Source organism: Aethalodelphis obliquidens, unplaced genomic scaffold, assembly GCF_003676395.1.
Source record: "Aethalodelphis obliquidens isolate GAN/ISIS:26980383/991018 unplaced genomic scaffold, ASM367639v1 scaffold25, whole genome shotgun sequence".
Classification (NCBI taxonomy): domain Eukaryota; kingdom Metazoa; phylum Chordata; class Mammalia; order Artiodactyla; family Delphinidae; genus Aethalodelphis; species Aethalodelphis obliquidens.
Window position 1 is genome coordinate 21146094 of NW_020837969.1, and position 72089 is coordinate 21218182.

Here is a 72089-nt window from a genome sequence, read left to right on the forward strand (position 1 = left end):
AAATCTCATGATTTTACTACTTTGTTAGCAAAGACAGAAGTAACGCTGGAAGGGAAAGAGAGGAGAGTTTCACCCCATCCTATTCCTCTTGGCCCGGAGGATTTTTTTTTTTTTTTTTTCCCACAGGATTCCCTCTCCTCCATGGCAGCCTGCTGGGTGAGTCAGAGACCAAAGTCCAAATTTTAGAAAATGAATGAAGAAAGATACTAATTTTCTCTCCTCTGAATTTAAAAAGCAGTCGCATCAAAGTACATCTCCTCTTTTGGTGGCATAGCATGACAGACAAGTGACCGGTCTTAGAGTCAGTGATCGTTTTGCCCCAGACTTCCTGATTCAGAGGGAAATTGTGCTGCACACAAAGGCCACAGAGGCAGTACAACCTCTTACATAAATAAGTTACATAAATGAGAACCAGTTACGTAAATGTATAAACGAGCAAACAGGAATTATAACCATTCACAAATGCCAAGGAGAACACGGCAAGATTCCTCCTACAGTCCCATTTTTCCCCCTTCACATTATCATAATTGTACTATTTTATTTCACACCGGAATCAGATATGGCTATTTGTCACGTTTATTGGGGAAAGAAATTCCAAAGGATAAATGATGCTTCATATTATTTTCTGAACCATATATTTTACTTTTGGGGGAAATTCCCTAATAAAACCTGATTTGAACTATACTTGATAAGAAACATAAGCATGTTTATCAACTTATACTTTTTTTGTGTAATCATGAACACATGTATTCATTACTATTGTACATTTTGCAAGCGGCTCTTAGGATAGGAATACATCACAAAAGTAAATGTCCATGGGCATATGGATATTTGTTTTACTACTTATGGTTTCAAGTTTCAGATGAGTATGTGGGCATCTGACTAATGTCATTCTTCTGTTTATGGAGGGAAGGCAGTGATTCAGGGGTCTAGAATTAGATTCAAGGTTGTGCTTGTGAATCAATCCCAATACACCACACTTCAGATGATTAGGAGTTGCTCCTTGGGTCTCAGCTGGCAATCTGTTTCAGGTTCAATGTGGATGTTGTCTTGGGGGCAGTGTATCTACGTCTCTGAAGTCGTGAGATTTGCTAATTATGTAGTAGAAACACATGTAACTCAAAGCAGTTTTGAGCCTAACTGCCTGTTCTCTGTAAAGAGGGATGTTGATTAAACGTTAGCCAGTTTCATACATAGTATGCTCAGGTTGAGTCCCTTTAGCTCCGTTTTGAAAATCTCATGTGAAATATTTTTATCTAAGATCTAATAATAGTGGAATGCGAGTAAAGTGATCTTAAAACGTTTGTATATTATTAGCTGTGTGATTTTGGGCAAATAACTTTCCCTCTCTGGGCCATTGTTTCTAACCATTTGAAAAAGGACAGCATTAACAATCTAGTACCTTATAATCAAATCTATAAATATTTTCAACGGAGAGCTTTAAACCCGCTACCACCAAGTTTAAAGGAAATATAACCCATTATACAAAAACCAGATCATTTTCCTTCTCTTCTGTGGGCAAAACTGCAGACCTTGCTTGGGTTGCAGTGATATGACTTTCCTGTGAAAAAGCATTCACCTGGTGTTTTCTCTTTAAAAATGCCAAATATAGGCCTTAGCCAGCTGTTGGGCAGTAAATGAGATGTGGAGAGGAACCTGTGGGCCTCCTCCCTCGAGATGGTGGGGGGGGGCGGGGTTAAACAAGAAAAGCAGCAGTAATTTGGCACCAGGGAAGACTGTCTTACACTCTGGAGGGAGTCGCGTCAGGTAGGTGAGTAGAGTTATTTTGTTCCTAAAGTTGACCTACTCTAGACTTGGGGAGTCACAAAGTCATCAGACTGACTTTGCGCGTTCCTAAGCCCTCTGCCTCTACGTGTCCATCTGTAACTTGGGCATAAACTAGAGAAAACGCAGATGAGCACCTACACTACACCGGGAGGCTCCCAGGGGCCAGGAAGAGGGGGCGGGTCCCCACTCAGGTGGGCGTTTATGTCCGGGAAGGGTGGGCAGTTTGGGCCTCAGTCCCGCGAAGCCTGCTGCCCGGCAGGAGAGCACCCACGAAGCAGGGATTAGGGGAGAGTTCGCGGCAGGTGCGGGGTCGTCCGACGGAGATACCAGTGGGGCGAGGGAGGTCTGGGCTCCTTCGGGCTTTGTTCGGTTACAAGCCAGGCCCTTCTTCCGGAGAAGCCAATTAGATCCCCGCTGGGAGATCATCTGACCTCGCGTCTCCCGCCAGGAGGGGCTTCGGGAGGGGCTGGACAGGCAGTAGGATCCTCGGGGACCCGGTCGCGGGGCGGGGGTTGGGGGGGGAGAGTGCGGGGGAGTCCCGGGCGCCTCCGCGCAGCCCGGTCCCGCCCCGCCCGCGCCCGCCAGGCCCCGCCCCCGGGGCTTCCCGGGCGCGCGCCGCCCCGCTGTGTCCGCGCGCCACGCCCCCCTGCTCGCGGGCCGCGTGCGGAGCCGCGCGCCCCGGAGGCTCCGGGACCGTGGCGGCGGGCGGCGGCGGCGGCGGCGGCGCAACCCTTTGCGGGCCATGTCTTCTCCGGTCGTAGCGAGGAGCTCCCAGGGAGAGAGCCAGGAGGCGGATCCCCGGCCGCGGAGCCGGGGCCGGTTCTGGGAAGTGGGCGGCGGCGGCGACCGGCTGGAGCGCGCGGCCGCGGAGTCGGAGCGCTGGGAGCTGCTGCTCCGCCGGGGCGAGCTGCTGGCGCTGGGCGGCCACCTGAAGGGAGCGCTGGAGGCGTACGCGGCGGCGCTGCGCCGCGGGGCCCCGGTCAGGCCCGAGTGCCTCGGTACCCTGGTGGACTGCCTGGTGTTCAACTACCGGCTCCGCCACGGGCTGGGCTGGAGCGCGACCCCGGCGGAGGGCGCCCACCCCGGCGCCGGCGGGCTGCTCAGCTGCCTGGGCTGCCGGGGCTTCCTGAGCGAGCCGGTGACCGTGGCCTGTGGCCACAGCTACTGCCGCCGCTGCCTGCGGAGAGAGCTCCGCGCCCGCTGTCGCCTCTGCCGGGACCGGCTGCCGCCCGCCGCGGCCGCTGATGCTGAGGGGACCTCCCCGCGGCCGCCGCCTCTGGCCGCCGCCATCGCTGCCTCGGGCTTCAGGACCAGCGTCGTTCTCAACCACCTGGCCGAAAAGTGGTTCCCGGGCGAGCGGGAGAGAGCCCGGGCGGCCGGGCGTCTCGGGGAGCTGCTGCACCAGGGGCGCTACCGGGAGGCCCTGGCCGCCGCCTGCGAGGAGCTGCGAACAGGTGACCGCGCGGGCCCCGCGACCCCACCCTCCTTTCCCCGACGGGCGGGCGGCCACGAACTCGTCTACGCCCCCGGGAGGCTTCCCGAGGCCGGCTGCCTCTCGTGGGTCGGGTCTCGGGGTCCTGGAGGGTGTGGGAGGGGGCGGCGTCCCAGGGTGCTTCGGTCACAGTGGGGATCGCCCTCGAGCCGACTGTGACGCGGCGCGGGGTTCCCTCCGCTGCGGCCTGGCGCTGTGGCGGGCGCGCCCGGAGTGGAGCGGAGCGGCGCGGCGCGGGTGGCCGGGCGAGGCCGCCCGAGCGCGGGATGGGGAGGGAGTTGGGCGAGCCTGAGCGGCTGTTCTCTTCCTGCCGCGCTCTTTCCGGTAATTGGCCGCTCGGGCCGGGCCGGGTCCGCCACGGGGAGACGCCAGCCGGGGCGGGGAGAGGATCCCCAGACGAGGCTGGGTGTGCAACGTATACCTTGGTCTCCCACAAAAGTCACCGGGGCAATTGGAAACCGCTGGAGGCAGAATTGCATAAGCGGGGGGCGGGGGGCGTTGTGTAACGGGTGACGTCCGGTGGGCGTGGCAGGAGCTCGGCGCCCGCACCCCGCACCCGGAGGCCCCGTGGGCCGCCGGGCTGCGGAGGTGCTCCGGGTTGTTCCAGTCTTAGCTGAAAATGCCTGCCGACCTGGTTCCTCTTGATGATTTCCCCCTGTGTGTGTCAGGGCGTGCTTATTTCAGAAGCACACGTGTGCTTACTTTCGAAAACACCTAGTTCACGGTAAAGATAAAGAGTCAGCCTCTGATCGAGTTCGTTGCCACGCTTGTTTCCCTTTCCACTCTTGATCAAGCTGTGGGGAAAAGGCCTTGAAGATCTTTTGTCTGTTTCTTCGCCTCCAAGAAGCAGTTTCGGCCTCCTAACTTAGGCTAGCACTTTTCTTTTTGGGCTGTGGAAAGGGACGTTGCCGGAGTTAGTTCGCTGTGTAAAATTAAGAGTTGTTCTTTAATTCGGTGGTTTTCTACCAGGCGGATTTTACTGCCCGCCCCCCAGCCCCAGGGGACATTATCTGGGGCAATATCTAGGGAGATTTTTGGTTGCCACCCCATGTGGGAGTGGTGCTGGTATATCTAGTGGGTAGAGGCCGGGGATGCTGCTCAACATCCGGCGATGCACGGGACAATCTCCCACACAAAGATCAGGCCCCAAATGTCAATTTTGTCACTGTTAAGCCTTGTGTTAAGTAAGGATGTTTCAAGACTAAGGTCTGTACAGGCATGGAATAACACTTGGGGAAATAATCCCCAAGAAAACAGACTTCCAGAATATAAACTGATGCTAAGTATGAGGTGCATTTATAAACTGTAACAAAGTATCTTCTTGTAGGTCTTTTACACTAAGTGCCCAGTCACTTTGAGCTAGTTAACTGTGTTGAGCTGTTTAATACCTTTAGAGTTCAAAGCACAAACTTGGCATATTTTCAGTATCTTTATGGGAGTAGCAGTTATAAAATAGAATGATAGATCCAAAACAAAAGAGAACTATTTGGAATGCAAAATTCCAATACAACTCAGCCTCTCTGGGTGAATAGAGTATGAATGGTGAAGTACAGACCATCTAGGACATGGTCCTCCTTTTTTTTTTTTTTTCATTTATTTATTTATTTTTGGCTGTACTGGGTCTTTGTTGCTGCGCGCGGGCTTTCTCTAGTTGCGGCGAGCGGGGGCCACTCCTCGCTGCGGTGCGCGGGCTTCTCACTGCGGTGGCTTCTCTTGTTGCGGAGCATGGGCTCTAGGCATGCAGGCTTCAGTAGCTGTGACACGTGGGCTCAGTAGTTGTGGCTCGCGGGCTCTAGAGCGCAGGCTCAGTAGTTGTGGTACACGGGTTTGGTTGCTCCGCGGCATGTGGGATCTTCCCGGACCAGGGCTCGAACCCGTGTCCCCTGCATTGGCAGGTGGATTCTTAACCACTGCACCACCAAGGAAGCCTGGTCCTCATTTTTTAAATGAAGCAGAAGCTGCAGCAGTGAAATGACTTGTCCACAGTCACACACAGCCAGCTGATTGTGGAGGCAACACCATGTCCTCCATTCCTCCTAAATGTTGAACCAGGGTTCATCCTACCGGTATAACTCATCCAATGAAAATGTTTAACATAAATTTCCAAGGAATTTTTTTGTCACTAGTGTAAAATAAAGGATGAAACTTACTGACAGCCCTGTTCAGTATTAACTCCCACTGATTTAGTGGTTTGACCTCTTAAATTAGGCATTTCGTAAGAATTCAGGTCCTAATCCATGGAAGAACACTGAGTACATTTACTAATTAAGATTTAGCTTAATGTTCTATGACCAATAATCTTTTAATTAAAGAAGATTTGGGGCCTGGAGTTGAGGATATTATTTTTAACAGAAAAAGACTGAAAGATCCATTCTTTCTCCTTTTTTCAGTTTGCATAGCCTGCATGTGGGAATTCTGTCCACTCAGCTGCTTAATTCTACTTTAGCAGGACTAGAACCCAAGTCTCCGGACTTTCACCTCATCAGTCTGTTTTCCCCTCATTTTTAGGTCTTTCAAAAATCATTAATTCCATAATCAAAAATGTGTCTGAATGGTACTAATGAGGATAACTTTTTTCATCCTTTGAATTTTTAGTGCAAAGTAGGAGGGAAAAAATCTTAGAGCTAACAAATTATAGTTGGTAAAGTACAGATATTATGTATTTAACAGTTTATGGGCATAAATAAAAAAGGTTTAGTAGAGTTATAAATGTACTTGTAGAGTTAAGCTTTAAATTTTTGAGAGCCAGGCATTTGAAATGTATTTATATAATTATACAGCTGTAGTTACTTAAGATACTTTCATTATTGTTAACAATGGAAAAAGACCTTCACTATAATTTCTTCGTATAATTCTTACAATGAAACAAATACTATTAACTAGAAAAAATAATCTAGTCTACAGTTAGCCCACACACATCCAAATTTAATCCCTGTCAACAAGAAAGGAAAGTTAGAAAACCTTTGCCAAAATCAGAACGTTCCCATTGAGATTACATAAGTTTCTGTTGAACTGAAATATATTTAGATAACATTTAATCCATTGATCTTTTGGTATTAACTCTCAGATGTTTCATAACTTTGTCTTTTTAGTATTCAAGGATATTATGTAAGTCTTTTCTGCATTGAACCTTTATACTTAAGAGTCTTTTGAAATAATGGAACTTTGCTGTGCTCTCTTTTATTTTTTTTCAATAAAGATTTTTTCCCTTTTTGTTTTTATTATCTTATTTTTGGCTGTGTTGGGTCTTCGTTGCTGCGCGCAGGCTTTCTCTAGTTGCGGCAAACAGAGGCTAACTCTTCACTGTGGTGCGCCGGCTTCTCATTGCAGTGGCTTCTCTTGCGAAGCATTGGCTCTAGGCGTGCGGGCTTCAGTAGTTGTGGGCTTCAGTGGTTGTAGCACATGGGCTTAGTTGCTCCACGGCATGTGGGATCTTCCCGGACCAGGGATCAAACCCGTGTCCCCTGCATTGGCAGGTGGATTCTTAACCACTGTGCCACCAGGGAAGTCCCTCTTCCTTTTATTTTTAATGAATTTTTACCCTGACTTGCCATTCTCCCCCACAAAAGAACACCAACAGAACAGTATAATTTACAGTTTGAACTGGTTAAAAAAAAATAAAAGTCGTAAGGAGGAGAATATTTTATTTGAAATACTTGGAGAAGGAAGGTTTTGTTTTGAATATTAATTATGTAGTCCTTGACTATTACCAAGTATTTTTAAATTCTTTGTCATTTCATTGTCATAAAGAATCCTGTGGAGTACCATTATCCTCAGAGGGAAATTGAGACACATAGGGTTAGAGAATGCAGTACAGCCTAGTAGTTAGAGCTGTGCATGCTGGTGTCTGATGACCTGGGTTTGAATCACAGCGCGGCATCCACCTGCTCTCTGGCCTTGGGCCTGTGTTTGACCTCCCTGTTTTGCTTTCCTTATCTGAAAAGTGAAAATAGTGTCTACCTCATAGAAAGATAGCAACCATAACAACAGCCTAGGGCTGTTGTGAGAATTAAGAGTCAAAACAGGTGAAGTGCTTTGAATGGTGCCTGATGGATAAATACTCAGTAAAAATTAAAATATTTTTAAAATGTAAAATTTGTGCTCCAGCAAGAAGGTGATTTAGCTAAAATTGAAATCTAAATCTTATAATGTCAAGTCCTGCTCTTTTCTCTCTACCACATTAATATTACCAGAGTGAGGGTTAAATCCTGATTCTCGCCTGCATATGTTAATTAGTAGTAACATTTTAGCATACATCAATAAAATATAGACATTGCAAGGCTTTCGTTATAAAAAGGTAAGTCAAATTATAGGTAGATACTGAATACATTTAAAGAAAATGTAAAGGGTTTTTAATATCTTAGTCAACTAGGTTAACATGAAGAGATTTGAATTTAATTCATCAGTAAACTTATATATGCCCTAACTTATTCTGCAAAGTACCTGAAACAGTAAACATTGACATTTATATGGTGCTTTATACTTCACTGAGTATTTTCACTTCCATTATCTTAACTGATTCTTACAAAAGATCATGCGAGATAGGAGAGCATGTATTAGTACCCCTAATTCACAGATTAAAGGGCTCCAAGAATTTTAAGTGACTTTTTTTTAAGGCAAATAAGTAACCAAATTAGAACTGAAGAAAAGAGCTCCAAGAATTTTAAGAGACTTTTTAAAGGCAAGCAAGCAACTGAGTTGCAACTGAAAGCAGAAATTGGGCATGTGAATATTGCTTCTAAGACTGAAGTTGATTTTAAAAATTAGCATATAAAACATAAATCTTAGGTGTTCTTGCTATTAATTTAACAAGTATTTGTTCAGTGCTTACTGCATACTAGGCATTGTTTTAGATGCTGGAAATACAGAGGTGAGCAAAATCAAGTCCCTGTCCTTATAAAGTTTGTATTTCTTGTTTCTTTTAAAATTGCAGCAAATTGGTATTTACAGTATTGAAAATCACCAGAAAAGGGGCTTATTGCTTAACTGATTTCTAACAAACTGAGCCTATATCCAGTATATCTGTGATTCATCTTTCCTTTAATTCAGAAGTCACTTGAAGGATTTTTGCAGTGCCTCAGGGTTACTATAAAGATCAGTTATAACAGCTTATTCTTATTGTTACAGATGAAAAGGGGGGTATATAAATAACCCTTAAGTGCTGTGTTTTAAATAACTTCCATGTTTTTACTTTTTTTAATTCATCAAATGATGAAAGATTTATCAAAACTCAGTTATCATAGATTTCTCATTATTTTTATATTAACCTTTGGTTTATTCGGAATTGTTTTTCTATTTAGTGGAGTATTTCTAAGAGGCTTAGATATATTCAAGTATAATTTTTAACAAATTTGTATAGTATTCTGCCTCTTACATTGTAAAGATACTTTTCAAAATTGTTATGTTTTACTATAGAAGGTGAATGACTTAAGAGAACTATAAAATGCAAGGCAGAAGTTTCTGTTCAGTTTTTTTCTTTGGTAGGATAAGATCATCATTTTCTGTTTTCTTTTTTGCTTCCCCTCCTTTTGTCCAACCTGCGTTACTGATCCCTAAAGATATTTCTCATCCAGCTAAGGTTTATTTGGGTAAAAGAGGTAGAAAATACTTTTCTAATACCTTGTATCAAGAGCTAATCTCATTTATCAATCAGCTTGTTTTGAAATATTTTGTAATATTAACAGTAACTTATTTATTGAACACTCTTGTGCCAGGCACTATGTTAACCGTTAATATGCACTATCTTATTTAGTCCACAAAACAGTCTTAAGATGTAGGTATCGCCAGCATTTTATAGGTGAGGAGACTGAGGTTCAAAGAGTTAGGTAAACTGTCCAAAGTGGATCTGGAGCCAGATCTTCTGAATCCAATGGTTATGATTTTAATTAGTATGCCAGACTACTATTCCTGGACTTTATTAATCAGTCACTAACAACTTGTCAATTGGCAGCTCTTAGTTTAACTGTGATAACCCAGTTCTACCGTACTGAACGTGACAAAGAAATAGAAGCAAAGAAATTTGGTATTTCAGTTAGCCATTGGAATTCCTGAAACAGCTCAACATATAAATATCCAAGAAAAAAGACACTCAAGAGGAATACTTACACATGAACAATCCAAATAGCCAATAAATAGTTTTAAAGGTCAAACTCACTGAAAAAATGCACATTAAAATAATGATGCTGAGTGGCATGGACATATATACACGTAAAATAGATAGCTAGTGGGAAGCAGCCCCATAGCACAGGGAGATCAGCTCGGTGCTTTGTGATCACCTGGAGGGGTGGGATGGGGGGAGGGAGGGAGATGCAAGAGGGAAGAGATATGGAGACATATGTATATGTATAACTGATTCACTTTGTTATAAAGCAGAAACTAACACACCATTGTAAAGCAATTATACTCCAATAAAGATGTTAAAAAAAAATAATGATGCTATTTTCATTTGTGTTTTCCTAGGAAACAAATACACAGCTTCTGGGCGTGTAAAATAAAGTTTTATAAAAGAAGGGTGAGCAGAATGTATTGAGGACTGTATATCTATATGACTTCCTACACAGTCACTCAACTTTATAGAAAATAAGGAAATAAACTCATATGTAAAAGCTTATAGATATATGTTCATTGCAGTATAGCAAAGAACTATATAGTAATGAATTTTTATATTAGCAAAAATTAGAAGTAATAGGGAATTTTTAAATAGATGGTATACATAGTGGAATAGTTTGCAACCATTAAAAATCTTGTGGATATAATTACATTGACAGAAAAAGCAGATTATACACAGTATATATGGTATATTTTATAAAACTGTACATTAAAAATGTAATCTACACAAACATAAAAAGTACAGGTTATATGCCAATACTGGTTATTTCTCAATTCATGAGAGCATGAATTGAGGAACTTTAGGGGACAGATTTTAATGAATTTCTTTGTGGTGGGAAAAGGATTTTTAATTCTTAATTTTCTGTATTTTTCAAAGTTTAAATATTTTATAACTTCTGTTATTCAAAACAAGTTTCTTGAAGATGAAATAAATGATGTGTACACTCCTATTACTACCCATCATGTACTGGAAAACAGATGAGGAGTCAGCACTCTGGAGAACTCTCCCTCCACAGCCCATGTGGGGCCTTGGACAACTTAAAACTAGTTTCCTCATTGTAGCAGAATTTTATTTCAGTCTTTTTATTTGCCTAATGACTCACAATATTACTGGGTTGAAGAGAAGAGAAAATGAGGGCATGAATTGAGGAGCTCAAGGGGACAGATTTTAATGAATTTCCCCTGGTTCAGCAAACATTTATCAAAGCCAGGATTTGAGGATACAGAGACAGTAAATACTGGAGGGAGCTCAAAAACAGATTTTTAAAATTAAGTAAATGCTGCTCACAAACAGTAAAGGAACACAATCATAATAGCAAACACTTAAAATAGTGCTTAAAATATACCAAGCCCTGTTCTAAGTACTTTGCACACATTAACTCTCTCTCTCTCCCCCTCCCCCTCCTCCTCTCCTCCCTCTCTCCCCCTCTCCCTCCATCCCTCCTTCCCTCTCTCTCCCTCCCTCCCTCCCCCCCCCCCCCCCCCCCTCTCCCTCCCTCTCTCCCTCCCCCTCCCTCCCTCCCCCCCTCCCCTCTCTCCCTCTCCCCTGTTATTAGCATAGAGGCGAACAGCAAGAACTCTGGAGCCAGGCAGCTTGGAGGTAGCATCTAGAATCCACCACTTACGGGCTGTTTGATCTTGGGCAAATTACTTAAACTCTCTGTACTCAGTTTCTTTATCTATAAAAATATGGACAGTGTTATACCCACATAGGATTGTTCTGAAGGTTGTAAATTATTTAGAACAGTACATAGTTTGTTGTTGTTATCAAATAACTGTATTAGCTGAAAAAAAATCATCTCACGTAACTTAAATTCTTGCCCTTTGCTGCTTTGTGTATATTTTTGCATTAAAGAAGTGTGCTTAGTGCATCGCACGGGGAGATCAGCTTGGCGCTTTGTGTCCACCTAGAGGGGTGGGATGGGGAGGGTGGGAGGGAGACGCGAGAGGGAGGGGATACGGGGATATACGTATACTATACGTATAGCTGATTCACTTTGTTATACAGCAGAAACTAATACAACATTGTAAAGCAATCATACTCCAATAAAGATGTTTTAAAAAAAAAAAAGTCTGCCTAAAATTAGTTCAGTTCTTCCCTTTGGGGTAGATTATTTTGTGTGTGTGGTACGCGGGCCTCTCACTGTTGTGGCCTCTCCCATTGCGGAGCACAGGCTCCGGACGCGCAGGCTCAGCGGCCATGGCTCACGGGCCTACCTGCTCCGCGGCAGGTGGGATCCTCCCGGACCGGGGCACGAACCCGTGTTCCCTGCATTAGCAGGCGGACTCTCAACCACTGCGCCACCAGGGAAGCCTTAAATTTTTTATTTTATATTGGAGTACAGTTGATTAACAATGTGTTAGTTTCAGGTGTATAGCAAATTGATTCATTTATACATATATCTATGCTTTTTCAAATTCTTTTCCCATTTAGGGTATTATAGAATATTGAGTAGAGTTCCCTGTGCTATATAGTAGGTCCTTGTTGGTAATCTATTTTAAATATAGTAGTGTGTATATGTCAATCCCAAACTCCCAATTTATCCCTCCCCCCACCTTTCCCCTTTGGTAACCATAAGTTTGCTTTCTAAGTCTGATTTCTAAGTTTCTGTTTTGTAAATTAGTTCATTTGTATCATTTTTTTTAGATTCCACATATAAGTGATATCATATGGTATTTGTCTTTCTCTGACTTCTTTCACTTAGTATGATCATCTCTAGGTCAATCCATGTTGCTGCAAATGGCACTATTTCATTCTTTTTTATAGCTGAGTAGTATTCCATTGTATGTATGTACCACATCTTCTTTACTCATTCATCTGTCAGTGGACATTTAGGTTGCTTCCCTGTCCCGGCTGTTGTAAATAGTGCTGCAGTGAACATTGGGGTGTATGTATCGTTTTCTCTGAATATATGCCCAGGAGTGGGATTGCTGGATGGTATGGTAATTCTATTTTTAGTTTTCTGAGGAACGTCCATACTGTTCTCCATAATGGTTGTACCAATTTACATTCCCACCAACAGTGTAGGAGGGTTCCCTTTTCTCCACATCCTCTCCAGCATTTATTGTCTATAGACTTTTTGATGATGGCCATTCTGACTGGTGTGAGGTGATATCTCATTGTAGTTTTCATCTGCATTTCTCTAATAATTAGCCTTTTCATGTGCCTCTGGGCACCTGTATGTCTTCTCTGGAGAACCATCTATTGAGATCTTCTGCCCATTTTTTGATAGGGTTGCTTGTTTTTTTGATATTGAGCTGTATGAGCTGTTCCTAGATTTTGGAGATTAATTCCTTGTCAGTTGTTCATTTGCAAATATTTTCTTCCATTCTGTGGGTTGTCTTTTCATTTTGTTTATGGTTTCCTTTGCTGTGCAAAAGTTTATGAGTTTAATTAGGTCCCATTTGCTTATTTTTGTTTTTATTTCCATTACTCTAGGAGGTGGATCTAAAAAGATACTGCTGCAATTTTCTAAGAGTTTTATAGTATCGGGTCTTACATTTAGGTCTTTCATCCATTTTGAGTTCATTTTTGTGTATGGTGTTAGAGAGTGTTCTAATTTCATTTTTCTACATTTAGCTGTCCAGTTTTCCCAGCACCATTTATTGAAGAGACTGTCTTTTCTCCATTGTATAGTCTTGCCTCCTTTTTCATAGATTAATTGACCATAGGTGGACAAAAACTCAAGTTTATAGCTGAGGAAACTGAGGTACAGAGGGGTTTGCCAATTTGCCCCAGTTCACAGCGAGTGAGTGGAGGAGCCAGAAGTTGAACCCAGGCAGTCTGGCTTCCAGGCTCACGCTCTGAATCCTTATGGGATGCTGAGTGGCAGCAGACGCAAAGGAAAGCGTCTTGGAGAAGAGACTGGTGAGCTGAGTCTTACTGGATTAGAAAAAGTTATCCAGACTGAGGGGAGTTGGTTTGAGGTGGTCTCACAAAGAATGATGAGGAAGCTCTGTGAAGAAAGGAGGAGATGTGAGTAGAAAGGCATGCATGGGGCTGAGTGAGCAGCTAGGTCTTGTTGGAGTCAAGTGGGAGGCTCATAATGATGGGAAATAAGGCTGGAGAGGTGGGCAGGACCCAAGCAGGGAGAAACTGGGATGTTGTGCTAAATGCCTATTCATCTGTGGATGGTGGGGATATAGGTAAAACTGGAGGCAGGGGGTGCAGTGAGCAAGCTGCTACAGTAGTCTTAATGATATTCTGGAAGCCAAAACTAAGGCAATTAGCAGTAGGATCGGAAGAGACCAGGGATGGATTTGGGAAATATTAGAGGAGATAAAATGGACCACGGTTAAGAGTTTGACTTGGGACGTCAGTGTTACAGAATATAGTGACCAGACACCTTGTTTGGGGGGCGGGGTGTGAGAAGTGTACTGAACTTGAGGAAAAACACAGCAGGCTGTTGGAAATTTGATGCACCTGGAGGTAGAATGAGAAAATTAGATGTGGGATTTAAATCATGCTCAGTACACTTAGCCCAGACCCCATCTTTATACTTCTTCATTTTTCCAACAAATTGAGTCTGTAATGTGCCAGGCACTGCATACCTGCAGCTGTGGACTGAAAGGCAGGCCCGCCTGGTGGCCTATGCAGTGAGGTGACTAGTTCATTCCAGTGTCGGCAGGGCCAGGTAGGAGGCAGACAGTAAATGTTTGTCGCCTGTTTCACACCTGAGTTAATCACACACACGCCAGGCTGATGGCGTTCTTTTTCAGTTGCCTTTTTCGCAAAAGTGGATACGGAGGGCAGACATTCTGTATGCTTAGGATATTCGAAGGGCCCCAATTAGTGCATTTGGCTCTATTTTTGAATTAAGAAGGATCTGCAGGAAATAAGTGGGGTAGCCCTAATCTCTTTTAAAACATATTGGAGAGTGTGAACTCAATTGATGAGGTGGGGTTTTTCCCACCCAGAGTCATTCAAATGTAGTCCTTTGGGCTTCCCTGGTGGCGCAGTGGTTGAGTCCACCTGCCGATGCAGGGGACACGGCTTCGTGTCCCGGTCCGGGAAGATCCCACATGCCGCGGAGGTGCTGGGCCCGTGAGCCATGGCTGCTGAGCCTACGCGTCCAGAGCCTTGCTCTGCCAAGGCAGAGGCCACAACAGTGAGAGGCCCGCGTACCGCAAAAAAAAAAAAAAATGTAGTCCATTGACATTTGAAGTTCTCAATAAAAACATGACCTATGAGGATTTGGGGAGCAAGAGTTTTAAAATATGATCCTCTTCTCGTCTCTTCATGGGGTCCACCTCTTTTCTAATCCCAGTAGACACTAGCTTTCCAGGGAGTCTGGATAGCCTGAGTGCTTCTGTGTTGAGATGAGAGGGGCACAGTCCTTTCTTGCTTCCCTCAGAGGGGAGAAGCATTGTAGATTGACTGGGTGCTTTAAAGGCGGAGATCTCCTCCTCCCCTTCCCCAGTGCTGCCCTAGAGAAGCTGCGTAAAGGGCACCACTGAGCAGCGAGGCCTTGATCAGAGGGTGCGTTACTCACGAGGTCCGAATGTGTACTGCGTCAAGTGTCATGCCATGGGGACTTGCTGTAAAAAACAACATGTGAGAAGATAAAAAGCCCAGTGAGGGATCCGTGTGTGGAGTGGGCTGCTTGTTGTGACCGTGAACCCCCTGTCTCTGGAGGTGCTGGAGCACAGGCGGGGTCCCAAGAATGCTGTTGGAAGCACCCAGCTGTGCACGTCCTGGTCGCCGTCCTCTCCAGCTCAAGGGTTTGGATGCTGCTGTAGTGACTGCTTACTCCTTGGACGGGTCTGGCACACATTGCTCTGTTTCCCGAACTCCAGTTGTGCTTGTGAAATCAGGATCACATGGTGCCATTTCACAAGAAAATAGAATTTTCTAATGAGACTGTAAGCTCCTCGAAGACATGGATAAAGTAAAATCTTTCAAAGCCCCTCAGGGTCTCGCTTGGACTCTTCATTCTTGACTGAGTAATCACATGGAGCTTTCAGTTTCTATGCATTTTTGTTCAAAGTTAATGATTTACAATTATATTGCTTTAAGAAACAAAAGATGTAATATGCCACATGTGTCTTTTTCTACTGAGGAAGTAAGAAATATTTTCATGAAATATTAATTTTATTCTTGAAAAATTTTCATTGGTATAAATCTGAGGGAACAATAAAATTTGGGTTCTCAAGTACCAGCAACTGAAAAAGGCCTAATTTAATTGTTTAATCTAGATTTATCTGTAGAAAAGCAATGATTTAAAAACTAGAGTAGGGACTTCCCTAGTGGTGCCGTGGTTAAGAATCTGCCTGCCAGTGCAGGGGACACAGGTTCGAGCCCTGGTCCGGGAAGATCCCACATGCTGCAGAGCAACTAAACCTGTGCGCCACAACTACTGAGCCTGCACTCTAGAGCCCACGATCCACAGCTACTGAAGCCCGTGTGCCTAGAGCCCATGCTCTGCAACAAGAGAAGCCACCACAATGAGACGCCCACACATCGCAAGGAAGAGTAGCCCCCGCTCGCTGCAACTAGAGAAAGCCTGCGTGCAGCAACAAAGACCCAGTGCAGCCAAAAATAAATAATTTAAAAAAAAATCTAGAGTAAATCAGGGAGCTATTAACGAGTTTTCTTTTATTATAGATTTTGTTTTTCAAATGAGGCATTATGGGTCTTTACACCCTTCCCACAATGAATGCTTTGTTTTATAAGCATACATTTTGGAAGCCTCCAAAGATGAATAGCTTTCAAAGAAGACTCAAGTTATGTCATCTGTAGATGTACTGAAAATTAGTTTCTGGCCTAGACCTCAGTTTTACAATCTATGTACCTGTAGTAATTGATTGTAGTATCATAAATGAACCGTCTGAAATTTTGAGTGCAGTTGGATACTAGTTTAGTTTCTCAAGTAGTGATGGAGAACATAGTGAAATTATCAACAAAGTTCTTTTCCCTCAAATATTTGAAATTAAATCTGTCTGGGGACTGTCCAATACTATTTTTGCTAATGGCAGGAATTAAAAATGTTTTTCCTCTTAAAAAAACTGAGTCTTATCAACCCATTTCCTCCAGAAGCAGGATCACTGTGTACTTTCCTAAGACTGTGCCTTGGTCAGTCTTTGTAACTATGGGATCCCATGTGCATTGGTTACACATATGGTCATTTATAAATAGGATTTCAAAACTGGTATAAAAAAGTAAGATTTACCACAAAAAGGCAAATCTTCTAAACATCTAAGACATGAGTCTTTTAAATTTTAATAGAATGACCTATTTTAAGCAAACATTTTCTTAGGGATGATTATTCATATTATAAAAATATTTTCAGTTTTTTTAAAAAGCATAATTTCCTCCACTAAAATAATCTACTCGTAAGGATTTGATATAAATTATAAATCGTAACATACTATTGGGTTGCACCTGTACAGTTCTCGGTTCACTGCCTTTGCTTTGGTGGTTACTGACTAGAATCACTGAGTCAGTTCGTAATCTAGTATGATGTATTTTGTGGGTCATACAATAATCTTTTAAAAATAATCAAACCTTCATAGTATATTTATTTCAGAGCCCAGCGACTTGACTCTGAAAATTTACAGAGCTGAATCATATGCTGGTCTGCGAGAGTTTAAAGCAGCCATAGAAGATTTAAATGCAGTTCTCTTTCAACTGCCAAATTGGCCTGAGGTAAAATTACTGTCTTACATTTGCATACATTTACAAATTTCAACTGCAGGGAATATGCATTCAGTTATGGTTATAAGTTATAATGGAATGGATTGGGTGATTCTTTAAATAAAATATAGAGTTCTAGAAATCTAAGGTCAATATTTTGAGTGGATGAATATCATGACAGTTTTTTAAACTGTAAGAAACCTTTGTCTCCTAACCAAAGAACAACCTGAATTCAAGGCACAGAAAAAAACAGACTTTAATATACAGCATTTCCTCAAAGAGACACAACTGGCCCTATTGCAGAGCTGGATCCAAACTGGTTATCAATGGAGGAGGTTTTATCAACGGAAAGAGAAGGGGTCCTTGTGGCTGAACAGTTGACTGAGGCATTGTGATGGGAACTGGATGATTAGGCTGTGGTTAACTGTGGTAGATGGGGTCAAAGGAGGTTGCCTTGCCCATGCTGTTTTAAAAAAGGACTTGTGGCATGTATATAATATATAATCAGTTTACTAATTCTCCTTTTTATCAAACTGCCAAGGCAGATTAGTCCATCTCCCATATATATTCTTTAAGCTAGAAGTCATTTTTTTATGTGACTTTTTCCTCCATTCAAAGCTGTGCCTTTGAGGACAGTATAGTAAGGATGCTCTAAAAGTTATAAATTAATAAGGAAAATGATTCAAAATTCCATGATGGCATGACTGGTTAGTACAGGTCCAATGAATGTTAAGAGGGAAAATGATTGTACGGACAGCTTTACAACTATTAAAAAGAAAGAACCCTCTGGACTTATCACTGAAGGGATAAAATGAGAAATGTGGTTTTGAAGTCACTTTCTGGGCCGCAGCTCCCCTGTAGGTGCCTCTCCAGGGCAGGGTGTAAATATGCCTTTAGAATGCCTGGGCCTCCTCAGTCAGTCAGAGTTTGAAAATGAGTATTTCCAAGCAGACTTTCTTTTGTTTTCCCCTTGATACTGATTTTTTAAAAAAACAATTCCATCCATAAAAGTCATGTATATGTGCTTTTATTGAAGGTCTACTTCAGGAAAGGAAAAGTCCTCCATGATGCTGGTTTTTTAGGTGATGCCTTACAACTGTTTCTTCAGTGCTTAGCGCTTGATGAAGATTTCGCACCTGCAAAGCTAGAAGTAGAAAAGGTAATCAGTTTACCAACTATAATACTTCAAGGTAGGGCTACGACACAGGTCTTTTTACAAATGCCAGTTAGAATCTTGGGTAAGAACATAAGGAGTGTCCATAAGTCAAATTCAGTAGCAATTTGACAAGTAGTTTTCAGGCTTATATACTTATTAGCATACTGAATTCTTACCGAAATCAAAACATTTCATTCAGAGATAGTTAAATGCATTATTTTTGCCTAGTTAAATTTAGATGTTCTCTAATAGTTTGTTCCATGGGAGCCAGACTAATCATCCTTAATTAAACATTGTTGTCGTGATGTTCCTGCTCAGGAATTTTTATTGGCTTCCTTTGCCTTTCATTTCAGGTCTCAACTTTGCTTGCTTTCCGTGGTTGCCAGTGGTATTGCCCCACTCAATTTGTTTTGCCTTAATATTCTCAGTACTGCATACATCCCTTTCCAAAGTTTGTTCAGCGATGTGTCAATAGGTGTTAATTAAAAGGAAAAAGGGAAGGGGGTTCTCCGATCAAATAAATGACTTTGGAAAACATTGGGTCGAACCAAACAGATTTCTTCGGACTTTGTCAAGAGTTTTTGCTTTGCTAGCATGACAACAGCATTCAGCTTTTGCCAGATTTACCCACAGAGCATCTGGGATGACTAGAGTCTTTGAAAAATGTTTTGGGAAAATCTACCCTAATATAACTTCAGTGCCCTGTCATGAGATGCTCCCCTCGATGTCCCCCCAAAGATGCCACGTTATTTATTACCTTCATAGTGTTTCTCAGAGTGTGGCTTTTTTTCAGAATCATCTCGGGTGCCTGGTAAACAGAGAGATTCCTGGGCCCTACCACAGACCTTTGGAATTAGAATCTCCGAAATTGGGGCATAGTTTAACAAGCACCTTGGGAGATTCTTATGTACCTTGAAGTATGAGAATTTTGAAATTTTTCTCAGATTCCAAATGCCTTATGAATACAGCTAACATTGCTATATCCTCTATAAGGTTTGTTTGCACTCATGTTCTAGCCCACTGATTTAACAAAAAATGGTTTACTGTTGTGTCTTTTCTGACTGTTCTCTTTGCTAGAGTGATTGCCCTGGTGAGATTGCAGACTTTTTAAGGGTTTATGATTTTGCATTTTCTATGCTGCTGGATATCCTTATACTTCTGTAAATATCTGTTTGTTCGTTAATAAGGTCAGGTGAATGCAAAATACCTACTGCCTTGAAATATTTATTTTTCCTCAGTATTTTTTTGGTAAATTGTGGTATAATTTACATACAATAAAATGCATGGATTTTACAGTTCAGTGAGTTTTGAGAAATTATACAGTCACGTAACAGCACCCCAATCAAGATATAGAATATTTCCATCATCCTAGAAAGTTCCCTCATCTCCTTTCCAGCAAATCCCCGATCTCCCTGCTTCCAGAGGCAACTACCATTCAGATTTCTATCACCATAGAATAGTTTTGCTATTCTAGAACTTCATATACATGGAATCATACAGCATATACTCTTTTGTGTCTGGCTTTTTTTGCTCAACATAATGTTTTTGAGATACATCCAGTAATTTTTTTCTTTTTGATTGTTTACCAAGTATCCCATTGTATGAACATACCACAGTTTGTGATATTCACAGTTAGTGGCAATTTTCATTTGGATTGTTTCCAGTTGATGCTATGGACATTCTTATACAAGTCATTTTGTGGACATATGTTTTTATATCTCTTCAGTAAATACCTAGGAGTGGAGTTGCTGTGTTCTAGGGTGGGTGTGTGTTTAATACCTTTTTTTAAAATCAGGAAATGTAAAACCATACCCAAATTTTAAAATGTTTGTTCATTAGATGGGGTGTTGCTTGAGCACATACAGATACACACACTTTTGTTTACATTATATATATTTCCTTTTTAATTACATTGTAAAGACTCATGAAAAATTCTGATTTTTGTGTATTGAGAGACAGTACAGCTGAAAAGCCAAACCTCCAAACTGAGGCTTTAAGAAATCGTCCACTGTACACACACACAGCTTATTTGACAAGCAAACAGATGTGAATCCCTCTCATTTCCTTGTAGCCAGGTTCTTCCTCCGTCTTAACCACCCCCGTTTCTTTGAGAGTTGTAGACATATTCCTGAGAGAAGCACCCAAGATTTTGATACTGCAGCTGCCTCTCATATCAGACAGCTGCCATTTGGTGCCACAAATAACGCTGGGCAGTGGCGGCCGACTGTGCAGGCCACTCGTTCAGGGAGAAACTAAATTCAGTGTAAACACATGGAATTTTAGAGTTTAGTAGTTAAAGGTCCAAGTTCACATAAACACTCTTAAGTCCACCTTAAAATATACATTGGGACGAACCATGAACTATTTTGACAGGATAGGACTCACTGATGTTCAAAGGTAATATTTTCCACTTCTCTTAAGATCTCTTCTTTCTACAAACCTCATATTAAAATGTCAACCTTGGACTTCCCTGCCTGTCCAGTGGTTAAGACTCCGTGCTGCCAATGCAGGGGGCACGGGTTTGATCCCTGGTCGGGGAACTAATAAGATCCCACATGCCTCGGGGTGCGGCTAAAGTAAATAAATAAATAAAACGTCAGCCTTTACCTTGGGCACCTTCTCAGGCTACCAAACTCACCACCCCGTGCCTTCCTTTTGAATCATTTATTTGAGGTGATTTGACCCCACTGAGGCACACCTTGGTTTTGCAAGACTTTTTAATCAATATGGAAGTTCTGCTTTTTACTTAACCTGTTCCTTCCCTGCTCATTAAAAATAAAGTTGGCTACAACTTTTCTTTCTTTTAAACTGATGGATAGCTGACTCAATATTATATTAGTTCTAGATGTATGATATAGTAATTTGATATTTTTGTAGATTATACTCCATATGAAGTTATTTGCTACAAATTTCCCCCAAATTCTTAAATATTAGGTAACTTTATATTAAATTATCCTCAACCAAATATTTTATAGTTTTCATTACTTTTTATAATATTTCTCTTACAGATTTTATGTGATTTATTGTCACCTGAAAACTTAAAAGAAGGCCTGAAGGACTCTTCCTGGAGTTCATTACCGTGCATTAAAAACAAACCTTTTGGTTTTCCTTCAGTAATAGAAGAGTCTCATTGTGCCAGTGAACTTAGCCCAGAGCAGGTAAGGGGGTGAGTAAAGATAATCATGGGCAATCCGTTTAGGTACTTTAAACCTAGTAGGCATTGTCTTAATAGAATTTCATCTATGGCCTTTTATTTTATACTGAAAACTTTTATGTAAAGTATATGCTCATTAATCACAAATTTAGGTCATTCAATGTCAGAAAACTTTGTCTCTTGGAAAATATAGAACATTGTATTTATTTCAGTTTCCTTGGAGTAGGAACTATATTAGCATAACTGCTTTAACCTTATTATGATGTAAGCCAGCTTGATGTCCAGGGCTATCTAAGTACTGGCAAAAATTACTTACTTGCCAGGGTTTTAGAATTTAAAGTTGGTGCTGTTTAAATGAACAATAAAATGAACATTTTAAGACATCAAAATTTCAGTTTGGTTCTGGCGAGAATAAGGATAGTAAAGAAATACAGTTAGTTACCCTTATTTGTTGTATTTTTTTGTAGAATGAAGAAATAGTAGAGGTCACTTCAGAGCCTGTCAAAGGAAGCCTAAACCATGCTCGGTCAGCACAGGCTATAAATTCGACAGACATGCCTGCCAGAGAGGATTGTTTAAAAAGAGTGTCCTCAGAATTTTCACTCTCTGTTCAAGAGCAAGGTGTTCTGCTGAAAAGAAAGCTGTCTCTCTTAGACCAGGATGTGATTGTAAATGAAGATGGAAGAAATAAGCTGAAAAGACAGGGAGGTAGAAATTTCACTACACTCCTATAAAACACATTGATTTATTTAGAATGGCCTTCAGACTTCTTCCTAAAGAAGATAACCCCATCTCTTTGTTTTAATAGAAACTCCCAATGAAGTCTGTACGTTTTCATTAACTTATGGTGACATCCCAGAAGAATTAATAGATGTCTCAGATTTTGAGTGTTCTCTCTGCATGAGGTAAGTATGTACAATTTTATAAAAGATGAATATTTTATATTAATGTAAATAAAGTACAGAGTAGATAAAGGTAATCTACTCTGTAATAATAGGCAATGTGAAGTAACAGAACAGTGGATTAAAAATCAAAAGATATGAATTTTAGTCCCAGGTTTCCCTTTCACATCTTAGGCAAATAATGTAATCTCTGAACCTTATTTAGCTTTTCCTTACTTAGAAAGTGGGGTCAGGGTTTGCACAGCCTATACTGAAGTCTTGTAAGAATCAGATGACTAAAATATAAAAAGTATCTGGGGAATTGTAAAGTACTATAAAAGCTCTACATCTTATTATTGAGACTCCATGGTTTTAGGTTTGGGTAAGAATACAATGATGTATTGTGTGTATAACATTGGATAAGGATTTCCATTATGCAGAACGCTTGTAATTGTAAGACTGATAGTTTAAAAAGAACATTTTCCAGGTACAGAAACTGTGCTGGAGGCAAGGGAACGGTGTAAAGCACCCGGCACTGTCCACACCAGGCCAGGGGTGATGAGAGGTATTTCTGAGCAAGTCCCTTAATTCTGAGTCTTGGCTTCTTCATCTGTGAGGCGAGGGGATTAGACCCAGATGATTTCTGAAGTACCTATACATCTAACAGTACTTCTAGGAACTTCCAAAGTATCATGTTTCAGGAAATAATTATAATGTAAGAAAAATTAGTTTTTCCATATTGTTTGAATATTAAGCCTCCTATTTCTTTAGAATTCAGTGGTGGTAATTTAGTGGATTATTTTTGTAAGGCTTTTATAAGCTTGTTAAGAAAACCAATTTTAAAGTGATGATAAAATAAGAATCTGTACAAAAACGAATGAGTAATTATTAATGATAACAGTTTACATCATTAATTTTGCACTAAGTCTTTGAAATCTGGTGTGTATTTTAGATGCACTGCACATCTCAGTTTGGACCAGCCCCATTTCAAGGGGCCATAGCCACATGTGAGTGGCGGTTATGTTAGTACAGCTCCAGGCCCCCAGTGCAGGGTACCTCTGGATGGTGAACTTTTAAACGCTTCAGGAGGATATACTCGTATTTACCACTGCCCCCCCTCTCCCCTCCTGCCCACCAGACCCTCCTTCTTCCTCCTCTACTCTAAAGAGAGATTAGTGTTATGGTTCCATTATTAGTTTGTTCACTTTTTCCAATGGAGTTTATTGTGAAAACTAACATGTATTTTGGTTGATTTCAGGTTGTTTTTTGAGCCAGTAACAACCCCTTGTGGACATTCATTCTGTAAGAATTGTCTTGAGCGTTGTTTAGATCACACGCCATACTGTCCCCTTTGTAAGGAAAGCTTAAAAGAGGTAAACATTTTTATGCTTATCTGTTTATTGGTCTTAAGTGTAGCAACATGGTCTGATTTTATTCAGCCATAGCAATGATTAATAGGTTCAGAATAAATTACACTGTATATGCTGGGTGACCAAAAGGGATTCTGTTTTGTTACCCATACGCTAGTGTTAGAGAAAAGTGAGTTTGGAGAGGGGAGGAGAAAGCAGAGAGGGTCTGAAGGCCAAGACCTCTTACTTAATTTTTTAAACAAAGGAGGTGTGGTCAAGTACCTGGTCAGGAATCTACTGAATTTTAATGACGACAGTATTGGGGAAGCCCAACTGCCCTGCCTCCCACCACCATTTTTAGGCTAGATTTCAGGTCTAATCCAATCCCCTTAACATCTGGAGCAACTGTGTCCAGTAGAACTTTCTGCATTGATGGAAATGCTCTGTATCTGTGCTGTCCAACATGGTAGCTACCAGCCACATGTGTAGAAGGAATTGTATTTAAAATTTTGTTTAATCTTATAATTAATTTACATTTTAGTAGGCACATGTGAGTAGTGGCTACTGCATTGGACAGCACAGCCCTAGAAAGAGGTGGCCTGGCGAGAAGAGAGGGAGGCACAGCTTCCCACGTCCCTCCTTGTCTAGGAAGTGAAAAGCACTATTCACCTGCATTAGGAAAATAGCTGCATCTCAGGTGGGTACCTTCCATAACCAGTGGGAGAGCAACACCCTCTCAGTCGTGCTTGAGTGACTTGAAGTCCCCAAAGGTGAGGCCAAAGCCTTCGAATTCTGAGTTCCAGTTGCAGTGGTAGCGTTGATCAGGGAGAGTGATTCTGTCCCTGGATTGTTTGAAGAAAAGAAGTGTCTTCCAAATATGAACTAAAAAACTGATAAAACCATTTTGCTATTGAAAATACAGTTATTTCCTATACAGAAAATACAGCTCTGTGCAGATATCATATGGCATGTATGTATTGTTATAGCATAGCAAGCCTATATGTAGTAAAACAGAAAACCACATAAACACTGTTCAAGTCAGGAAACAAGATAGAAAAACCTTCTTAAAGAGTCTGTTAGTTATTTCAACTAGTATAAGTACTCTAAACATGCTGTCTGTCCTGGTTTTCCAGAGTTTTTAGATACGCTCATATATTTATTATGCTTTTTTTCAGATTAACATTTAGATACATTGCTTTAAATTTAGAGTTCTCTCACTTTTAAGGAAAATAAAATAAGGATATTATTTAAAAATATAACACACTGTTTAAAAATAACTTTATCCTTTGTCCTGACCTGAAGATACCCTGTATAATATAATTGGTAAAGTCTAAATATATATATATATTTACAAGGATAAAATTGACATGCTCTACAGTTTTCTACTTCTCCTACTTGTCATTTCATTTTGCTCGTTTTTTCATTTGAATACATTTTAAAGACATGGTTTTTGTAGCAGTATACTAGTCCGGTGGTGTAACATTTTCCTGTTGTTGGGTATGTAAGTTGTTTGGTTTTGTTGTAGCATACTGTGGTTTGTGTCTTTTGACACTGTGGTTTGTGTCTTTGACTCTTTCCTTAGGGTAAATTCTTGGGAGGAGAATTACTGGATCAAAGGCCGTATATTTATAAGACTCTTATTAAAACCAATTGCCAAATTGCCTAGGTCCCGAGTAATGTACAAAAATAGATTCTTACCAGTACTGTAAGAGAGGCTGTATTTCCCAAATTTAATACATGAGTCTTAAATTTTAAAACATCTTAATTTAATAGAAAACGGTAATGAAACTGCTTTTATAGTATCTGTCATCTGATTAATTTTATAATAAACTATCCCCTGGGAACTTGTTAGAAATACAGATTCTCAGACCCTACCCCAGAGCCACTAACTCAGAAACCCTGGGGTGGGGCTCAGCAGTCTGCATTTTAACAAGCCCTGGTTCATGCTAAACCTTAAAGACCACTACTGTAACCCATTTCCCCACCATTCATATTTCCTACTCTGTACTGCATCGGATAATGACAAAACTTTTGCTGGATCTACAGAGAAAAAGGTGCTGGCTTCTCTTTATCTTGTGATTGTCTCCCAAGAGTTTTTCCTCATTACTTTTATTATAAATTGGTATTGGGCTTTTCTTTTTTTTTTGGTCCAAAATCCTGCACACACACTGACCTGGTCCCTGGCCCTATGCAGTTCTTAGTTTAGTTGCAGAGATATAATGTATCCCTGTCCATGTAATATAGCGCAGGGTATGGTAACTGCCTTTTATATGGTAAAGGGTTAAGTAAGGGACTCTTGGGAGACAAAAAAATAACTAAGGAACACTTTATGCAAAAGGTAGAATTGGAGCCAGACCCTGAAGGATAGTCAGATGGCTTTTGGCAGTTGGAAGAGAGAATAACACAAAAATGCATGAGGGTGGCAGTGTTCAGAGTATTAAGGGAGTGGCACAAATGGACCATTTTATACAGAGGGTGGCTCACGTAGGAAAAGCAGCCTCTTGATAAGGGGATCATTAGTCATAGTGGGATGACAATGGAAGGAAAATCTGAAAGAAAAATTACCTGGAAGCTCTGCCACTGAAATGGGGGACAAAAAAGGAGTAGTTTTGCTTTTCTTAAATAAGGCAAATAAATGCATCATTTTCTTCATTCCTTATCTTATTTTTGTTTCTCAATTCAAATGGTAGTTTCAGATACTCATGCACTGTGAGATGGAACTTGGCCTTTGGTGTGGGAGATGGCAGGGCAGCGCTGACTGCTGCTAATAAAGATGTATGATCATAGCAAGACAAGGGTCTTATATACAGAACTTGGTTCAGGTTGCAAGTATGTGTCTTCAATGCTCTTGAGTTAAGCCTCAGGCAGGTTTACCTGTTTAGCACCATCCATTGTAATGGTCCCCCTCACTAATTAAATTAATTCAGAACTGACTGTATAAATATGTAATAAAGGCTTTACTATATCAAGTTAAACTGTTTTGCCTGTTTTATACTGTAGGAAGAAAAGCACTGGAATGTAAAATAATATTGTTTTTCAGTATCTAGCAGATAGGAGGTACTGTGTCACACAGCTGTTGGAAGATTTAATAGTGAAGTATCTGCCTGATGAACTGTCTGAGAGAAAAAAAATATATGATGAAGAAACTGCTGAACTCTCACAGTAAGTTTCTTCTCAGAAAAATTAACAATCAAATTACGAACTACTACCCTTTGAAATAGTAAGGAGAAGCCTCACAGCAAGCTGGGTTCTGTCTTTAGTTCAACCCAGTGTAGTCAAAGGCATATTTTAAACAAATAGTGGCCAGCTTCCCCTGTCCTCGACAAAAGTTTTTAAAAGTTCATTTGGTAACTTCTAGATGTTCTGTTGGGAGTGACTGACTCAGCTCTCTGCACTGAAGCAGTGTTTTAGGTGGAGGAGGGGTTTCCTCCAGTGACATCAGGCCCTGGAATCAATCGGGAATGGAGAGGGGTGAGGTGGTTGCTGGGAACTGCATCCCTCAGGCGTCAATCATGGTGGTGCAGGGGGAAGGTGGAGGATAGATGGCCTGGACTGGCAGGAGGGTTAGCCAATCAGAGGTTTGAAGGGGGTGGGACCTTGAGGCCTGAGACTGAAATTGGAAGGGGTGACTTAGGGGCTAAATTCTCAGTTAAGGAAGCTATTGACTGTTAGCAGAAATGACTTAGTATCAGCAAGGTGAAAAACCTGGTGGTAACTAACTGGGATTCAGTGGTACCACTAGTAAGAGCACATAAAAGCCAATTGGGGCTGGGTAGGTTGGACATGGTTTTGTTGCTCTGTATAGCTTTCTTTCTTCTACATTTCTTTTTCCTTTCTCTTCCCCTCATGTCTTTTCACCAGTCTCTTCTTGAGTGTCCAAGTTTCTTTCATGGGTTTCTAATTTCTTAACTCTCTTTTTTTCCCACTTACTTTTAACTGGACACTAAAGAGCAAAATTGTAATTTTTATATGCTGTTTCTAAAAAATACAGAGTAAACATTTTATATTTCTAACTTTCTAAGAAAAAAATAATTGTGCTTGCAGATTTTCTTTTTCAATATCTGTCTACCAGATGTCTTCATTGGGCTAGTGGCCTTCAACAGAAGAAAGGTTTCTAATCTTTTGTTTGTAGAAGTTGATATTGATTTGTCTCCTCATGGAACTGATATTTTATTGTGTGATTTTATGATAGAAAATATTCTGATGTGAGGATTATAAGCCTTTTTGACCAACACTGCAGAAAGCTGGGATATAAGAATGCTTCAGATGTATTTTTGAAATACTAAAACATGGTGAGAGGACCAGACCCCTCACAGAAGAGTGAAATCCATGGATGACAGAAAGTAGTGATGTGAGGGAAGCTGAGTGTGATGGAGAAGCCTCAGGGAATCTTGCTGTGTACTAACAGGGCTATTCTTTTAAGGGGTAGCTCATCCCCTGGTACTTACAAGTTTTGCTAATTAAGAGGTATACTGGCTCCCCCCCCCCATTTTTATGTTCATAAGAGTGCTCAATGGTGGTAGAATATACAGTTTTAAAAGTAGAGGAACTAGGACTGGTATGTTAAACGTGTGTATTAAATATTGCCTTTACTTAAGTAATTAGTGGTCTTTTTGAAGAAAGACTAGAAAATACTAGTGGGGGGGGGGCCATAATCTGTAACCCGAACGTAATCATCATTGGCATTTCGGCATATATCCTTCCTGATCTTAATGTATATAAATACATTTTAAACAAAGATGGGATCATTTTAATCCTATCATTTCTGTAACTTCCTTTTCTTGTTAATCTGAACATTTAAACATAGTATCATTTTATGGTTACGCCATAATTTATTTTACTGGCCTTCTCTTTTTGCTTCTAGGTTTTGGCTACTATACACAGTGCTATGTTGAACATTCTTATAGTACTTGCAGGAAAAAAGTGAGCCTTTTGGTTCAAAGGATACGAATCTTTCTGAAAGCATTTGATGCATATGGCCAGATTCTTCTTCAGCATGGCTGTGCTGTTCACGCTGCCAGTTTTCCCACACCCTTGCCAAAGCTGTGCCCTGCCTTTATCCTTCACATTTCTTGCCAGTCTGGCAATAACAGTGTTGTCATTTTAATTATCTGGAAGAAATGTTATCTCATTGAATTACCTGGTTTTGTTAGTATGAAAATATTTTAATGCCTAAAAATTTTGAACGATTTGCTTTTTTTGTGGGACCTCATGTTTTCTTATTATCTAAGAGTGAGAGTATACTCTGTCATGTTAGAAATATTTTAAACAGATTTTAATATAAAATAGTAATTATAATCAATTGCTTTGTGATTCATAAAGATACTTAGCTCTGTATGATAACTTCGTATATCAAATTCAAATTTACTTGTAAGAGGATCACCAACATATTTTTAGGATTAATATTGTATCAATATGAGCTTAAATGAAAAGGATGCTGATTCCTTTTCTTACCAAGAATAAAAATCACCTGATTTTAGAGTGAATTTGCCTATTATTTATTACTGTTGCAGGCTTCACTCATTTTTGTTGTATGTCCTGATATATAATAATGAAACTTTTTTCTTCTTCAGCTTGACCAAGAATGTTCCGATATTTGTTTGCACTATGGCCTACCCCACTGTGCCTTGCCCTCTTCATGTATTTGAGCCAAGATACAGATTGATGATTCGAAGAAGTATACAGACTGGAACTAAACAGTTTGGGATGTGTGTCAGCGATACACAAAATGGGTATGCTTTTTATGTAAATATTTTTATTGATTCTGGAATTTTCTTTGAATATTGCTGAGAACTTGCATGTTTGTTGCTTGACCTTTGATACTAATTGGAGTTTTTCCTTTAGTTTTGCAGATTATGGTTGTATGTTACAAATCAGAAATGTCCATTTCTTGCCTGATGGGAGGTCTGTGGTTGACACAGTTGGAGGAAAGCGGTTTAGGGTTTTAAAAAGAGGGATGAAAGATGGATACTGCACTGCAGACATTGAATATCTGGAAGATGTGAAGGTATGAAAAACTATTCTTTTTCAGCATGCTCTGGTATACTGTGTCCTAGGCATTGTACACGCATAAAGGCTGATAGGAACATTAACCAGTTCTTCCTGTCAGAGACCCTCAACAATACTTGTACAGATTAGCTCCAAGTTACCTTTTCATCTTGCTCTTAACCATCCTGAGTTCCAAGAGAACTTGGGAGACCAGCACCTAGATATACTGTTCATTTCTACTGGCTTGACAGCCAGCACAGTGCCTAGAATGTATGTATTTGCATGGTAATTGCTTAACAATAGCAGTGGATTCAATTGAACTTCCAATCCGTGTAAATTATGAAACCTGCTAATTCCTACCCTTTTAAACTGAATTTATTAGTAGTCAAAGCTGATGTAGTCATCAGTAGATTGAACTTTGACGTAAAGGTAAACACACAAAATCCTTGAAGAATTGTTCTATATTAAGATATGCCTAAGATACCCTAAAACTGAACACAGCACCCAGCTGTGTCTAACTTTAGGGCAACACAGATAAAGCACTGTCCGTATAATTGGTGGTGGTATCTTACCTGTGGAGGGTTACTGTGAAAATTTTCTTGGATAGGGTTAATGCTGCCGTTTTGGTACTTCCAGTACCTACTCTACCATCTGCAGTTCGTTTAGGTACCAGAAAAATGATTTGTGGTACTGTAAATAGCAAATGAAAGGCAACCTCCTTCGGAAGGGCATTAGAAAAACATAGATCCTACACTCTCACTGTTCATTGATCTGTCTGAGCCCTTCATCTCAGTCAGCACTTATTCAGTGTTGGCATTAGGCATTTCTACAAACGGTGGCTCATTAAATTTTCAAAACGCTATGAGATAGCTAGCAGATGAAAGAATTCAGGAGTATGAATTTGCCAAAGATCCTGTAGGTAGTGTAAAAAAATAATTTAAAACCAGCTCTCTGGCTCCAAGTGCTATGTTTTATCATTATATCATATTGCTTCTCTGCTGATAAACTTGATTAATCTGCTATTACCTGTCCTATCTTATTATAAAGATGTTATGGGGAAACTCTGCTTTGTGCAGTGAGCCAAGAGTATGAGTTGGAATTTTGAGTTGACTGATAGTCTGTGCCTTAGGAATACTTGGCTAATGGCATCATTTGCTAAAAGGTGATGTTCTTTGTAAAACTAATAACCTTATTTTAGTTTTATGTAAATTTACATCTTCATATATTGGATTTGCTGATAAAATTCCTTGAGTATGTGGCTAAACTTATGACTATATATAAATATATGACAGTAAATTAGCATATCAAATATGGATTTGATGTTTAGAAAATTGAATTCTCTATGTCATTGTGGTCTTGTCTAATAATTTTTCTTCTTCTATATAATGATTTCTTGTTCATTCTGGAAAAGCTTCTCAAATTTTGTTTTTTATATCAAAGTTGTTTTTTCCCTTGGTGTAGTAATTCTAATTCCTGTGACCTCTGATGACATTTTAAATTCTGTTATTGCAATGAAATTCCTTAACTTTAAAAGCTTGCCTTTAAAACTTCTGCCTACTTCTTAGCTCCTTTTTCTAACTCAGACTTTTATTTTTATCATTCCCTGTTTACTAGAGTTCACGGTTTAGTCCCTTGAATTTTGTAAAGGTAGAAAGCAGATACTTTTTTTTGGTAATAGTTCTTAACAAGTCACAAGTTTATTTGTTGGGGGTTTTTGTTTTTGGATCAAATTTTTTTTATTGAAGTATAGTTGATTTACAGTGTTGTTAACTTCCGTTGTACAGCAAAGTGATTCAGTTATACATATGTAGACACTGTTTTTTTAATATTCTTTTCCATTATGGTTTATCATAGGATATTGAGTGTAGTTCTCTGTGCTATACAGTAGGGCCTTGTTGTTTATCCATGCTATATATAAAAGCTTACATCTGCTAACCCCAACTTCCCACTCCATCCCTCTCCCAGCCCCTTCCCCCTTGGCAACCCAACCACCAGTCTGTTATGTCTGTGATTGTGTTTGTTTTGTAGATAGGTTCATTTGTGTCATGTTTTAGATTCCACATTAGTATGATAATCTCTAGTTGCATCTAAGTTGCGGTTATTTCATTCTTTTTTATGGCAGAGTATTATTCCATTGTGTATATGTACCACATCTTCTTTATCCATATTCCTCTGTCCACGGACATTTGTTTCCATGTCTTGGCTACTGTGAATAGTGTTGCTAAGAACATAGGGGTTGCATGTATCTTTTCAAATTATGGTGTTCTCTGGATATATACCCAGGAGTGGGATTGCTGGATCATATGGTAATTCTATTTTTAGTTTTCTGAGGAACCTCCATACTGTTTTCCATATGGCTGCACCAACTTACACTCCCTCCAGCAGTACTGGAGGGTTCCCTTTCTCCACATCCTGCCCAGCATTTGTTAGTTGTAGACTTTTTAATGGTCTACACGGGCCATTCTGACCTGTGTGAGGTGGTACCTCATTGTAGTTTTGATTTGCATTTCTCTGATAGTTAGTGACGCTGAGCAACTTTTCACGTGTCTCTTGGCTATCTGTATTTCTTCTTTGGAAAAATGTCTAATTAGGTCTTCTCCCATTTTTCAGTGGGGTTACTTGTTTTCTTGTTGTTGAGTTGTATGAGCTGCTTATATATTTTGGAAATTAAGCCTGTGTTGGTCACATTGTTTGCAAATATTTTCTCCCATTCTGTAGGTTGTCTTTTTGTTTTGTTTATGGTTTCCTTTGCTGTGCAAAACCTTACAAGTTTAATTAGGTCCCATCTGTTTATTTTTGCTTTTATTTCTATTGCCTTGGTAAGAAAACATTGGTACAACTTGTGTCAGAGAATGTTTTGCCTATGTTCTCTTCTAGGAGTTTTACGGTGTCATGTCTTATGTTTAAGTCTTTAAGCCATTTTGAGTTTATTTTTGTGCATGGTGTGAGGGTGTGTTCTAACTTCACTGATTTACATGCAGCTGTCCAACTTTCCCAACACCCCTTGCTGAAGAGACTGTTTTTTCCCATTGTATGTTCTTGCTTCCTTTATTGAAGATTAATTGACTGTAGGTGTGTGGGTTTATTTCTGGGCTCTACTCTGTTCCAGTGCCAGTACCACACTGTCTTTATATTATCCCACAGCTCTCTTATATTGCTTTCTTTTTTTTTCCATTTGGCTTCCTGTCTGCTTTTCTGATTGGATAATTTCCATTATTCTATCTTGCAAATCACTTACTTTTTCTTCATTATTCATTCTGCTATTCATTGCCTTTTAGCTCAGCTTTTGTCTCTGCAAATGAGTTTTCTAATTTTTCTTTGTTTCTCTCTTACAGTTTACAGTAATCTGCATTTCTGTCAATAGCCTTTCTTAATTCCTTCCATATTTTCATTACCTCCTTTCTGAACTCGGTGTCTGTTAGAATGAAGAGGTCAACTTCATTGTACTTTCAGGGGAATTGTCTTGGTCTTTTAACTGGGAGTGTGGTTCCTCTGCTTCTTAATTTACTTATATTTCTCTTACTTTGTGAGTTTAGGAGAAACAATTATCTACTGTGGTCTGGGAGGGCTATTTATATGTGGGGTGTCCCTGTGTAGTGTGTGTGGGTTTAATATATTTGGTGAGAGGGTTGTCATATGCCTGTCACCTCTTTCCTCAGTGTGTGCCAGCTGTTATCCCCTTGATAGGGGTTGTGCAGATGCAGTCACTGGTGCCTGGCCCTGGGAGGGGAGGCAGGAGGTGGCTTGCACCCACTCCTGGCGTCTGGGAGGGAGGCAGTGGCAACTTGTGACAGTCTCAAGCACATGCGGGTAGTAACCTGCCCTCTGCGAGCGCACACACAGGAAAAAGGCTACAATGGCAGGTCCCACCCCTCCCCTTGAGCACCCCCCAAACAAAGCACCCCCTCTAAGGCGGCCCAGGTTTCCTCCTCATACACTCTCAGTTGCGGTTGCACCAGATTCTAGCTACCACCCCCAGGCTGTTTCCACACAGCCAACCCCAGTCCTCTTGCTGGGTCTGATCTCTGAAGCCCGAGTACCAGCACCCAGCCCTGGCTGACACACATCTCAGGCTGGGGAGCCCACAGTGGCAGCACTGACCATCTGTCCTCTCTCCACTCTGGCTGCCACAAACCAGCTGCTGTGTTCTCCAAGGTTCTGAAGCTCCCTACTGTCCTGGTCAATCTCCCTGCCGGTGAAGGGGCTTCCCCAGGGTCTAGGAACCTTTCTTCTTTCCCAGCTCCCTCCCAGGGACACGGGTCCTGTCCTGATTCCTTTCTCATTTTTTTTTTTTCTGTCTTCTTTTTTTCCTACCTTGTTACATGGTGATCTTCTTGCCCTTTCAGCAGTCTGAGGTCTTCTGCCAGTGTTCAGTAGATATTCTGGGAGAATCATTCCACGTGTACTCATTCCATATGTAGATTTTTGATGTATTTGAGGGAGAAGGTGAGCTTCACATCCTACTACTTCACCATCTTGATCCCAGCCCCACAAGTTTATTGCTCATATCAAGACCAATGTGTGTTAGCAGAGGACTGAACCTTGGATAGCCAATTCCAAGACCAGAATGCTTGAATCATATGGCTCTTCTACCTTTCTTTTAAAATTTTTCATGTGGTAAAATATACATGACATAAAATTTACCATTTTAACCATTTTTACATATGCAGTTCAGTGGCATTAAGCACGTTCACATTGTTGTGAACAACTTTGGTTTTCTTTTTCATTTCAAATCCTTCAAAAATAAGAAGTATGTTCTTTTGTCTCTTGTGTGCTATAGTCTTTTTATTTTATTTTTGGCTGCGTTAGGTCTTTGTTGCTGCGCACGGGCTTTGTCTAGTTGCGGCGAGCAGGGGCGTGGTGTACAGGCTTCTCATTGCGGTGGCTCCTCTTGCTGCAGAGCACAGGCACACAGGCTTCATTAGTTGCAGCACGCGGACTCAGTAGTTGTGGTGCATGGGCCTAGTTGCTCTGCAGCATGTGGGATCCTCCCGGAGCAGGGCTCAAACCCATGTCCCCCACACTGGCAGGCAGACTCTCAACCACTGCACCACCGGGGAAGCCTCTGTGCTATATATAAGTCTTACCTTTTATACATCAGGATATTTTCAGAGTCCCATTGTTGTTTTTTATTGAGTCACTCTTGAAGTAGGAAAGGCTGACTCAGGCCTGGTATTTGTTCAGTGCGTTAATGTATGTGAAATATAGTGCTCTCTGGCATGGAGTGAGTGGGATATGAGTGTTAATCAATATGAGATGGATGAGTTAATGTTCCATCTTCCCACCTGTGTTTTATGAGACTACTCTTCTGGATCTTAGGCTGGAAGGCTGATGCATTTAATTTTATATTTGCAGTTTGATGAGCCAGTAGTCCAGAGGGCATACACAGGGGATGGAGGTAGCCACGGCCTTGGGCCTTTACAGCAGCAGCAGTTCATCATTGTATAATGAGTGTATAATGTATTGTCTCTCTTTTGAAATTCTGGCTTTATATGCTAAGTTATCTGTTGCAGTTTTTGTTTTGACCCAGTTCCCTGGTTAAAGGTATAATTATGCTTTCCCTCTGTCCTATTACTGCTTTTGCTGTGGCACCTTAAATCTCCCCCAATCTTCCCTTTCATTGTAGCAACTGTATTCCTGGTTTTTTTGTTCTACTGCTTTCAAAGGCTGTTGATCCATAAAGATGAATTCCCAGTCCCTGTAGACCTTTATCTGAGAACTAACTCTCCATCTTACCCCTCCCAGTTAGGGGCTGTTAGTTGGGTTCTGCAGTTTGCACTGCTAACTCAGCAAGGCTAGGTCAGCTATGCTGGGAGGTCAAGGCTTGCTGTCTTTCTTAGTCTGGCCCATTGGCACTCTGTGAGGCACAAATGTATGGTGTTTACTGCATAAGAATAATACTCTGATCCAGCACTGAAATAGGTATTCCCTATTTTTTTATGGTTTTTTTTTTCCATTTCTGTAGGGATGGATGGGAAGATTAGACACAGACACCTTACTGACTGTTGTATTTCTAGGTTGAGAATGAAGAGGAGATAGAGAACCTCCGACAGCTTCACGATTTGGTCTACTCCCAAGCCTGCAGCTGGTTTCAGAATTTAAGAGACAGATTTCGAAGCCAAATTCTTCAGCACTTTGGATCAATGCCCGGGAGGGAGGAAAACCTCCAGGTATGAGGGCTTTGATATTGTTTCCAAAAGTCTCACTTTTTGTGTAAACCCAAGTTGGTAGATTTTTTTTTGTTGTTATAAATTTATTTATTTATTTATTTTTGGCTGAGTTGGGTCTCTGTTGCTGTAGGCGGGCTTTCTCTAGTTGCCGGGAGCAGGGGCTACTCTTGGTTGTGGTGCACGGGCTTAGTTGCTCTGCAGCCTGTGGGATCTTCCTGGACCAGGGCTTGAACCTGTGTCCCCTGCATTGGCAGGCAGATTCTTAACCACTGCACCACCAGGGAAGTCCCGAAATTGGTAGATTTTTTAAGTTTCTTCATCTTTAGTTTTGCACATCTCCTTTGTCCTGTCTTTAGATTTGTGACCATATTCTCTAGCACAGGGGTATCCACTGCATCTTATATAGGAAGAGGATGGAAACAGTGTCAGCTGAGATGCATATAGGAGCAAGTGCAGGAGGAGAAAGCCCCCAGCTGAGGATTTTCCAGAAGGAGGGATAAGGAATTAAAAATGGGACATGGGAGATAGGATCAAGATGGCAGAGGAGTAGGACGTGGAGCTCACCTTCTCCCACAAATACATCACAGTTACATCTACATGTGGAACGATTATCACAGAACATCTACTGGATGCTGGCAGAAGACCTCAGACTTCCAAAAGGGCAAGAAAATCTACACAAAAAATCTACACAAAACTGGGTAGGAGAAAAGAAAAAAAGAGAAAGGAATTGGGATGGGACCTGCGCCCCCGGGAGGGAACTTTGAAAGAGGAAAGGTTTCCGGACACTGGGAAGTCCCCTCACTGGTGGGGAGATCAGCTGGGACAGAGGGAGAGCTTCAGAGACACGGAGAAGAGCACAACAACCAGTTTGCAGAGGGCAAAGCAGAGAGAGACCTGCACAGATGGTCGGTGCCACCAAGCACTCACCAACCTGAGACACTTGTCCGCTGGGGCAGGAGGGGGCGAGGCTCAGGCTTCAGAGGTCAGACGCTGGGGAGAGGGCTGTGGTTGGCTGTGTGGAGACAGCCTGAGGGGGCTAGGGTGTAGGGCCCCACGACCGAGGGAATACAGGAAGAAACCTGGGACTGCCAGAGAGGCAAGGTGCCATTGTTCGGGGTGTGCAAGGAGAGGGTCGGGACTGCCGTAGGAGCTTCCGTCTACGAGCACGCACTCTCAGGCAACGGGGCACTGCCTGCCTGAGCTCCAGGGGCGGGTGCAAGCTGCAGCTGCCATCTCGGACTCCAGAGGCAGGTGCAGACCACTGCTGAGGGTCCCACAACCACGTGCCAACTGCTGCCCCCTCCTCCCTGGCAGCGTACAGAAGCCACGCACCGCACACCCCAATCCAGGGGACAACGGCCAGCACACGCCGAGGAAAGGGGCAACAGGCATCCAAACCAAGAACAGCCCTCACGCCAAAAAACTGTTAAACCCACGCAAGCTACGTAGGGACGCTCCCGCGTGTAACAGCCCGCCAATACCACAGTACGTAATTGCTCCTCCTAAACTGACGCAAACTACGTAGGGACGCTCCCGCGTGTAACAGCCCGCCAAGACCACAGTACGTAATTGCTCCTCCTAAACTGACGCAAGCTACGTAGGGACGCTCCCGCGTGTAACAGCCTGCCAAGACCACAGTACGTAATTGTTTGTTTCTCCTAAACTGATGCAAGCTACGTAGGGATGCTCCCGCATATAACAGCCCGCCAAGACCACAGTACATAATTGCTTCTCCTAAACTGACACAGTAAGAGACAAGTAAAGTGAAGACACAGAGACCACTCCCAGTTAAAAGACCAAGAGCAATGAAACAGACCTCTTCAGTCTAATAATAGATACCGAGTTCAAAAAGGGAGGTAATGAAAATACTGAAGGAATTAAGAAAGGCTATCAACAGAAATGCAGATTACTGTTAAAAGAAACTAGAAGGAAGAGCCAAGAAAAATTAAAAAATTCATTTGCAGAGATGAAAGCTGAGCTAAAGGCAATGATAGCAGAATGAATAATGAGGAAAGAATAAGTGATCTGCAATATAGAATAATGGAAATTACCCAATCAAAACAGCAGACAGGAAGCCAAATGAAAAAAACAAGAAAGCAATGTAAGAGACCTGTGGGATAATATAAAGCTGGCCAATCTATGCATAGTAGGGATTCCAGAGGGGGAAGAAAGAGAAAAAGGGATGGAAAATGTATTTGAAGAAATTATGTCTGAAAACTTCCCAAACCTAAAGAAGGAAACATGTCTAGCTACAGGAAGCACAGAGGGGGTCCCAAACAAGAGGAACCCAAACAGACCCACACCAAGACATATTATAATTAAAATGGCATAAGTTAAAGAGAGGCTTCTGAAGGCAGCAAGAGAAAAACAGGGTTAATTACAAGGCAACTCCCATAATGCTATCAGCTGATTGCTCTACAGAAACACTGCAGGCCAGAAGTGAGCGTCAGGATATATTCAGAGTCCTGAAAGGGGAAAACCTGCAACCTAGGGTACTCTACCCAGCAAGATTATCAGTTAGGATAGAAGGAGAGAGAAAGAATTTCTCAGACAAGCAAAAACTAAAAGAATACAGCAATACTAAACTTATCTTAAAAAAATATTGAAATGTCTTCTCTAAATAAAAAAGCAGCAAGAAGATATAGGAAGGAGGAAATCACAATTGGAAAGTAAATAAACTAGCCAGTATACACATCAAAAAGAAAATTTAAAAACCCTATTAGTGAAAGCAACAATAGACACAAGGAATAGCAAAAGGATAAACGTTAAGATGTAAAAAAGGACATCAAAACCATAAAATGGGGCTTCCCTGGTGGCGCAGTGGTTGAGAGTCCACCTGTCGATGCAGGGGACACAGGTTCGTGCCCCGGTCCGGGAAGATCCCACATGCCGCGGAGCAGCTGGGCCCATGAGCCATGGCCGCTGAGCCTGTGCGTCCGGAGCCTGTGCTCCACAACGGGAGAGGCCACAACAGTGAGAGGCCCGCATACCGCGGAAAAAAAAAAAACCCATAAAATGTAGAGAAGGAAAGTAAGAAAATGTAGATTCTTTAAGAATGTGTTTGAGCCTACATGACTATCAGTCTAAAGCAAGCACATATAGGAAGGGGTTAACATACTTGAAAAACAGGGCAACCACATATCAAAAGCATACAATAGATTCACAAAACCCAAAAAGAGAACACAAGCATAAAATGAAATCATCAAACCACAAAAAGAAAAAAAAGGATCAAAGAATCAACTGGAAAGCAAGGTTTAAAATGGCAATAAATACACATGTATCAGTAATTACCTTAAATGTCAATAGACTGAATGTTCCGATCAAAAGACAGAGTTTCAGATTAGATTAAAAAACAAGAGTCTATAATATGCTGCCTACAAGAGAGCCACCTTAGGGCAAAGGACACACATAGACTGAAAGTGAGGGGATGGAAAAAAAGGTATTTCATACAAATGGAAATGACAAGAAAGCAGCAGTTGCAATACTCGTATCAGACAAAATAGACTTTGAAACGAAGACCATAAAAAAAGGCAAAGAAGGACACTATATAATGATAAAAGGATCAATATAAGAAAAGGATTATGCGCTCGTCAGCATATGTGCACCTAAATACATAAAGCAAATACTACAGATAAAGGGAGAAATTGATAGGAATACAATAATAGTAGGAGACTTTTAACACCCCACTCACAATACATGGACACATCTTCTAGACAAAATCAATAAGGCACAGAGATCCTAAATGATACAACAGTGAGACTTAATTGATATTTTCAGGACGTTATATCCAAAAAAACCCGGAATACACATTCTTTTCAAGTGCACATACTAGAGCACAAAACTAACCTTAAAAAATTTAAGAGTATAGAAATTATTTCAAGCATTTTCTCTGACCACAACAGCATGAAACTAGAAATCAACCACAGGAAAAGAAATGAGAAACAATTACATGGAGACTGCTAAACAACATGCTACTAAAAAAACCAATGGGTCAACAAGGAAATCAAAAATTAAATTTAAAAATACCTTGAGACAATGAAAACACAGCCATACAAAATCTATGGGATGCAGCAAAAGCAGTTCTTAGAACAAAGTTAACAGCAATACAGGCCTTCCTCAAAAAACAAGAAAAATCTCAAATGAACAACCTATCACCTAAAAGAATTAGGAGAACAAAACCTAAAGCCAGCAGAAGGAAGGAAATAATAAAGATCAGGGAGGAAATAAAATAGAGGTTAAAAAATATAGAAAAAAAATAAAACCAATAGCTGGTTCTTTGAAAGGATAAACAAGATTTTCAAACCTCTGGCCAGGCTCACCAAGAAAAGAGAACCCAAATAAGATAAGAAATGAAAAAGAAATCTCAACCAATATGCCAACAACTTTGACAAATTTGACAACCTAGATGAAATGGACAAGTTTCTACATACAACTCACCAAAACTGAATCAAGAAGAAATAGATAATTTGAACAGACTGATCACCAGAAGTGAAATAGAATCTGTAATTTAAAAAAACCAAACAAACAGACAAAGAAACTCCCTACAAAGAAAAGTCCAGGGCCAGATGGCTTCACAGGTGAATTCTACCAAACATCCAAAGAAGAACTTATACCAATTCTCAAACTCTTCCAAAGACTGAGGAGGGGGGAATACTCCCAAGGACATTCTGTGAAGCCACTGTCACCCTGATACCAAACCAGATAAAGACACAACCAAAAAAAAAATTACAGGCCTATATCTTTGATGAATATAGATGCAAAAATTCTCAACAAAATATTAGCAAACTGGGCTTCCCTGGTGGCACAGTGGTTGAGAGTCTGCCTGCCGATGCAGGGGACACGGGTTCGTTCCCCGGTCTGGGAAGATCCCACATGCCGCGGAGCGGCTGGGCCCGTGAGCCATGGCCGCTGAGCCTGCGTGTCCGGAGCCTGTGCTCCACAACGGGAGAGGCCACAACAGTGAGAGGCACGCATACCGCAAAAAAAAAAAAAAAAAAAAAAAAAAAAAGCAAACTGAATCCAGCAACACATAAAAAAGATCATACACCACAACCAAGGGGGAGTCATCCCAAGTTCACAAGGATGGTTCAACATATGCAAATCAATGTGATACACCACATCAAGAAAAGACAAAAACCACATGATCATCTCAATAGATGCAGAAAAGCATTTGACAATATTCACCATCCATTCATGATAAAAACTCTTACCAAAGTGGGTATAGAGGGAACATATCTCCATATAATAAAAGCTATTTATGACAAACCCACAGCCAGTATAATACTAAATGGTGAAAAGCTGAAAGCCTTCCTGCTAAAATCTGGAACAAGACAAGGATGCCTGCTCTCACCTCTTCTATTCAACATAGTATTGGAAGTCCTAGCCACAGCAATCAGACAAGAAATAAAAGGTATCCAAATTGGAAAGGAAGAGGTAAAATAGTCACTCTATGCAGATGACATGATACTATATATAAAAAACCCTAAAGACTCCACACAAAAGTTACTAGATCAAATAAATGAATTCAGCAAAGTAGCAGGATACACGATTAACATGCAGAACTCGGTTACATTTCTTTACACTAACAATGAAATATCAGAAAGGGAATGTAAAAATCAATACCTTTTAAAATTGCACCAAAAAATAAAGGACTAAAGAGAATTCAAAGAAATGGAAAGATATCCCATACTCTTGGATTGGAAGGATTAATATTGTTAAAATGGCAATATTACCTAAAGCAATCTACAGATTTAATGTGATCCCTATCAAATCACCCATGAAATTTTTCACAGAACTAGAATAATCCAAAAATTTATATAGAACCATAAAAGACTCAGAATTGCCAGAGCAATCCTGAGGAAAAAAAACAAAGCAGGAGGCATAACTCTCCCAGACTTTAGACAATACTACAAAGCTACAGTCATCAAAACAGTGTGGTATTGGTACAGAAACAGACATACAGATCAATGGAACAGAATAAAGAAATAAACCCATACACCTACAGTCAATTCATCTTCAATAAAGGAGGCAAGAATATAAAATGGGAAAAAGATAGTCTCTTCAGCAAGGGATGCTGGGAAAGTTGTACAGCTGTGTGTAAATCAGTGAAGTCAGAACACACCCTCACAGTGTGCACAAAAATAAACTGAAAATGGCTTAAAGACTTAAGACAACACCATAAAACTCCTAAAAGAGCATAGGCAAAACATTCCCTAACACAATTTGTACCAGTGTTTTCTTAGGTCAGCCTCTCAAGGCAATAGAAACAAAAGCAAAAATAAACAGGACCTAATCAAACTTACAAGCTTTTGCACAGCAAAGGAAACCATAAACAAAACGAAAAGACAAACTACAGAATTAGAGAAAATATTTGCAAATGATGTGACTGACACAGGCTAACTTCCAAAATATGTAAGCAGCTCATACAACTCAATAACAAAAAAACAACCCAATCAAAAAATGGGCAGAAGACCTAAATAAACATTTCTCCAAAGAAGAAATACAGATGACTAATAGGCACATGAAAAGATGTTCAACATAGCTAACAGGAAAATGCAAATCAAAACTACAACGGGGTACTACCTCACACAGGTCAGAATGGCCACTATTATAAAGGCCACAGGGCTCTGCTCTGCCAGTGGTTAAGAATCTGCTTTCCAATGCAGGGGACACACAGGTTCGATCCCTTGTAGGGGAACTAAAATCCCACATGCCACGGGGCAACTAAGCCCATGTGCTCTAGAGCCCACGCCCCACAACTAGAGAGCCTGTGTGCTGCAACTGCTGAGCCCGTGCACCACAAGTCCTGAACCCGCACGCCATAACTAGAGAGAAGCCCACGCACCACAATGAAAGATCCCACATGCCGCAGTGAAGGTCCCACATGCCGCAACTAAGACCCCATGCAGCCAAATAAATAATGTTTTTTTTTTTTTTTAAAAAAAAGGGAGGGAGACGCAAGAGGGAAGAGATATGGGAACATATGTATATGTATAACTGATTCACTTTGTTATAAAGCAGAAACTAACACACCATTGTAAAGCAATTGTACCCCAATAAAGATGTTAAAAAAAAATAAAAATAAAAGCCCCCAGATAACAAATGCTAGAGAGGGTGTGGAGAAAAGGGAACTCTCCTACACTGAAGGTGAGAATGTAAGTTGGTGTGGCCACTATGGAAAACAGTACGGAGGTTCCTCAAAAAGCTAAAAGTAGAGTTGCCATATGATCCAGCAATCCCACTCCTGGGCACATATCCAGACAAAACTATAATTCAAAAAGATACATGCACCCCTGTGTTCATAGCAGCACTATTCACAATAGCACACGTCACAAGACATGGAAACAACCTAAATGTCCATCGATAGAAGAATGGATAAAAAATGTGTGTACATATATATATACAATGAAATACTACTCAGCCAGGACAAAATAATGCTATTTGCAGCAACATGAATGCAACTAGAGATTATCATACTAAATGAAGTAAATCAGAAAGAGAAAGATAAATACTGTATGATATCACTTATATGTGGAATCTAAAATATGGCACAAATGAACCTATCATGAACCTGAACCTATCTACAAAACAGAAATGGACTAGCAGAGAACAGACTCATTGTTGCCAAGGGGGAGGTGGGGAGGGAGAGGGATGGACTGGGAGTTTGGGGTTGGTAGATGCAAACTATTACATTTAGAATTGATAAACAACAAGGTCCTACCGTATAGCACAGGGAACTATATCCAATCTCTTGGGATAAACCATAATGGAGAAGAATATAAAAAAAGAATGTATATATGTGTATAATTGAGTCACTTTGCTTTACAGCAGAAATTAACACAACACAACATTGTAAATCAACTATACTTCAATTAAAAAAAGGGGACATGGTACCATCTAGTAAATTGTGCCTATAAGACAGCTACGTCTTGGAGCCTCTTTGGCTTTGCTGTTATTCTTTGAGAGTTGAGAGATGTATCATTTTCTATACTTTTAAAAAATCTTGTCACCTTTTCTGTTATCCCCAGCTTTTCACCCTGCCACTTTAATTCATTTTTATCTCTTCATGTTTTATATTTCACTCCTCATGAAACTATCGTTCTTATGGTCTTGATCTGGAATTTAGGGTTTACATTTAAGTTTAATCTAATTAGCATACAGCAGGTGCTTTCTGGTCAAGCAGAGCACTGCAAGAGGCATAAAGAAGAGTTCCTATCCTGGAAAATCTGGAAAAAGACCCACCAAAGCATTAGGCATAAGCATTGTTGAATTGAGTTGGATACAGTGTTTGTGGTTAGATGGGAATAGATGACATAAAGGAATGGCTGTAAATGAATATCAGATGGACAGAGGGCCCCTGTGATGGACACTGTCTCTCATTCCAGTTTTCAAAGGTCGGCCTACATCTGTCTGAATCTCAATTGAATCCTTCAGCTGAACTTGAAATTTCAACATCACATCATCTCCAAACTGAGTTCTCATTCTGTGTCCAGCATATATCAGTTGCCACGTGTTTGTTTTACCCTGGCTACCTGAATCTGATTGAACTTGATAGAAACAGCTTTTGATGAGCACAGACTTGAATAAGTACATTTTAAATGTTAACAAACCAACTTGTAGAAAATTTCAACATTACTTTCCAATCACCTCCACCACCCTCACTTTTATTATGCAGTCCTCTTCCACTGCTTTCAGTTAGTCATACTGTATGAGTCAGGATTCAGTCAGGAAAACAAAAGCAGCCACTCTATATATCCCAGGAGTGAAGGGTTTATTGTCGGAATTAAAGTTGACACCCCCATTGGGAGAGCTGGAGGAGGGAGGATCAGATCAGGCCATCGTCAGCGGAGCTCAGGGACTCTCTTCCTGACACAGTGGAGCACGGGCTCAGGACTTGAGGGGAAGCTGCTGTCATCCTTAGGAATCCCAGGGCAGTCCCCACCAGTATCTCAGTTTGCAGTAGTGGAGCAGGTGGTTTTCACGAATGCTCTGGAAAGCTTCTGCAAATCTCACATCTGCCCACACTTGGCAACAGCCTCCAGAGAACAATGGCTTCCTCTCCCAACTTCCAAATCTTGAAAGAGTGCCTCTCATTGGTCATGTTTAACCTGGAACCACCCCCTCACATGGGGGGAGGGGATCCTGGGAAATGTAGTTTCTGATGTCTCTACGGAAGGTGGCAGTGATGCCGAGTTGACAACAGGCAGGACACAGATAAGTCCAGTTTGATTCTAGGAGGAGCTTGTTGATATCAACTCATGTCACAGCTCCTTTTGTCATTCTGAAACTTCATGTTTTAGGTTCAGTAAAAAGCAATTCAGTGTGTAGTAAAGGTGGCTTAAACATTCTTGTATATAAATTCCTAATTCATTCCATAGCCAGTAGTCAGCCCTTGCAACATCAGATGAAGTTCTTTGCTGGAGATATGTTTATTTCTCAAATGAAACTGGAAGCTGAGACTTTTCTTATATCCTTCCTAGGATTCCACAATTCTTTGAAGACATTTAAAAATATCACTTAACTTGTCTTAATATTTTATTTATTTTTTTTTGGCCATGCAGTGTGGCATGTGGGATCTTAGTTACCCGACCAGGGATCGAACCCATGCCCCCTGCATTGGAAGCGCAGAACCTTAACCACTGGACCACCAGGGAGGTCCCTTAGTGTTTTAAATATATATTTTAAGAAAGCAGTTCTCAACTTGGGACAGTTTTGCCCCTGTGGGACATTTGGCAATATCTGGAGACGATTTTGACCATCAGAACTGGGGGAGGTGCTGCTGGCAGCTAGTAGACAGAGGTCAGAGATGTGCTAAACATGCTACAATGCACAGGACAGTCCCCATAACACAGAACTGTCCAGCCCCAGAAGCCAGTAGCCTGAGATTGAGATACCTGTTTAGGTCAGTGAAGAGGAAAGAGTGCTGGCTATGAGGCAGGTCTGGATTATTTGAACCTTGGCTCTGCCACGTAGGAGCTGAGATATCTTGAACAATTTGCATTATATTTAATGAAGCTTCAGTTTCCCCATTTTATATGGGCATAATAGTGCCCTCCTTACATGATTGATAAAGGATTTGAGACAGCCATTCTGACAGGTGTGAGATGATAGCTCACTGTGGTTTTGATTTGCTTTCCCTGATGATTAGTGATGTTGTGATATCACCTCATACCTCTCAGAATGGATACTGTCAGGAAGACAAGTATTAGTGAGGATGTGGAGAGAAAAGGAAACACTCATGCACTGTTGGTGGGAATGTAAATTGGTGCAGCCACTGTGGAAAACAGTATGGAGGTTCCTCAAAAAAATTAAAAATTGTACTACCATGAGATCCAGCAATGCTACTCCTGAGTATATATCCAAGGAAAATGAAAACACTAATTTGAAAAGATACATGCACCCAGTGTTCACAGCAGCATTATTTGCAATTGCCAAGATACGGAAACAACCTAAGCCCATCAACAGAAGAATGAATAAAGATGTGTGTGTGTATCGACAATGGAATGTTACTCAGCCGTAAAAAAGAATGAAATTTTGCCATTTTTGACAACATGGATGGACCTGGAGATTATCATACTAAGTGAAATAAGTCAGAAAGACAAATACTGTATGTTTTCACTTCTATGTGGAGTATAAAAAAATAAAACAAATGAACAAACATAACAAAACCAAAACAGACTCACAGATACAGAAAACAAATGGTAGTTACCAGAGGGAAGTGAAGGAGGAGGAGGGGTAAAGGGGATTAAGAGGTACAAACTACTAGGTATAAAATAGGTAAGTTACAAGGATGTAAAGTGCAGCACAGGGAATATAGTCAACATTTTATAATAACTTTATATGGAGGATAATCTATAAAAATACTAAATCATTGTTGCACGCCTGAAACCAACAGTATTGTAAGTCAACTATACTTCAATTAAAATTTTTTTAAGTTAGAAAAAGAATCTGACACCATAAAGTGCTCAATACAGATTAGCTTGGTGGTGGTTTTTTACTGCTGTAATTACATAAATATTTGTTTTATTAACACTATATAATGTGGATTCTTTTTAGGCAATCCCTAATGGACCCGCCTGGTGTTGGTGGCTTCTTGCCGTCCTTCCCGTCGACCCCCGCTATCAGCTGTCCGTTTTGTCAATGAAGTCTTTGAAAGAACGGTTGACAAAGATACAGCATATACTGACTTATTTTTCTAGAGACCAATCTAAGTAACCAACTGCTTGGATCTTCCTCTAAAATTACCCTAATCTGGCTGTGGTGATGGCCAGATTGTCCGCTGCCTTTGCACATCCAGTGCTGGTTTGAGAAATGTAATGAAACTGTTCTTTTTTTTTTTTCTTTTTCCTTCAACCTCCTGAATCATGTGGTTCTGCAAACAGATACCTTCAACTAGGATTTAGACCACTAAGAACTTGCACAGAAAAACACACACTAAATGTGTGTTAAACCTCTACATTGTGATGAAGTTGCACTATGTACCATACTCTAAATGAAATGAGAACTCTGTGTGTGGGTGCGTGCGTGCGTGCGTGTGTGTGTGTGTGCGTGCGCGCACATGCGCGCCCGTGTGGGTAGTATGGGTGCATTTTCTCTGGCTTTAAAATTTTAAAAGAAAAAAAAAAAAGCCATAGAGAGCAGAACTTGCCGAGGGTCATTTATTGCCCAAGTTTACAACAGTAGCGATACAAGTTTTTGCAAATTGAATTTGCCTCAGATTTCTCTGTCCTGATGCTTAATTTGCACAAGTACGTAAGCTATGGTATTGAGTATCACTTTTTGTCGGAAATACCGCTCTTGCTGAACTGTCTTGACCATTGACTAGGACACAGTTTCTTATTTATGTAAATACTTGCATCCCAATAGCCAACAGGCATCGGATGCAGAACCTAGAGCCAGTTTTCAGGAACAATTGCAAACCTGACTTGGTACTGTGCATCTATTCATAAAACACTTAAAACTGTGAAAATATGGTTTACACTTAACTGTACATAAAGGTAAATGGAGAACTCAGTTCAGTACCAGTTAGTTTGTACATTTTAGGGGGGCTTTTCACATTAACTGCCCATCTATGTAATTTATAGTTTGACATATGTTTGTTTAAAAAAATTACATAGTATAAACCCATTAAGGATCTAAGGGAAGAGAAGAAGCTTAATGTAGAACTAAGCTTTTAAAGTATGTTGGTTTTTTTTTTTAATTCTCGTCTTGGTGCAAATGTTAGTTATGCCTTATTCATATCACAGTTAGATCACCATGCTGTGACATGGTCTGTATTCATGCTGCCCTAGATACTTTTGTAATTATTTGTTGCAGACTTGTGACTGTCCCTCTTAACTTTCTTTTATGTAAGTAATTTGTAAAAGTTTCTTAAAAATTTTGCTTTTGCTTATTTAATTTTGAATAAAAGCTAAATTCATAATACTTTTTTTCCTTAATGGTTAGGTTAATGTCAAAAAAAGATCAGCGGAGGAATCAAGCTACACAGAGTAGAGAACAGATGAGTTTTGCCTACTGTTTTGTGCTGTGAGATGTAAGCTATAGCTTTCAAAATACTTTTTTTTTTTTTTGGTCATCTTTTGACCAAACAATGAAGTGTCTTAAGGAAAGTTTAGGCCTAGAACCATCCTCTAAAGCAGGGGTCCCCCAACCCCCGGACTGGTACCAGTCCGTGGCCTGTTAGGGACTGGGCCGCACAGCAGGAGGTGAGCTGCAGGCGAGCAAAGCTGCATCTGCCGCTCCCCATCACTCGCGTTACCGCCTGAACTACCCCCCACCCCACCCCAGTCCGTGGAAAAAGTGTCATCCACGAAACTGGTCCCTGGGGCCCAAAACTTTGGGACCCCTGCTCTAAGGCACATTTTTCAACCTCTGAAAAATCCATGTCCCTTTTAGGATAAAGATAAGGCTCTTAGTTACCCCCATTGGGGACACCTCTTGGCTAAACAGCCTCGATTCTTTCAGTCCCTGATTTCCCAGCTAGGATTTAATATTGAATGTTTTAATTAAAAAGGCAGAAATCACTGCCTAGATAGAGAGCCACCATTTGCCCTCACAATTATGCTAGTCATGAATCGTGAATAGTTCTACAAAGAATGGGCCATTCCCCAAAAGTACCTTATCAATAGTTTCTGCAGTGTTAGATTGAACTTTCTTGTAATAAAAAACTATCAAGTGCCTGTTAAATAGCTTAAATAGTGTCTGGGTGGTATAAATGAAGAGTTTACCTATACAGTTCTGTATAGTTCTCAAAATATGTATCAGACGGCAGCAGGAGTTACCTGGTGCTGAATCGACATCTGTGGTATGTACTTGCGTGTGTCCACACATACACACGCACAAAGCAGCATTAAATGGTCTCTCTATATATACACACACACACTAATGGAAATTCATGGGTTTTATCATTTGACCCTAGTTTTGTGGTAAATGATCTCTGATAGTTATTCTGTCTATAGATTTTTTTTCTTTTTAATCTCTGGAAATCTTTTTCCTACTGCACTTTCCATCCAGATTATCAGAAAAAGAAGGAGGGGGAAGAATCTGACTTTTTTTTTCCCTTAACACTTGAAGTGACTAAGTTCTGTCGTGAATTCCATATTTCAAGCCAAGGTGGCTGGTGGTTGATCTTCTTTTCTTATACACCTGTCTCTACATGTCCAGTTCTTCCTGTTTCTCAAGATCAACTTGAATGCCTTCACTCAGCTAAAACCCTGAATCCGTAGCACTTTCCTTGTGCTTTGCTTATAGCATGTATGGGGGATATTTGAATTAAATACATAAACCCTCTCCTGAGTATCAAGATCAGTGTCCAGCAGTTTAGACAGATTCAATCTCCAAGACACAGGGTGACCACTGAACAGGGTTGATGAAATAAATGCCAGTTAAGAAGGGAAGTTGAATAAAGATGGTTAGACTGAGCAAATACCTTGTCTTACCTTCCTCCCCAAGTTCAAAACAATGACAGTAAAGAAAATGAAATCTAATGGCATTGCAAAACTAAAGTCAATGCTTTTTGAGGAATTTTTGAGATATGGAAACGGGATCTAATATAGAAGACCAGAGGAGAGCATAGCTTTACAGAAATGGAGGACTGCAGGGGAGCCCCAGACTGGTAGAGGGTCTTGTAAAACTTGGGCAGGTTCCCTGGGGAGGCTGTATTTGACACGGCTGGATCATTTGGCCTCTCCCCACTTGGCCAGGGCAGCAGGCAGCAACAGCAGCTGTTCTCGGGCCAAAGCACCAAATGAGGGCGTTGGGCCAGAGACCATGAAACCTTCATTAGCCACGTGGGATGGAGGGCCCTCACGCACAGACAGTAGGCTGCTGACTTCGCTCACACGGCAGGCGTTCCAGCGTTCACCAGTCAGCAGAGGCAGGCCACCCAGAACCACACCAGCACCCACAGGAAGGAACAGAGCTCCCACGTGACAAAGATGAGGAGACAGTCAACTCCTACACATTTGAGGAAAAACATTCTAAACAATACAACAAATCCAGTGCCCTTCGATTTGAGGACGTGCAATTCCAAAAATTATCTGGAGATCTAAAATATGTTCCTCAGACAGTCCCTGGCACCACAGAAACATTCAATAAAAGTTTTTGGAGTCAATGAATGAATCATAAAAATAAACTAAGCAAAAATAAATAAATACATAAAATAAACTAAGCAGACGAGTTAAACAGAAGAATGAATTCAGACAAAGGATGAAGGAATGAGGCAGAGCGTTGAGTTGGGGTCCTTTCCAGAACACAACGCAGAAATCAGTAGAGGCAGAGTAGGAGGGAAATATCGAGACGTGGAGGAGAGATTCAAAGTTTTAACGTTCATCTGAGAGAAGATTCTTTAGGGAAAAAACAAATAATGCACGTAATTAGCTCAAGAGTAATAAAATAATTTAGGTGCTTTCTTAGGTACCAAGTTGATCCATTTAAATAGGACAATAAGGCAAACTTAGATGACCAAGGACAGACAAAACAGCAATATCTCAACTGTCTGGCTCATCGATCCACAGGGAAATGACTGGCTCAATGAGATGAATTTTCTTCCTAAGCCAGCACTTAAATGCCAACATTTTTTATAGATAGGACATTATGACGTGGCTTAATAAATGAGCTCTCTTACAGACCTGCCTCCAAATAGCCTTTGGCTGTTCACCAAAATTTAGAAGTATCCTTAAGGACTTTTTTTTTTCTTTGGGCGGGGGCAGGTCACAGTAGGATATTGAAAAGCCTACAGACTTCGTTCAAAATGTGGTAAACACGCACATTTAATCCTCAGAAAAGTCCTGTGAAGTAGGTAGTGTCCTTGTAAGGATGAGGAAATGGGAACACTAAGGAGTTAAGTAATTTGTCAAAGGATTACACAGCTAATGTGTGGTGGAACTGACCGAAGCCAGGCAGTCTGGCTCAACCTTACCACCACCCAAGTTCTAAGGCATCTAAGAAGGTCGATATGTGAAGGGTCTGGAAGTGACTGGCGTGACTCCCTGACTTAGTAGGCTTTACACTTGGGGGAGGGATGCATTTTACAGCGATAACATTAGGACTTATTTTTAAGCACCTCACCAAGATGGTGAGATGGCCAAACTGGGCTCAGCCCTATATTTTTGGGAGCAGTGTAAATTGCTAACAACCTTTAATATTGCAGTTATGTATCAAGGATCATTAAAATGTTCATAATCTTCAACCCAAGCTCATACTGTGGCATCTTCTTATCCCCCATGTTTCAAGTCACAGAGACCCAAATTAAAACAAAAAAACCCACAACAGAACAATGGTATATAACATTGAAATTGGGAAAATCTCATATGCTTATATACCCCATGCTTATAATACCTTCTGTATTCTTTGAAATGCCTTTGTTGCTGTGTACTCAGTGACTTTCAAATCTTAATCCACTTGATTTAATTGTAAACCAGTATTACTGGAATTAGTCAAGAGAGTCAACAAGCTCTTCCAAAAAAGGAAAGGAGGGAAGGAGGAGTGTATATGAGATTCCTGAAAAGAATTTTCTTATCATCAACAAATTGAATATGAAGCTAGAGAAATGACGACGTAGCAACATACAGAACAGATCACTGCTGAACAGCCGAACATGCTAGAACACATTTAAGCAAGGACAGCAAAGAAAACAAAATGGCAAGGTGAAAGGCTGTAAGAACTCCTTGTGCAAGCCAAGGAGTGAAAGAAAAACATACCTTTAGTTCCAAGAACATTTCCACATCGGTGGAGTTAGAACAGACTTAGGAATTACCAGACTTAGGAATTACCTCTCGTACTCAAATGTCCAAGCCCAAGACAGGATGTTAAGTGGCAAGTAAAAACAGATGTGCAATAACCAGGTCTCTTGGTGTGGAGCAGTGGCGTTCGACTGAGCTCCTCTTAAGTACCAGACCCCATACTAGGCACGTACACACATGTATGTTGCTGCTGAAAGTCTAATGCAAACCTGACTTTTGTTCCTTTGGTAAGTGATCTAGGTTCTTCCCTGGCACCCCAATTTTTAAATAACTTCCCTGTTCTCTCTCGGCATGAAATAATAGTTGAATTTATTCAGTGTTTTTGACTTGGTATTTCACTGTAAATGTATTAAACTATGCCACAGATACACATACACATATACACACATACGCATCTCCAAATACACATTTTTCTTTTTCTCTTCTTCTTTACCATTACATGTATGTTAGCCCATCTGATATTCTTTCATAGCTCTCTGATGCTCTATTTTCCCTTTCTTTGCTCTTCGTGTTTCAGTTTAGGTAATTTTTCTTTGCTCTATCTTGGAGGGTGGGCATTGGTTTGTGTTCAGGGGTTCACTAAATTACTCCATAATACTGCTGCCTGGGCATCAATTTGTGCGGCCAAGTGCCCAGTGGGGGCCTTGAACTGACACTAGCCCTCCCACAGGTGCGTGCCCTCCATGGCAGCCTCAGAGTCAGGTTCCTGATGTGACTTCTCCAACACCCCGCTGATAAACGGTCTCTCCTGCCTCCTAGCTTTCTCCACTTGTGCACGAGAGCCCCCTGGAGCTTACTTAAACCCTGCTCTTTATGGTTTGAATTAACTGATCCAGCCTTAACCCGGGACCCGCAAAGCACTGCACCTGTGGACCCTAATAAAGCCAGGCGCCCCAGGTCCTGCTGCTCCCACCCTGCCTGCATCCTGCCTTTACCTCTCCATGTGGCCGCTTGAGGCTGCCACGGGCCTCCGCCAGGACCTCTGAGGAATAATCATCTTCTCTATTTCCCTTTCAGTCTTCGTTAAACTGTGGCTCATCATTTGACTCAATACCAAGGTTCTACCTAACAAATGTTAATTTAACAAAATCACAACAGTTTGCCTGAGGTTTTTTCTTTATGTTGGTGTTTTATGCTTTTCCTGCTGCCTGTGCCTCATGGCAGTTTATAATTTTTCAGTGCTTTCTTGGCCGGTAAATAAGGGGGTTTCTCTCTTATCATGGGCCCCCCTCCGTTGGAGACACTCCACTCCAGCATGAACTTTGAAGATGGCTCTGCTGGTTTTGTATGTAAAGAATAGGTTCCTACTGTTTAAAGCCACTCGGCGTGTGGTACACCACAACCTCAGGACCTAATACAGCATTCAATTCAGGCTGACGACAAGGATTATGACGCAAAGGCCACGTGGAAGTGGGTCTGAAACTGGTGGAAAACTTCCTTTTTCAGATATAATTGATTCTAGTAACTGGAGTTGGGAAATTTGTACGTAAAGTTGACAATAATGAAGAAAGGTAGGGAATGAAAGACAAATCAACAGATGAGACTCAAAATAATTATGCCTTGACTCCAGAAACATCTATTCACAAACCCATTCAGACTGTCAAATATGAGACACTGTAGACAAGAAAATCATCCTCCCGATGTGGAGAAAAGGGCACACGACACTGTTGGTGGGGATGTAAGCTGGTGCAGCCACTATGGAGAACACCAAAAATAGAACGACCATATGACCCAGCAATCCCACTCCTGGGTGTATATCCAGAGAAAACTCTAATCCCAAAAGATACGTGCACCCCTATGTTCTTAGCAGCACTATTCACAATAGCCAAGACATGGAAACAACCTAAATGTCCATCGACAGATGAATGGATAAAGAAGATGTGGTACATATATACAATGGAATACTACTCAGCCACAAAAAAGAATGAAATAATGCCATTTGCAGCAACATGAATGAAACTAGAAATTATCGTACTAAGTGAAGTCAGTCAGAAAAAAAAAGACCATATGATATCACTTATGTGGAATCTAAAATATGACACAAACGAACCTATCTACAAAACAGAATCATGGACACAGAGAACAGACTGGTGGTTGGGCTATGAAAGGGGAGGGGGTTGGGGGAGGGATGGAGTGGGAAGTTGGGGTTAGCAGATGTAAGGTTTTATATATAGCATGGATAAACAACAAGGTCCTACAGTGTAGCACAGAGAACTATACTCAATATCCTATGATAAACCATAACAGAAAAGAATATTAAAAAAAATGTCTATATATGTATAACTGAATCACTTTGCTGTACAGCAGAAATTAACACAACACTGTAAATCAACTATACTTCAATAAAAAATTTTTTTAAATCCTCCTCCCATCCCAAGCCAACACATCTGAATGATTCTAGCACGTCATATGTGTACTAGTTACTCAATAAATACCTCTAGAATGACTGCCTATCTGGATATAAATATGAACAAGTGATTTCATGTTACTATTAAGTTGGTTTGATTTTTAAAACTGAGAGATCAATGGGGTCTCTGGGGAAACAGAAATTTCATGAAGTCAAGTTACTCTCATTCTTAATTTTACAGAGTCTTATGCTACTTCTGTACCATATTGTTGACAATATATGAAGGTTAAGAATGTCAGATGGTTAGAAAATCTAGATCTAAGTGAGACAGCACTTTTTACTGTTGTTGGGCAAGGAATACCAACTTTATCTGGAAAGTCCGAAGGCTGAGAAGACAGCAGACTAGCATCCCAAAGAACCATCTTCCCGGAGGTAGAACTCAGGCTTCTTTTATACTAAAAGAGGGGAGGGGGGCTTCCCTGGTGGCGCAGTGGTTGAGAGTCCGCCTGCCGATGCAGGGGACACGGGTTCGTGCCCCGGTCCGGGAAGATCCCACATGCCACGGAGCGGCTGGGTCCGTGAGCCATGGCCGCTGAGCCTGCGCGTCCGGAGCCTGTGCTCCGCAACGGGAGAGGCCACAACAGTGAGAGGCCCGCGTACCGCAAAAAAAAAAAAAAAAAAAAAAGAGGAGGGGGTGAAGTCCTGGGTCCCGTCACACTTCAAAGGACATGTGTCAATTTCTTCCTTCCTGCACCCGTTCACAGGATGTGTCAGGATGTTTCCTGTGAGCAAGAGCCTACTTTGTGCCAGGTGCTCTCACAGCGACAAGGGACTTTGTGGAATAATATAAGTAAGGTCTGTGCCCTCAATAAGCTTCAAACACTACACTGCGGGGGAGAGACTAGATTAAATAGTCCAGAGTGGCCACAGGGCAGGTCAAAGGGGACTGATCCGGCACACAGTCCATCACAACCAGCTCTCAGGCAAGGCTCACATCCCAGGGTCTGAGGATACTGAACGGTCTTCTCTGAAGACCTGGGCTTCCTTTGAGGGAAGGAGGGAGATCTGCAGGCTTCCTGGATCCTACTCTAGTCCTTGAAGCCTCTGGCCTGGACAGACACGCCCATGGCTCCCTGAAGGTGGCGCACACGCGGCCCCATGGGACCGCAGCAGAGGGCGTGCCGCCCCGGGTCCAGGTCCGTGCGGCTCTTGGGTGCCCAGCAGAGACCAACGGGGTTAGGGGACAGCCGCCTCCACCTGCTGGCCCAGTACAGAACTACTGGGGCCGTTGCACCTTCCACCAAGGCCACGGGGAAGCTGGATGGGGCTAGGACAAGGAGGCTCACCAGCCCTCCCCACGCCAGGCGTGGTCCCCGGTGGGGTCTGCGGCTGAACTCCACTCGTAGCAGTGGTCCAGCGTCCACTGCTAGACGCGCCGGAAGTCCTCCCAGATGGGGAAGAGGCCAGTTCTCCGCACCACCGGCCGGCTGAAGCTGGGGGGGCCTCTGAAGCCAGCAGTCCTTAGCTTCTGTTTCTGAAAGCTGCCTTTGGGTCCATAGTCCTGCCTGCTCCGTCCAGGCTGCGAGAGCTACCGGGGCTCGTGGTCCAGCAGCTGCGCCATCTCGGCCTCCTTCCCCCTGGTCACGAGGTCCTCTAGCAACGTTGCACTGGGAAGCGGCTGGCTCAGTCTTAAGAGTCAGACTCCTTGGCCCCCACGGCCCAGCCAGCGTCTGAGCAGTAGACGAGAGGTCGTGCTTCGTGTGGGTAGCGGTGCCAGGACGGGGCCGCCTCCCTGCTGCTGCTGGACCAGACAGGTCCGGATGCCCTTGCACAGCATTCCTGAAGGCCCTTCAGGGCCGCCACCGCAGCAGCCAGGATGACACTGTGAGGGCGCCACTGCAGGCAGAGGAAGGAGTAAGTACAAAACCCTAAGGGGAGATGAGATTGGTGTGTGCAGGTATGAAAAAGGAGGCCAATGAGGCCAGAGTTTAGGGATTAAAGAGAATAGCAGAAGCAAAGGACAGAGTATTAGGCAGGGACCAGATTACATAATATTTTATAGGCCACAGTAAGGACCCTGGATTTTCTGTGAGTTGGTTTGGGAAGCTGTTGGAGAGTTTAAAGCAAGGGAGGCATATGCTCCCAGTGGCTCCCTGCTGTGTGGAGAATGAGAGACAGTACTATTTTCACAGTTAGATCTTTGGTTCCAACAATACTTATTAGCATCTACCATGTGCCCAGAACCGTTACAGGTATTTGGAATACTTGTATCGACTCCTTTTACACTTACAGTTTGGTAGGAAACACAGATACGTCTGCAAATGTGTTATGTGTATGATCAGTGTTCCAGGGTGGGCTGTGCTGACTGGGGAGTATATGGCCACTGTGAAGTAAATGAAGAATGAAAACTAAATGGAGAATTGATAGAGACTAGGACTGGACCGGCGAAAAAAATGGGTGTGGGCAGTGGTCCAGGTAGACTGATCAACGTGGGATCAGAGAACCACAGGGAATTTTGTATTGCTTATGGTGTGGCCAGAAGGAAGGTGGGTAAGGGGAGAAGTAGGTCTAGATGAGGCTGAGGTGGTAGGTGGGTGTCAAATCACAAAGGCACGAGAAAGAGCTAGGACTTTATCCAATGGAAAGCATCCCTTATCAAACACTCATTTCAACCAGATTTTTTCCTACATGACAGATCACAAAAGGCTGCCTCACTTTAGACCTAACCAATGTTATTCCTGCACTCAAAAGTTTATAACAAAATATCCATGGCCAGAAAAAAAATTCAGTCTGGTATCAAAATAGCTTTAATTAGATGAAATCAATCAATATGCTATTTGTTGAACTTTTACTATGTATACAACATATAAATACTAAAATCTTATGCCTGTTGATTTTAAATCTCTGGGTGGTTCATAGGTATTAGGAAAAAATTATTTATGTATTTTAGATTTTTAAATTCAAAGTATAACGCACATATAGGAAAGTGTACAGGATTCTGGACAAGATGGTGGAGCAGAAGGACTTGAGCTCACCTCCTCTCACGAAAACACCAAAATCACAACTAACTGCTGAACAAACATTGATAAAAAAGACTGGAACCTACCAAAAAAGATATTCACATCCAAAGACAAAGAAGAAGCCACAACAAAATGGTAGGAGCAGCACTTTCACAATATAAACAAATCCCATACCCACCAGGTGGGCGACCCACAGACTGGAAAATAATTATATGGCAGAAGTTCTCCCACAGGAGTGAGAGTTCTGAGCCGAACATCAGGCTCCCCAGACTGAGGGTCTGGCATTGGGAGAAGGAGCCCCCAGAGCACTTGACTTTGAAGGCCGGCGAGGCTTGAATGCAGGGGCGCCATGGGACTGGGGAACAGATTCCACCCTTGCAGAGCACACACAGGGTTTCACATGCACTGGGACCCAGCACAAAACAGTGACTCCACAGAAGCCTGGGCTAGATCTACATGTGGGTCTTGGAGACTCTCCTGGGGAGGTAAGGGTTCGCTATGACTCACTGTGGAGGCAAGGACACTGGTGGTACAGGCCCTAGGGAACACTGATCAGTGTGAGGTCTCCCAGAGGTCACCATTTTGGCACCGAGACCTGGCCTCACCCAACAGCCGGCAGACTCCAGTGCTGGGACACCTCAGGCCAAACAACCAGCAGGGGCAGGGAGAGAAAACAGCCCCACCCATCAGCAGACAGGCTGCCTAAAGTCTTCCTGAGCTCACAGCCACCTCTAAATACAGGCCTTGACATGGTCCTGCCCACCAGAGGGACAGGCCCAGCTCCACCCACCAGTGGGCAGGCACCAGTCCCTTTCACTAGGAAGCCTGCACAAGGCCCTGGACCAACCTCACCCACAAGGGGGCAGACACCAGAAGCAAGAGGAAGTATGATCCTGCACCCTGTGAAAAGGAGACCACAAACACGGAAAGTCAGACAAAATGAGACAGCAGAAAAGTATCTGCTGTCTTGTTCCAGGTGAAGGAACAAGATAAAAACCCAGAAGAACAACTAAATGAAGTGGAGATAGGCAATCTGCCTGAAAAAGAATTCAGAGTAATGACAGTAAAGAGAATCCAAGATCTCAGGAAAAGAATGGAGGCACAGACAGAGAAGATACAAGAAATGTTTAAGGGAAGAGTCAAGATGGTGGAAAAGGAGGACATGGAGTTCACCTCTCCCCACAAGTACATCAAGAATACATCCACAGGGCTTCCCTGGTGGCGCAGTGGTTGAGAGTCTGCCTGCCGATGCAGGAGACGTGGGTTCGTGCCCCGGTCTGGGAGGATCCCACATGCTGCAGACCGGCTGGGCCCGTGAGCCATGGCCGCTGAGCCTGCACGTCCAGAGCCTGTGCTCCGCAACGGGAGAGGCCACAACAGTGAGAGGCCCGCGTACCGCAAAAAAAAAAAAAAAGACTACATCTACAAATGGAACAATTCTCAGAGACCACCTGCTGAACACTAGCAAAAGACCTTAGAAACCTAAAAGGACAAGAAAAATCCCCACACAGCCGGGCAGCATGGGACAGGACCTGCACCCCTGGTGGGGAGCTGAAGAACAGATGAGACTCCCATACCCGGGGAAAGCCTCCCTCACCAGCAGAGAGATCAGCTGGGACAGACAGCTGGGACACAATACAAGCAAACCGAATCCAACAATACATTAAAAGGATCATACACCATGATCAAGTGAGATTTGTCCCAGGGATGCAAGGATTCTTCAATATCCACAAATCAATCAGTGTGATACACCACATCAACAAAAGACAAAAACCACATGATCATCTCGAAAGATGCAGAAAAAGCTTCTCAAAAAATTCAACAACACTTACGATAAAAACTCTCCAGAAAGTGGGCACAGAGGGAACCTACCTCAACATAATAAGGGCCACATACGACAAACCCACTGCAAACATCATTCTCAATTGTGAAAAACTGAAAGCATTTCCTCTAAGATCAGGAATGAGACAAGGATGTCCACTCTCACCACTTTTATTCAACATAGTTTTGGAACTCCTAGCCGTGGCAATCAGAGAAGAAAAAGAAAAAAAAGGAATCCAAATTGGAAAAGAAGAAGTAAAACTGTCTCTGTTTGCAGGTCACATGATACTATACATAGAAAATCCTGAAGATGCTACCAGAAAACTACCAAATTCATTGATGAGCTATAGTAAAGCTGGAGGATACAAAATTAATACACAGAAATCTCTTGCATTCCTATACACTAAGAACAAAAGATCAGAAAGAGAAATTAAGGAAACAATCACATTTATCATCCCATCAAAAAGAATAAAATATCTGGGAATAAACGTACCTAAGGAGGCAAAATACCTGTACTCAGAAGACTATAAGACACTGATGAAAGAAATAAACGATGACAAACAGATGGAGAAATATACCATGTTACTGGACTGGAAGAATCAATATTATCAAAATGACTATACTACCCAAAGCTATCTACAGAGTCAATGCAATTCCTATCAAATTGCCAATGGCATTTTTCACAGAATTAAAACAAAACATTTTTACAATCTGTATGGAAACACAAAAGGTCCCAAATAGCCAAAGCAATCCTGAGAAAGAAAAACAGAGCTGGAGGAATCAATTCCCTGGCTTCAGATTATACTACAAAGCTACAGTAATCAAAACAGTACGGTACTGGAGCTAAAACAGAAATATAGATGAATGGAACAGGATAGAAAGCCCAGAAATAAAACCACACACCTATGGTCAATTAATCTATGACAAAGGAGACAAGACTACACAATGGAGAAAAGACAGTCTCTTCAATAAGTGGTGCTGGGAAAACTGGACAGCTACATGTAAAAGAATGAAATTAGAACATACTCTAATACCATACACAAAAATAAACTCAAAATGGATTAAAGACGTAAATGTAAGTCCAGATACTATAAAACTCTTGGAAGAAAACACAGGAAGAACAATCTTTGACATAAATCTCAGCAGTATCTTTTTGGATCCACCTCCTCAAGTAATGAAGATAAAAATAAACAAATGGGACCTAATTAAACTTAAAAGCTTTTGCTCAGCAAAGAAAACCATAAACAAAACGAAAAGACAACCCTTAGAGTGGGAGAAAATATTTGCAAATGAAGTAACTGACAAGGGATTAATCTCCAAAATATACAAACAGCTCATGCAGCTCAATATCAAAAAAACAAACGACCCAGTCAAAAACTGGGCAGATCTCAATAGACGTTTCTCCAAAGAAGACATGCAAATGACGAAAAAGCACATGAGAAGATGCTCAACATCAATAATTATTAGAGAAATGCAAATTAAAACTACAATGAGGTATCACCTCACACCAGTCAGAACGGCCTCATCAAAAAATCTACAAACAATAAATGCTGGAGAGGGTGTGGAGAAAAGGGAACCCTCCTACACTGTTGGTGGGAATGTAAATTGATACAGCCACTACGGAGAACAGTATGCAGGTTCATAAAATAACTAAAAATAGAGCTACCATATGATCCAGCAATCCCACTCCTGGGCATATATTCGGAGAAAACCAGAATTCAAAAAGATACATGCACCCCAATGTTCATTGCAGCACTATTTACAATAGCCAGGACATGGAAGCAACGTAAACATCCATCAACAGAGGAATGGATAAAGAAAATGTGGTCCATATATACAATGGAATATTACTCAGCCATAAAAAAGAACAAAATAATGCCATTTGTAGCAACATGGATGGACCTAGAGATCGTTATACTGAGTGAAGTCAGAGAAAGACAAATATCACAATATCACTTATATGTGGAATCTAAAAAAAAGGGGGTACAAATGAACTTATCTACAAAACAGAAATAAAGTTACAGATGTAGAAAATAAACTTATTGTTACCGGGGGAAAAGGGGAGAAGGATAAATTGGGAGACTAAGACTGACATATAAACACTACTATATATAAAACAGGTAAATAATAAGGACATACTGTATAGCACAGGGAACTCTACTCAATACTCTGTAATGGCCTATATGGGAAAAGAATCTAAAAAATAGTGGATATACGTATATGTGTAACTGATTCACTTTGCTGTACACCTGAAACTAACACAACAGTGTAAATCAACTATATTCCAATAAAAATTTTTTTAAAAAGATACAGGCACCCAAGTGTCCACTGCAGCACTATTTACGATAGCCAAGACATGGAAGCAACCTAAATTTCCATCAACAGAGAAATGGATAAAGAAGATGTGGTACATATATACAATGGGATATTTCTCAGCCATAAAGAAGAATGAAATAATGCCATTTGTAGCAACATGGATGGAGAAAGACAAATATCATGACATCACTTATATGTGGAATCTAAAAAAAAAGATACAAATGAACTTACAAAACAGAAACAGACTCATAGACTTCAAAAACAAATTTATGGTTACCAAAGGGGAAAGGTTGGAGGTGGGTAGGAATAAATTAGGAATTTGCGATTAACATATATACACACTACTATGTATAAAATAAGACAATCAACAAGGACCTACTGTACAGCACAGGGAACTCTATTTGATACTCTGCAATAACCTATATGGAAAAAGAATCTGAAAAAGAATGGATATATGTATATGTATAAATGAATCACTTAGCTGTACGCCTGAAACTAATACAACATTGTAAATCAACTATACTCCAATATAAAATAAAAACAGAAAGAGAAGTGTACAAAGGATAAATGTACAGCTTTAATGAACTATCACAAAATGAAGATATCTGGGTAAAGCAGTAGAACACAACTAGTACCCAGAAATCCCTCCATTCTCCTTCCAAATTACTACCCTCACCTCCTCCCCAAATGTAACTACTACCTTGACTTCTAAAACCACTGATTAATTCTGCCTGTTTTTTAATTTATATAAATGGAATCACATGATATATATTTTGTGCTTGTCTTATTTCAATCAATATTATATCTTATTCATTTTCCTTGTTGTATAGTATTCCATTTTATGAGCTTACCACAATTTTTAAATTTGTTCTAGTGTTGATAGACGTGAATTATTTCCAGTTATTTTGCTATTATGATTCATACATTTGTGTATGTGTCTTAAGACACAGACACACATTAGGGAGGTTAAAAAAGGGTGTGAGGCTAAGTGTGCTGGAATCACTCTCAAGTGCTATGAAAAGCCAAGAATTGGTTGGCCCTGAATTTTGTGTCATTATGATGTATTAAATTGATAGAATATTGTTTTGCAATGTAACCCAGAGTTAGGAAGGAATCAAATGTTTTTCAGTTATCCTGCAGGGGAGGTAAAGTCTGAGATATGTCTGACTTTTTACCTGCATGGGGTCAACCTACAATTTGGAGTGAAGTGAATATGCATACACCATGCACATTTTTTATTTATTTATTTTTGGCTGCAGTGGGTCTTCATTGCTGTGCACGGGCTTTCTCTAGTTGTGGTGAGCAGGGGCTACTTTTCATTGCAGTGTGCGGGCTTCTCATTGCGGTGGCTTCTCTTGTTATGGAGCATGGGCTCTAGGCAGGCAGGCTTCAGTAGTTGTGGCCAACGGGCTCTAGAGCACAGGCTCAATAGTTGTACATGGGCTTAGTTTCTCCACGGCATTTGGGATCTTCCCGGACCAGGGCTCTAACCCATGTCCCTTGCATTGGCAGGTGGATTCTTAACAACTGCACTACCAGGGAAGTCCCACTCTGCACTTTTTGATTGTTAACCTAATGCCTACAATCTTAACTATAACTTTAGAATTTAGATATGAGGATCTTCAGAATGAAATCAGAATGTCGTCTTAATTGAGGAGAAAACAGAATTTCTTACCAAGGTAAAATTTTCTGATCTGTTTATAAAAACGTGTCAAGAAACACCTATACTCCATTTCTGCATGAGATAATCTGGTGATTTGTTAAATATCCTGAATTTCTAAAAATTACTGTCTAGATTGTTACTCAAATCTCTTTCCCTGCAGAGACACACAAGCGTCACCTGGTGGCCAGGAAGATCAACTCCAGTCTGAGATGTCATGCTTTTCGAAGTCTCATTCTAGCCTATTTTCCTGCACAGTCCCGTGGGGGGATGGAGGAAACAGGGGCACTTGCTAGTAAATATCAAGGCTCACACCTTTCCTGCCTCACACTGGTTACCAGAAAGACTTGCAAATGTAGTAAAGAGTATTGCCCAAACCTAGAAAACGAGGGTTAGACTGACTGCTCACCACATGGTGATTTAGATAATTGTTTTGACGGCTTGTTTTAATGTAATTACACATATATAACACATTTCTATAAAAAAATTAAGTAATACAGACATATAATAAGCAACAAGTAAAATTTCCTCCCCATTCCTTCCTAGCATTCCCGTTTTCCAACCCCATATGGGCTCTGGTCACTGTCTGGACATGTTTTTAGATAGAAAAGGCTTGCTGGAGGTCTCTTCATACTAAATTAGTAGAAAGTTGGGGGAAAAAACCAATGTAGCAGGAAGCTCCATCTGCCACATCTCCTCAGTTGTAGAAATAAGTCTCAGTTAAGAGATCTAGGGGGAGGAGTCAAGATGGCGGTGTGGGAAGATGCGGGTCTTCCCACAACTAGGGCACCTGCTGGCTGCTGGTGGGGGACCCTGATGCCCAAGGAGACGGGAGGGAACCCCCAAGTGAACCAGCAGGACGTGCGGGGAAGAGGAGGGAGAAGTGGAGGCCGGACAGGATTGGCACCCCTGAGGCCAAGGAGATCAGGAGAAGTAGGCAGGAGGAGCAGAGGGTGACTGCCCCGCCCACTCGGGTACAGGGAGCCTGCTGAGCTCCCAGGCCGGTCCCCTGCTCTCCAAAGCCCCCTCCAGGCCGTGTGGGTCCTTGGGGACATAGGAGGGAGGCTGAGGGGAGAACAGGAGAGGCAGGTGCGAGGGGCCCTCCGGGACCGGAGGAGCAGCAGAGGAGCGGAGAGCATTTGCTCTGCCCACTCGAGCCCAGGAAGCCTGCAGGGCTCCCAAGTGAGGTCCCCTGCCCTCTGAGACCAGGGGTGGGGCCACGTCTGGGCCCCTTCTGTTCCTTGAGCCTAAGCCCCACCCCCCACAGCCCCCAGGGCCTTTTCCAGCCCTGTGGGTCCTGAGCATAGGCCCCGCCCACTGCCCAAACCACACCCTTGCTTAGGCCCTGCCCTCCACAGCCAAGGCCTTTCCCCCCCCACCCCCACCCCGCTTTTCTTTTCTCTTTTCCCTCCTCCTCTTTTTTTTTTTACTATTGTGGTACTGTTGTACCTTCCAGTTGTTGATTCATCTATATTTTTATTTTTATATTCTTTCTAACATATCTGTTATTTTCCTAGTCTAACTTTATTTTTTACTTTGTTATTGTTCTCTGTTTCTGTTTTTGTTTTTTTTTGCCACCCCATGCAGCTTGTGGGATCTTGGTTCATGAGCCAGGGGTCGGGCCGAAGCTCCTGTGGTAGGAGCTCTGTGCCGTGACCACTGGACTAACAGAGGACCTCAGACCCCAGGGAATATTCATCGGAATGAGGTCTCACAGAGGTCCTCATCTCAGCATGAAGACCCAGCTCTACCCAACAGCCAACACACTCCAGTGTTGGAAACCTCAGGCCAAACAACCAGTAAGACAGGGACACAATTAAATAAATAAATAAGACAGCAAATATGTCACAGATGAAGGAGCAAGGTAAAAACTTACAAGACCAAATAAATGAAGAGGAAATAGGCAAACTACCTGAAAAAGAATTCAGAGTAAAGATAGTAAAGATGATCCAGAATATTGGAAATAGAATGGAGGCACGGATTGACAAAATACAAGAAATGTTTAACAAAGATCTAGAAGAACTAAAGAACAAACAAACAGAGATGCACAACACAATAGCTGCAATGAAAAATACACTAGAAGAAATCAATAACAGAATAACTGAAGCAGAAGACCGAATAAGTGAGCTGCAAGACGAAATGGTGGAAATAACTGCCAAGGAGCAGAGTAAAGAAAAAAGAATGAAAAGAATTGAAGACAATCTCAGAGACCTCGGGGACAACACTAAATGCACCAGCATTCGAATTATAGGGGTCCCAGAAGAAGAAGAGGAAAAGAAAGGGTCTGAGAAAATATTTGAAGAGATTAGAGTCGAAAACTTCCCTAACATGGGAAAGGAAATAGTCACCCAAGTCCAGGGAGCATAGAGAGTCCCATACAGGATAAACCCTAAGAGAAACACACCAAGACACATTTTAATCAAACTAACAAAATTTAAATTTAAAGAAAAAATATTAAAAGCAACAAGGGAAAAACAAAAAATAACATACAAAGGAGTCCCCATAAGGTTATCAGCTGATTTTTCGGAGGAAACTCTGCGAGCCAGAAAGGAGTGGCAGGATATACTTAAAGTGATGAAAGAGAAAAACCTACAACCAAGATATCTCTGCCCAGCAAGGATCTCATTCAGATTCGACAGAGAAATTAAAACCTTTACAGACAAGCAAAAGCTAAGAGAATTCAGCACCACCAAACCAGCTTTACAACAAATGCTAAAGAAACTTCTCTAGGTGGGAAACACAAGAGAAGAAAAAGACCCACAAAAACAAACCCAAAACAATTAAAAAAATGGTAACAGGAACATACATATCGATAATAACCTTGAATGTAAATGGATTAAATGCCCCAACCAAAAGACACAGACTGGCTGAATGGATATAAAAACAAGACCCATGTATATGCTGTCTACAAGAGACCCACTTCAGACCTAGGGACACATACAGAATGAAGGTGAAGGGATGGAAAAAGTTATTCCATGAAAATGGACAGCAAAAGAAAGCTGGAGTAGCAATACTCATATCCGATCAAATAGACTTTAAAATAAAGACTGTTACAGGAGATAAGGAGGGACACCACATAAAGATCACAGGATCAATCCAAGAAGAAGATATAACAATTATAAATGTTTACACACCCAACCCAGGAGCACCTCAACACGTAAGGCAAATGCTAACAACCATGAAAGGAGAAATCGACAGTAACACAACAGTAGGGGACTTTAACATGCCACTTACACCAATGGACAGATCATCCAAACAGAAAATAAATAAGGAAACATAAGCTTTAAATGACACAACAGAACAGATAGATTTAATTGATATTTATAGAACATTCCACTCAAAAGTGGCAGAATACACTTTCAAGTGCACACAGAACATTCTCCAGGATAGATCACATCTTGGGTCACAAATCAAGCCTCAGAAAATTTAAAAAAATTGAAATCATACCAAGCATCTTTTCTGACCACAACGCTATGAGACTGGATATCAACTACAGGAAAAAAAACTGTAAAAAACACAAAAACATGGAGGCTAAACAGTGTGCTACTAAATAACCGAGAGATCAATGAAGAAATCAAAGAGGAATTAAAAAATACCTAGAAACAAATGACAATGAAAACACGACGACCCAAAACCTATGGGATGCAGCAAAAGCAGTTCTAAGAGTGAAGTTGAGAGCAATCCAATCTCACCTCAAGAAACAAGAAAAATCTCAAACAATCTAACCTTACACTTAAAACAGCTAGAGAAAAAAGAACAAAGAAAACCCAAAGTCAGTAGAAGGAAAGAAATCATAAAGATCAGAGCAGAAATAAATGAAATAGAAACAAAGAAAACAAAGAAATAGCAAAACAAAGAAAATAGCAAAGATCAATAAAACTAAAAGCTGGTTCTTTGAGAAGATAAACAAAACTGATAAACCCTTAGCCAGACTCATCAAGAAAAAAGGGAGAGGATGCAAATCAATAAAGTTAGAAATGAAAAAGGAGAAATCAGAACCAACATGGTAGAAATACAAAGGGTTATAAGAGACTACTACAAACAACTATATGCCAATAAAATGGACAACCACGAAGAAATGGACAAATTCTTGGAAAGGTACAATTTTACAAGACTGAACCAGGAAGAATTAGAAAATATAAACAGACCTATCACAAGTAATGAAATTGAAACCGTAATTAAAAATCTTCCAACAGGGGCTTCCCTGGTGGCGCAGTGGTTGAGAGTCCACCTGCCGATACAGGGGACACGGGTTTGTGTCCGGGAAGATGCCACATGCTGCGGAGCGGCTGGGCCCGTGAGCCTGTGCTCCACAACAGGAGAGACCACAACAGTGAGAGACCCATGTACCACCAAAAAAAAAAAATCTTCCAACAAACAAAAGTCCAGGACCAGATGGCTTCACAGGTGAATTCTATCAAACATTTAGAGACGAGCTAACACCAATTCTTCTCAAACTCTTCCAAAAAACTGCAGAGGGTGAAACACTCCCAAATTCATTCTACAAAGCCACCATCACCCTGATACCAAAACCAGAAAAAGATATCACAATAAAAGAAAATTATGGACCAATATCACTGATGAACATAGATGCAAAACTCCTCAACAAAATACTAGCAAACAGAATCCAACAACCCATTAAAGGGATCATACACCATGGTCAAGTGTGATTTATCCCAGGGATGCAAGGATTCTTGAATATACGCAAATCAATCAATGTGATACACCACATTAACAAATTAAGGAATAAAAACCATATGATCATCTCAATAGATGCAGAAAAAGCTTCTCACACAATTCAACAACAATTTATGATAGAAACTCTCCAGAAAATGGGCACAGAGCAAATCTACCTCAACATAATAAAGGCTATTTATGACAAACCCACAGCAAGTATCATACTCAATGGTGAAAAACTGAAAGCATTTCCACTAAGATCAGGAACAAGACAAGGATGTCCACTCTCGCCACTCTTATTCAACACAGTTTTGAAAGTCCTAGCCATGGCAATCAGAGAAGAGAAAGAAATAAAAGGAATACAAATTGGAGAAGAAGAAGTAAAACTGTCACTGTCTGTGGATGACATGATACTATACATAGAAAACGCTAAAGATGCCACCAGAAAACTAGTAGAACTAATCAATGAATTTGGTAAGGTTGCAGGATACAAAATTAATGCACAGAAATCTCTGGCATTCTTATACACCAACAACGAAAAATCAGAAAGAAAAATTAAGGAAACAATCCCATTTACCATCGCAACAAAAGAATAAAATACCTAGGAATAATCCTGCCTAAGGAGACGAAAGACTTGTACTCAGAAAACTATAAAACGCTGATGAAAGAAATCAAAGATGACATAAACAGATGGAGAAATACACCATGTTCTAGGATTGGAAAAATCAATATTGTGAAAATGACTATACTACCCAAAGCAATCTACAGATTAATGCAATCCCTATCAAACGACAAGTGGCATTTTTCACAGAACTAGAACAAAAAAGTTCACAATTTGTATGGAAACACAAAAGACCCCAAAGAGCCAAAGCAATCTTGAGAAAGAAAAATGGAGCTGGAGGAATCAGTCTCCCCGAATTCAAACTATACCACAAAGCTACAGTAATCAAGACAGTATGGTACTGACACAAAAACAAATATAGATTGGTGGTACAGGATAGAACGCCCAGAGATAAATCCATGCACATATGCGCACCTAATTTACAACAAAGGAGTCAAGAACATACAGTGGAGAAAAGACAGCCTCTTCAAGAAGTGGTGCTGGGAAAACTGGACAGTTACATGGAAAAGAATGAAATTAGAACACTTCCTAACACCATACACAAAAATAAACTCAAAATGGATTAAAGACTTAAATGTAAGACCAGACACTATAAAACTCTTAGAGGAAAACACAGGAAGAACACTCTTTGACAAAAACCACAGCAAGATCTTTTTTGACCCATCTCCTAGAGTAACGGAAATAAGAACAAAAATATACAAATGGGACTTAATTAAACTTAAAAACTTTTGCACAGCAAATTAAACCATGAATGAGACAAAAAGACAACCTCAGAATGGGAGAAAATATTTGCAAATGAAACAACAAAGGATTAATCTCCAAAATATACAAACAGCTCATGGAGCTCAGTATCAAAAAAAACAAACAATCCAATTTAAAAAATGGGTGGAAGACCTAAATAGACATTTCACTAAGGAAGACATACAGATGCCCAAGAGGCACATGAAAAGATGCTCAACATCACTAATTATTAGAGAAATGTAAATCAAAACTACAATGAGATATCACCTCACGCCGGTCAGAATGGTCATTATCAAAAAATCTAGAAACAATAAATGCTGCAAAGGGTGTGGTGAAAAGGGAACCCTCCTGCACTGTTGGTGGGAATGTAAATTGATACAACCACTATGGAGAACAGTATGGAGGTTCTTTAAAAAACTAAAAATAGAACTACCATATGACCCAGCAATCCCACTACTAGGCATATACCCTGAGAAAACCGTAATTCAAAAAGAGACATGTACCACAATGTTCACTGCAGCACTATTTACAATAGCCAGGGCATGGAACCAACCTAACTGTCCACAGACAGATGAATGGATAAAGATGTGGTACATATATACAATGGAATAGTACTCAGCCATAAAAGGAAACGAAATTGAGTTATCTGTAGTGAGGTGGATGGACCTAGAGTCTGTCATACAGAGTGAAGTAAGTCAGAAAGAGAAAAACAAATCCGTATTCTAATGCACATATATGGAATCTAAAAAAAAAAAAAAAAAAAGGCATTGATGAACCTAGTTGCAGGGCAGGAGTAAAGATGCAGACATAGAGAATCGACCTAAGGACACAGGGTGGGAGGGGGAAGCTGGGGCGAAGTGAGAGTAGCATCGACATATATGCACTACCGAACGTAAAACAGATAGCTAATGGGAAGCAGCAGCATAGCACAGGGAGATCAGCTCGGTGCTTTGCGAAGACCCAGAGGGGTGGGATAGGGAAGATGGGAGGGAGGCTCAAGAGGGACAGGATATGGGGACATATGTATGCATACGGCTGATTCACTTTGTTGTACAACAGAAACTGACACAGTTTTGTGAAGCAATTATACTCCAATAAAGATCTATTTTAAAAAAAGAAATCTAAAAATTCCACCCATGAGTTTTCAAAGATCCAAAAATTGTAACAATTGACACTAACATATAAATAAATACCAAATCTCAAACTTCATGCAGTCTATTAAAACAATACCACTTAAAGACTATATGTAGTGAATTTCCACCCTCACCACAATCTTTTACTAGTTTATCTCCCATTTGGTTGAGACTTTCTTGCCACTGGTGTTAAAATATGAAAAGTCACAGTCCATTGTCAAATCAAACTTTCTAACAGTTCTCTGGTCCTAAAGACATATGCATCTCTGTAAGCTAGTCCAACCACACACATCTCTCCTTTTACTACATTAATCTATTGACTAGATCCTGGTTTTAGGCTCAGGAAGATAATCAGAGGATACTCCCTCAACGATCTATACACTATTATGGTTCTTCATGACTCTTAACGATTGGGAGTGTATGTCACTGGCATTTCCTGTGACCCACTCAACATCTTAAATCCAAGCCAGTCCTTCCCCCACCCCCACCCCGCGCCCGCCCCGCCCCGCAATCTGAGAAGTCACCGAGACCCAGGAGAGCTCTGGCTACAAGCACCTATAAATAAATGTTCTTTCAGAGCGGTCATGAAGCCAAGGTCATGTCTCTGTTTTCATTCACAAAATGAGTGCCTAGTATGTCCTGCCAGATGCTTGGCAACAAAAATGAGTAACACCAATTCCTTGCCTTCAGGGATCTCTCATTATAACAGGGACTTTTTTTTTTTTTTTTTTTTTTTTTTTTTGCGGTACGCGGGCCTCTCACTGTTGTGGCCTCTCCGTTGCGGAGCACAGGCTCCGGACGCGCAGGCTCCGCAGCCATGGCTCACGGGCCCAGCCGCTCCGCGGCATGTGGGATCTTCCCAGACCGGGGCACGAACCCATGTCCCCTGCATCGGCAGGCGGACTCTCAACCACTGCGCCACCAGGGAAGCCCTATAACAGGCACTTTTAACAAAGTTAAAACACAAAACTGATTAGAATAAAACATTGATAACTTCTAAGATAGAAGCCTCTGTCCAGAATATATTAATAGTTCCTATAAATCAGTAAGAAAAAGACAAATAATCCAATATAAATGTTCAAAGGATGCAAATGGCCAGTTCACAGAAGAAGAAATACAAATGATTAGTAAATAAAACTGTTCAACCTTGATAATAGTCAGGAAAATGCAAATTAAGATAATGAGATGTCATTTTTTAATCTAATAGGCTGGAAAACAGTTTAGTAGGTTATTAGCATCCAGTCTTGGGTATGGGGAGACGGCACCCCAAGCTCAGCTGGTAACAGCATAAATCGGTGTCATGAGGAAGGGGCAACCTTTGGGTTTTAACTTAAAAATATTCATATTCTGTGATCTAGAAATCTTTTCTTGAGGTATACTTCTAAGGGAAACACTCAAACATCTGCAGAGAACGAGGATTTCAGGGTGTTTATAGCAGCACTGTTTGTAATGCCAAGACACAGAAAAACACCTAAACGCTCACCAATGGAAAACTGGGTAAATATGCTAGTTAGTTCTAGATAACAGAGTATTATGAAGCATTTAAAAAGAATAAGCTCTGTTTCTGCTGACATGGAAAGCTCCGCCAGAATATTTGCTAGAATGATAACCCATAACTTTACTGACAGACCTACTAAGTACCCACTGTAATAAATGGGAAGGGCCCTGCCTAGGTATGTCACTGAAGGATCACACAACACCTCTTTCCTCTTTTCTCTCTTTCTGAAAATTCTGTTAGACAGATTTTCCCCACTTAAGATTTGTTCTCAATTTCTAGTTTTCTTTTGTCTCC

The 72089-nt window shown here is 41.2% G+C and overlaps 1 protein-coding gene across 2 annotated transcripts; it reads left to right on the forward strand.

Moving 5' to 3' along the window:
• Positions 1-2431: 2431 nt before the first annotated feature.
• Positions 2432-48142, forward strand: LONRF1 (LON peptidase N-terminal domain and ring finger 1). 2 transcript variants are annotated; one of them, XM_027122732.1, is made up of 12 exons: positions 2437-3242; positions 16915-17033; positions 18058-18180; positions 21186-21335; positions 21799-22039; positions 22140-22236; positions 23471-23585; positions 26602-26723; positions 29135-29293; positions 29406-29568; positions 35567-35719; positions 46775-48142. In XM_027122732.1, exons 1-12 carry the CDS (start codon positions 2531-2533, stop codon positions 46931-46933), a joined length of 2313 nt encoding a protein of 770 aa, XP_026978533.1. In that variant the 5' UTR covers positions 2437-2530; the 3' UTR covers positions 46934-48142. The 2 variants fall into 2 exon arrangements, with proteins under 2 accessions (XP_026978534.1, XP_026978533.1); XM_027122733.1 differs by lacking the exon at positions 46775-48142 and having other exon boundaries at positions 2432-3242; positions 35515-35627.
• The last annotated feature ends 23947 nt before the right edge of the window (positions 48143-72089 follow it).

What these genes read in the sequence shown, in the direction of transcription:
- LONRF1 (XM_027122732.1), top strand. Translation starts at nt 2,531, where the DNA reads ATGTCTTCTCCGGTCGTAGCGAGGAGCTCCCAGGGAGAGAGCCAGGAG. An exon ending in AACTGCCAAATTGGCCTGAG is followed by an intron (nt 17,034 to 18,057) that starts GTAAAATTACTG and finishes CTTTTATTGAAG; the next exon opens with GTCTACTTCAGGAAAGGAAA. An exon ending in GTAAGGAAAGCTTAAAAGAG is followed by an intron (nt 23,586 to 26,601) that starts GTAAACATTTTT and finishes ATTGTTTTTCAG; the next exon opens with TATCTAGCAGATAGGAGGTA.